We start from the raw sequence: 72,089 nt of genomic DNA, 5'->3' as shown, positions 1-72,089 counted from the left end.
GCACATGCGCTCGCTCAGGGATTTCAGCTTTAAGTTGCTGATTTTCAATTCGAAGAGCATTGAACTGAGCAAGGATGGTGGTGAGTTGTGGATTTTGGTCGGTTGTCTTGGGTACATTTCTTTTTTCGTTTAAAGGGGCTGCAAGTGGAGGAAAGTCTATTTCTTTGATGCCGTTCTTAACACGATATACCCACGAGATTCCTTGAGCTTCATCTTTGGAATGAGAGCTCTGGGTGGTTAGGGTTCTTCAATACCGCTGTAGCCACACCGCGTGTTACGCGTTTGAAGTGGTCCGAGGAGTGTGGCAGCTGTGTCTTCTGAGCGCGTATACCCAACACAAACACTCCTCGTTGATTCACAGCATCGGGTCGAGAAACATCAGCTGGTCAGCAAATGGCAGATCTCTGGTGAGGAAAATTCCTGAAGAAACAGGGGCGAAGGATCCGAACAGATTCTCTACTGCCATTACGCGCCGTCACTCGGGGCCCAGGGATCACGAAGAAGTCTTCCACGTACCGGAAGTTTCCACCATGTAGCTGTCCTTCAACCCTTCCTGCAGACGTCGGGTCATGCTGGGTAACCGTATAGATTGCTAACGACGATCGCAGTCGTATACCTTTGTCTTTGTTATACCACGCAGATGTATCATGGAGGCAGGATGCTGCGGCAGAGGCACCTACGCAGTCCACCGTCAGATTAGACTATTCTCGTAGTGCAGAGCCGTATTAGTAAAACAGCGGCAAAGAGCATGAGGTTTTCTGTTATGACAAGATACCCCGAGATATCTGCAACAGCATAAAGTGCAACTGACATCTACGTGTCGGGTTCACGCAAGCACATTGATAATACTATTGGCCTCATCTGCCTCTGCTGTGTCCTCTATCGCGGACAGTAGCTTAAGATGGAGTGAAATTTGGCAGTGTACGGGTTGAATTTGTAGCTCGTGAATTGATGTTTCTGTATTTCATATTATTTTTTTTCTGTACAGGGCCCTCCACTCCAAAAAAGGCAAAACATTTCCAGTAATTTGCGTACTTGACGGGACACTACGCTTGAAAGCATGTTGACCGTTATTGGTATAATAAACTGCCGTGAAAGCAAATACATCACTCGCAGCAACAGGAACGTCTTAGTAATGCATGAAATTCCAAAAGGGTGGATACAGGCATCGCCGCCCTTTACGCTTTCTTGCGCTTCGTTGTGTGATGTCAAAACCGATGAAGGTTGCAACTGGAGTGGTGGAGCTTGTATAAGCAGTTCTTTAAACAAGCATAAAACAGGTACAGCTGAACACATGTGTTTGGAAAAGGCACGAGCTTAGTTCCCAACTACTAACAGGGAGGTTCTTTTAGGGCTCCTGCTGGTAAGATATGCTTCAATTCGCGTTTCGGTCACACGTTTCACATAGTTGAAAGTGCCGTGACAATATGTATGCGAGCGAAAGCGAGAGCTATGCCCATTTTCACTGTTCATGCAGTTAGTATTGGAGAACAAGCCGCATAACATTGACATATCGGGAGAATCAGATCAACTACGTGCCAGGCCCCGAAGCGCCATGCAGGGAAATCCTCACAGTTGTTTTGTGATAGTTCTCCCAGGGTGCAGCAACCTCTTTTGCTGGAAATACTTGAATGATTCTGTGGGTGGCTCCCTTAAATATGTGTAACGGAATACCTTGCGTAAAATCTGAAGGAAAATTAGATCTATGACCACTTCAATTATACGCCTCGAAATACACGAAACTTGCATCGAACAGTGCGATCTTTCACTGAAAACAGTCATTTCATCTGTTGTGTCCTTTTAAATATCTACACGTACTCCATTAGGCTCAAGCTCGCACTCCCGCTGCTTGTAATTTGGCGGAACCGCACGAAGCGGGGTATCCTTTCTGCGCACAGCGATATCCATTACATTCCACGTTGAAGCTTGTCTTGCACAGTTTCACCACAGGTGTGTAGTGGCTTTCGCTTGGCTTAGCCGCCTGTATTTGGTAGTGGGGTAACAAGTTTATCTGACCACTCGCCGCTTGCACTGGTGCGCAAGGGGGCGGGGGCTGTAACTGAACATGTGCAGGAACACACGTATAACATAAGAGCCAGTTTATAACTCTGGCTAGCGAAGCAGGGTACGTCATGCATTGACACTAGTCTTCCGTCAATACTAGACGGCCAGGCGTTTCTAAGAAAGAAGCAAGTGCAAGCTGAAGAAACGTGCGAAACATACAAATATAGGCTGCTTCCGGGAACACATTATTCGCGTTGTCGGTGGTAACAGATGCAGGGCGTCTGGGAATCTAAAACGACAGTGGCATTGTAGCCAGTGTGGATACAGTGATTTGCCACGATTGTCTTCCTTTATGCTGCTTTTTTATTCCTACTAGAAGCGGGATGCCATTTGTGCTCCTCATAATCGACCGCCGCATTTATTTCTGCTATTACCAGAAGGAAGAAAGGTCATCTTGTCGAATCTTCGGCCCATGCGTGCTGCTCCTACTTGTTCTATTTCCTTCAACGTAATGAGGGATCGGGACATGCTCCTATATGGGGCAGTTAAATGCCATTCCGTTCTTTAAGTTGAATAGTCGAATGGCGAGCTTCCCCTGAGCAGGGGTTGGGGGACGAGGGTCGTCTGTTCACAGGTGTACTGGCAGGAGTTTTTTTTTGTTGGGTTTTTTCGCTGCTGTTCAAGCCCACCAGCCCACTAATTGTGCAATAGCACATTAGGTGAAGAATTTCTGCGTAAATATTTATTTAAAGCATCGTCTATTCGTGTCAATTTCGGCTTGGACGAGATCAACACCGAGACGGACGACTAGACAGGATGGCGCTGATGACGTCACTGTTCTCGTCGCACCACGGCTGGGCAGCATGACGACAGCCCCAAAGCTCTTACGTGATGCACAATGCGGGGCATCGCGCGCCAACAGCAGCCAGAGCGCCAACGTCACGGAAGCCCTGATGTCGGCAGTGTGGGGTGAGGTGCTGAACACGTCATGCTGATGCCGATGTCGAAAGGGTATCCCTTCTGAGGTTTCTCACGCGCAACGATTAAAATTGATTTAAATTATTTTATACTGAACGGTTAGGGTTGAAGCTCCCTGGAGGAAATTTTCATATACAAAAGAAGGTTTTCCCATATTTGTGTCAGCTTTGAAATTTGATGTGAGTGCTATTTCAACAATGCTGGCCGATGTGGCTGTTGCTTTTAACTTGCGCCTAAGTCGATGCAACAGTGTCTAATTATTCCGTAGGGCTCCAAAGATCACCAGTCCGTAGGAAAGAAGAGGTATCCCTTCTCTACAGCCTGTCTCCAAGGGAAGCTGTAGCTTCGATGCTTACACCTGAATTTTGACTTTGTACTGAAGGAAATGATCTTGTTCCCCACAGTCATCCTGAATGGGAGCTTAAGCGTCCCCATGGTTACACACGGGAACTTTAGAAATAAGTTTGAACTAACCCCACATTTCGAACAGTCTCTAATGTATTACCAGTTGTAAAGTTTTTATCCGATGTACACTTGCAATTTTGTGGCTGCTTAAGAGCGTTTAGTACACACTAAAAATTTTTACGCCCAAAAGGGTGCTTCAGCTTGTCGCCGCAGGAGCACCCTAAAAACTGAATATTTTACGCCCTTTAGGGTGCTTGGATTTTGTCGCCGCAGGAGCACCCTCTGTGAAGCACCCCAGAAGACAGGTGCCTTATAAACACCCTTTTCCGCCTAAAAGTATCCTAGGGTGCTACTTAGCACCCTAATCTGTAGGAGCATCTTCTGCAAAAGCACCCACCTAAAGGGGTACAAAACGGGTGCGTCATCCTCGGTTCACAGGTGCAGCAGGTGTGAGACCACATATTGCACAATATCACACACGATTATGGTATGAAACATTCGTGCTTTCCAAGCTCGGTTCTGTGAGACATTCCATTGAAGCTCAACATCAGCTGATAATTTCCTTGAACTTGTGTCACCGATTGTTAAAACATCAATTTAAAAAGTCAGGAGCCACATCTCAGTACAGTTATAACTTTCGAGCTAGTTGATTACCCAAAACTTCGTAAAAAACCAATTATATGTTCACTTTGCCGAACTGCAGTACACATCCTTCGAGATTCACTGCAGAGCCTAACCATGCTGTGCAGTGAAAGCAATTAGGTGTGCAACACTTCAACCACACAAAACTTCCTTGAACCTTAAAACCCTTGGCTTCTTAGTATTGCATCAAACTTCCAATCAAGGTAGCTACCTGCAATGTTTAGTGCCTTATTCTTGAGCTGAGCAGGAAGGTTCAATATCAAGGAAGACCAAATGCAAAATGTATAGTTTCCTCCGTAATGCGGCTCATAATATAGTTCCTTCCGTACTGCGGCTCATAATCTACTTATAAAAGTTGGGTACCCAAGCCATTTATTTTCGTTTGCATTATTCTTTTTGCTTTACGGAAAAATATTCATATGGTACAGCACTTGCAAGGTTTGGTGGTATTTGGAGTTTTATAAACATACCTTTAGACTAAATGACCCCACATAGCAATAACAAGAACTGCAAACATCACAGAACAATGCATACAAGTTCCCTGGTGAAGCCCATGGTTGAAATGTAATGCCATTGTTCAGAAAACATTTTATCATGAGGCTAGCTTGTACATGGTGCCTTGCACTATGTCCCTGCCGGTGGATGTGGGGTCATTTGTCACTGTTGCAAATGAAAAGCCAACAGCCAGGGCCCATTAGTTTTGGCTAGTATTACGAGGTGCCTCACGGTAAGCATTCTACGTCGATAGACTTTTTTAGAGTTGACTAGAACTGAAATCAGCAAAAGATTCTCTACAAAACATTCATTCTATCCGCAGCTTTAGGGTTTGCTAATTTCCATAGTTGGGTTTCTTCTGCCTTTCTTAACAACATTTTTCTTTTGATAAGAATGTGCACAACCAAAAGCAAAAAGCTTTTCTGTAAACCTTTGGTAGCTATATAATTGTTACAAAATATTTTACTCTAAATATGGCAGCTTAAACTGAGAATATTTGCATTTAAAAACATTAAAATAAGTTTAAATTGATCATAAATTTTTAGCTGTTTTTACGCAAAACTGTACATGGGATATGAAGTGCACGACAAGGAGGGCTTTGGATTAGCTTTAGCAAATTTGGGACATTTAAGGTGCACTGAAATCTCTACACATGCGCTTTTTCACTTTCTGTATCCACCAGGAAAATGGCTGCCAATTTAGACAGCGATTCTAAATAGTAGTTGACGTGCATTTTAAAATAATCACAAACATTATAGCCACAAAATTAATTTTTACAAGTTGTAGACATTGCCCGTTACACCAGACATTGGACTACACTGTCAAGAGCTTTGACATCTACAATGACGTCTACAAAGCAGGCTTATACTGGTAGAATGTTTCATACCGTAATTACTGTGTGTTCAGAGCTCACGTGTGAAGTATGGATACTGCTGCTTCAGCAAGAACCGAGGATGAGCACCCTTCCTGGTTCTGAAAAAAAATAACAGAGGAAATGCCTTAAGTAGGATTCTGAAACGGGGTTGAATGAAACAAGAATGAACAAGAAATTCTTTCAAAACATGTAAAGCAATGCAAACAAATATTTATTTCAACTTATTTCTACAAAAGACCACCTCATGAAGACTGGTGGTGGGGTATTGGCTCAAAAAAAAAAGCAGAGAGCACTTATACAAATGCTACAGGGAGCCTTCGCAGCCAACAATTGTTTGAACACACCTAAACTAATCACTGTTCAACAAACTCATAAAAAATGTTTGAATGCATAAAAAACCAGTGGTAAACACAGGAAACAGTTAAAACAGAATGACGGCACAAGTTTGTCCCGTCGTTCTCTTCTGTGTCCTGGGTTTTCCTATGGTTTTTCATCCATTCAAACATGTACCAGCTAGCTCAGTCCAACGCCTTGGTATCATAAAAATATGGATAGTCAATCCTTACACAAAGTTGAAAAAAAAAAAAGTATAAAGTAGGTGACAAAATTAAAACGACAGCAAATTGGTTGGCTTTTAATTTTAAATGATAATATAAAAAATAATGGCATGAATGAAAGTGAGCAGCACGCGAAGTACCTTGTTGCTAGCCCGACATTCCACTTTGAAGCAAAATGTCCGCTTTCAACACTACATAGGCTAAACATGCAATGAGGCATTCCTTTAGGCACACAAAATATACCATGATTGTTAAAAAAGCTACGAATTAGTTGAAAAAACCTGACCACGACAAATTGGAATTAGTGACTAGATACAGTTTCAGAAATACACAGCGACATCATATAAAAATATATGGTTCCCATACAAAGATTGATCATAACAAAAATTCAGGACATTTATCAGACTGGCATCAATGTGCAAAGCAGCTTAATGACGGAAGACGGTCTTCACTAAAAACATGTTAATATTGGGAGCTCATGTGCTTCCCTGCAAGTTGGGTGTGTAAACCCACTGACATCTTAACTAACCCGCCTGAATCATCACTTGATAGACATTGAGGAATTTTACAAATTGGTTTATTGTAGCCAGCTGTCTAGTTTATTTCCCTATTTTTCTTGGCATTTCGTGTCTAATTCTAAATTTGGTGACTAGATAGCTTTTACTATGGTCATGCACTGGTGACAACGAATATTTGATTTTACTTTAAAAAAATTTCAGTTTTGTTTTATTGCTCACCAGCCAATGATCTGAAATATCAGAGGCGCTTAAAACGTATGTTGGCATTTCTTTCCTGCAGTGTAGTACAACTAATCATGACTTTTACCATAATTTGTTCACAAATCGTAATATGTGGAAAGTATTCAGCTTTATGAAAATGTCATTTCAGAAGCATGCACAATCAACAAGGCCTCAATGACTCTCATGACGTGGTCCACTTGTTTCTGTCACAAATAACCTGAGTGCAGACACATTCCACCGAAGACGAAGGTAACATGCCCTCTTGGGTGATGAATAGTTAAAAAGCCTTACGAGTAAATTTGCTGCTGAGCACGTGAAATTGTGGCATTAAAACAAAAGATCCCTCTGCGGCATCTTTCACTTGGAGGAGCGCTTGACCACAAACTTTGAGAAGCTGGAAAATGCTCCATGAACCACTCCAGCCAGCAGAAACGATGCAGGACACAAGTTGGTAGGCGGACCGTTGGCATCCTGCGATTGTGAAGATATTTCTGTTTAGTAGATGCTCTTCTTTTTGTACCACTGTTTATTTCACCTTTAACAAGCAGCTGAACTCCTAAACGTTCGCATAATAAAATGCTGCAATGCGGAACAGTTAGCAGGGTTACCTCAATTTTGCTTTTCTACGAATTAACACAATGTAGGTAATCTGCACACAACTACAATCAAACTACAATTTTCACCTACTGCACTGCTAACATCAGCATTTGACTGCTCAAGCACAAATACAGGTTAGACATGTGAGCAATCTGCTAAACGTATCCCCACAAACTGAACAATCAGGCATCAGAAATCGGCAAGGAAGGAGGTGTCACGTTTAAATGGCACTTTTTTTGTTCAAAACATAAACACCACCTGTAAGCTTGAAGCGTGAGAGGGGGTCTTTCACGCTGACAATGTCAGAACATAGCTTGCTAGTGGGCACCTGCACGATGTGCACAATGTGTTTCTTGAAAATGCGTGCGAAAGTTTGATTGATGTGTAGGACGAGAATTGCAGCACGCTTTGACACAGGCCTTGTGGACGCTTCTGCCTGCTAATGTCAATGTGGATTCTTGCTAGTCGCCTTCTTCGCTTCTTTCTGAATATAATGCTTTAGGCATTATATTCAGGACAACGACTGCATCAAAACGTGCAGCAATTACCTACGTCCCACACATCGGTGAAACTCTCGCACACATTTTCAAGACACGCAGTGCATACATTGTGCATGTGCCCACTAGCAAGCTGCGTTCTGACATTGTCAGCGTGAGAGACCCCCTCTCACGCTCCAAGCTTCCGGGTATTGTTTATTAGATTCCATGCGCTGAATGCAAATCAGTGTACATTGGCGAAACGGGCAATCTGCACAGAAGATTAATGCAGCACTGGAACGAAGTGAACAAGGGCCATGCAAAAACAAGTCCACTGGCAGAGCACCGTGAGAGGACGGGACACGTGGTCAACTGGAACAAGACAAAATTACTGACAACTGAGTGCAATCTATCTTCTCGATTACTGCTCGAGTCCCTCATTGTTCAGACGACGCCCAACATTATCAACATAATGGATGGCAATCTGCACCATATCTATGCAAACTCATTGCGCCGCGTAATGCCCAATATATAGCTTCGTTTTCCACGACACATGCTCACCGTGAACAAGCAACAAACCGTTAAATGGCTTTCTTGACTTGGTCAGTGACCTACGTTTCATCACTGCAATAATGCTTTTACCTGCCTACACGGCATTCCATCAAACACTGGACTACACCACATGAGCCATTGGCGTTCTTAACCTGCACCAGAGTATATAACCTTTCACTACTGCTATGAGATAGACCCATAAACGCACTTCAATATGGCCTTTATATTTAGCTCTTGGAAACATTATGTATAATTTTACCTTTAAGTTGCACCTGCTACAGCAGCTGGTACTATACCAAAAACATGAAAAAAAAAAACGGTGGTTTAACACGCCAAAGCTACACTTGGGATATGGGGAGCACTGTAGGGGAAGGCTTCGCATTAATTTTGACCATCTGGGTATTTTTGTGCGCATCGAAATCTCCAAACACGGGCGTCTTTACGTGTTGCCTCCATCTGAAAAGCGGCTACACCAAGCGGTATCTAACCGACATTCGCCTCCACAGCACACCACCCTAGCCACGGCAGTGGGTTAAACATATGAAATAAAGCGAGTTTTGGAGTGCAAATGAAAATATTAATCACACGTCTTATTTTCCCAATCGATGTACCTTTTGAAATCCACCATGCAATCCCCCCTCCCCTACTGGCCTACCAAAACACCTTTGTCTCAAGAGGTAATCAGGCTGTTGTTAATGAAGTAAGTATTTACAATCCGAGACTTGCCACCGTTAAAGTCATGCACTTTGTTTTAGAGATAAGCGACATTAGCCATTTGCAGCACCAGGAGTTAATTGTGTTAAGATCAGATTGAAAGCATTGACGGTAGTAGTTGAAAGAAATTGTGTGATAAATTACAACATCATCTGCAAATAGACCTACATGGGAGGATATGCAACATGGAAGATAGACCAAGCAACCTGCCTGGGGGGACAACAAAGTGGCACGAGCAAAAGAAGTATATAGTTATTAGAAGTAAACTGCATTTGAGAAGAATGAAAATCTTTTGCTCAAGTGAGGACATTAGGGTGAAGTTTGAGAAGTAGTCTGTGGTGTGCAATGCGATTGAATGCTTTAGAAAAATCGAGAAAAACTACCGCAGTTTGTAAGCCTGTGTCAATGGATCAATGTAGATCGTGAACAAATCCTGAAAGTTGTGTTTCTCAAGTAACCCTTGTGAAAACCGTGGTGATACTCGAATGTGATATTGTGATTTTATAAATAATTAGCGACCTGAGAGTGGATGAAATGTTTCCTGACCTTGCATATGGTGCTTGTTAGGGAAATTTAATGGTGAAGTACCGTCTCCTGATTTAAAGACTGGTGCTACCTCGACTATCTTCCAACCATTGAGATTAGTGCCTGTCATGAGAGACTGCGAAAAAAGCGCTGTCAGAATTCTACAGACTGCGGGATGTACTTTTCGGTATAGTATGATTATTACCAGTATGATCTGAAGTAGACCAGTTTGTATTGCAAGTTTAAAACCATATCGAAAGATCCTAAATGTTTGCTTGGCTTGATTACATACGAATACTTGCTTCAAAGTCAGTTCAATTTCTCTTCTTGCCCTTTAGTCGTCAGCCCCAGATTCTCTTCAATATCTCTGCTAAGCAATGACACGCTCCATACGCACAGCACTGCTTCATGAAAATGTCTCAAATAATCAGAGGCCACAGCACTGCTAACAGGTATACATCATGGCAAGTTCCACAACATGCAATAACTAACCTGAAAATACATAATCGGTGGGTGCACCGATAAGGCAGCAGTGCCTGGACCGATGTGTCGAGCAAATGCGCTGACTTCTGAACGGGTGGTCCAAGCGGCCAGATGATGGATGAATGACCATTCCTGGCGGCAAAGCGTACGGAGCACCAACGAAAGGCCAGGCAGTACTTGGGTACAGCAGGTGCAGTGTCGGTTGGCCAAGGGAGGCCCTGGCAAAGCCTTTGAAACTGGACTGGAAGGCAGCTGACCCAGGACAGCTAGCAGCAGCACCTGCAGGTGCATAATCTGTGAGTGTGCTGACACTTGTTGAAATACAAGAAGAGCACACACAAAGCACGAATGCTTACATCAAGTAGATTTTTAATCATTTAAAGACAGTAACCTCCAAGGCACTAATAAGAACATTCCCGGAACACCCCGAGTGAAATTTAGGTCACAGTAAGAATGTATTTATTAGACCCGCAGGTACTGTGAGTGGGGTATGCATGATATATGCAAAGCTAGCTACTGAGCTAATTTGCATGGAACGCATGCTAGCAGCTCATCTGTATCCCTTGCTTTCAATCGGAACTGGTGTGTGATAGTTGAGGCTCCTCCATTTCAATGTCTGACTTGTATCTGCACGTTCAATTCTCCAATATAAATTGAGTTGAGTGAGTGCCTACAGCTTTCTTGTTAGTCTCTGTATGGCCTGCGGTTTTGCGAAAATGAGAACTTGCGAATTGGCTCAATTTTCTGCACTAATTTAAACAATACATATGCCTCTGATATCAAGCCCCAGACTTCCCGAGAGCTACTCTGACAGAATCGGCAGGCGCCTCGTAGGCGTTGTGAAATCTCCCCCACTACCCCGAGACTATGCTAACTCCCTGCGAGGCCACATGCGCGCATTTCACCTTCAATTTGCACGTATGTGAATTCTATACCTCTATGAACTCTCAGACGGGCGTCGTCATATTCGTGCCGGACTCGTGAAACTCGGCAACGTAAATTACCGCACTCGCTCGCTGGCGCGCGGCCCGAACTCTCTCACCGTTTCCGGTCCTTGCATACTATTTTCTCCACCTTGCACTTTGTAAATTCTCATGCTTAACTACACCTCGTGCGCCCTCATCTCTTGCCTGCTTTTCTTCCAGCACAACTCCGTCAGCACCCGGTCGACGCGTACGCTGTCGGGGCGCGTTGGCGAGCGAGTACGGCAATTTCGCTGTTGTCGAGCTTCACGAGAACAGCACACATATCGCGGCCCGAAGACCGCGAGGCGTACGGTCGCCGGTCTCGCGAGCGCAATAGCTGCGAAGCGCACTGCACGGAATTCGTGGGGGGGGGGGAGAGATTTCACAACACCTACGAGACGCCAGCCATGGAATCACGTGTACGCGTTTTCACATGCACTTCCAGGGAACCTCCTGTTCATGTTATTTCTTGGTATACCGCGGGTATTCACGAGGGAGGACTAATCACAGCGTTGTGCCACTCACGCGAAATTGCGACTGCGATCTGCAACCGCAAAGGCACTGTTTGAGAGACACATAAACAAACGCCCCGGTGTTAAAGAGCCTTGCGTGATGTGAAATTATTAGCAGCCGTGAACCATAGCGCGAGCATCGTAGCCAAGGTCTAGCTTCAGCGTAAATTGATGCTGACTTCTGCGGAAACGGTGGACTGGGCGCCAAACAAGTATACTAACTCACGTAGGCTCTCAGAGCAAACGAGATGGGGGTCTAGCGAATTACTGACCCATAAACACCAGAACTCATTCCAACCAAATACAGAATAATAAAAAATGCGCACTTACCCGAGCAAAAACGATGTTTCCAACGTAAAATTCTCCTTCACTGTCGTCTTCATCTCGCGGACACACGAACACGCTTTGTTCTGATGCAATGTCATCCACTTTTGACGCGCAGTATTTTATCCGGCGATGATCGTTCTTCCGGGGTCCCCATGTTCAACACACGCGTAGGTTAGAAGGGTAGACATCACCCATAAAGCTTCTATAACTATGATTTAAGCTTGAAATAGATAAAACAGATTAAATCACGCCACCAACCACTCGGCACAAAACGCCATGAAAAAACACACACAAAAGTGAGAGATAGTTGCCAGACTTCAAATGCAGCATTTCTAAGTTTGACGAAAATTGTGTTACTACTGTAATGTTGGTAATTATCTTTCTGCTTTCAAAGTCTGAAATGTGTTTATAACTTAAATTTAAGGTTTTTAAACACAAAAAGTGAAGACACATAAAGTAATTGACATATATACTGATATTGTAAAGAGGTTTGACGTTTGTTTTGGTTTTGTTTTCACGGCGGGCTTCTCAAGAGAGAACGTGCGAGAAAACGAGCTACTTTGGGTTTAGGAAGAGGGCGGTAAATGTCGGCGTGATAGAAAGCAAGGAACAGGTGCTTACCCTGGTCGTTAAAAAAGGAGCTAATGAAACCCTCACGTAAAAAAAAAAAAAAACACGTTTAACGAGGAATCGAACCATTGACCTACAAAACAGTAGACGGACGCGTTAACAAACAGCTATGTCGGCGGGCGGTGTTCGAGGCGCCTAAAACAACTCTATACTTACGTAAGTTGTCAACGAATATTGTTGCTTGTGTCTAGTCATCGCCTCCTTTAACGATGGTCTAGTTTATGCTGCATTTTTGAAATTCTGGCTGTCCTAACGCTTGTTTCTCACGCACCGGTCTTGCAGACGAGGCCGCATTGCTAGCGCTGCAAGCGATTGAGCCAAAGCTCCATTATTTGACTCAAGAAAAGCTATCGCAGTCAACCCGACCTTTTCTGCGCAAGCCACGGCAGCCACGAAATAAATGGAATGTGCCGTTAGAATTATGGCGTTGATAACGCTTGTTTGACCGGCACCGTCTTGCAGACAAGCAACGTCGCTCTAATACTACAAGCGATGTCACTCCTGGCATCTCAGGCGCATCAAACCCATCGTGTAAAACGACTGCTAACAGTGCGAAAACCTCGGAGTTTGTAACAAGTGGGGATTTGCGGTGGCGGCGACGTAATAGGTACAGCAAGCAGGTAGGCAGAACAGCAGCGTAGGGTTACAACCTTTCCCCGAAAAAAAAAACCGGCCTTCCGATGGGGGGGGGGGGATTGTGTTGAAAAAAGACGCCATGTTTTTTAACATGCAGTGCCATTTATTGTAGTGTTTTCTTAGAGAGAAATCAACATAACGTTTGTACTGAAAGTGATTGAGAGCTTGGTTAATCGCTCTGCATGTGCTTCACTGAAAAGTAACCGCAATTGCTGACCGCGGCGGTAGAATTTCGTTATTTTGTTCTTCCCTTAGGTCCCCCTCCATCTGAGGCAGCGCGCTCGCCCGCGTATTTTCTCTGCTCGCGTGTCTTTGCGCAGCGTGTCGACATAGGCGTGCGCAGAGTTCTCAATTTGGGGGGGCAAAGTCTTACCGCTGCGCCCCCCCCCCCCCCCGGAGCAACTCCCGACCTCTTCTCACTGAAGGCCTTGCGGTGCGAACGCAGTGCAAAGAGGGATGGTTATAAAATTTTTATTTCAATGTGATGGAATTGCAACACACACAAAATATTTCTGAGCAGAAATTTTACTTTCATGTGTTACATCGGCAAGGCATGGGGCAAATTTGGCGCCCCCTTCAGATGATTAGGGGGGGCGGCCGCCCCCCCTGCCCCCTCTGTGCGCACGCCTATGCTTGTCGACACGTATTTATCGTCTTAGTTGTTGAATTGACGCTTATAAAACGCCAAAACGGGCATAATCACGGCACAAAAGCCAAAAAACCGGCTGATGACGGCTGGTTTTAGATATGGACCGGCAACCGGCCCGCTGTTTAAAAAACCGGTCGGGCCGGTCCAAAACCAGGAAGGTGGCAACCCTACGGCAGCGACGAGCGAAAATGATTTTACACGACCGCCCCCGTCGGCCTGCGCAAAAAAGGAAGATAGAACCCCTGCATACACGCCCTCGAAGAAAGCTGTACAGCCGATTCAGTTTGTTGTGGTCGAAGAGCAACCGAGGCTGCAGCCACAAACGATTGCGCTTGCCGTGGTATGAGCCAAGGCATATCTTCACATAGTTATGTTATCGTCCGTCTGACTGTTACTTACTGAAGGGAAAATTCAGAACACAAACGTTGACGTCTAGCGTCTATGCCAGACATAGACGCTGCTGTTTAGGCCCTAAAAACCACCTTCAGGGCGTCTGTCGGTTCTGTCTGATGGCGCGCTCGCGCCGCTGATTACGAACGAGGCGTCTGTTGGCGTTGACTTATCGTGTTGGCGAGCCGGTAAACGCCATCACGGTTAAACTTCCTGTTGGAAGACTACGCTGTTGGGACGATAGAGTGCCGACAGAGCTTCTTATTGGCCCCACAAACGCCATCAAGGTTAAACTCCCTGTTGGACGACTAGGCTATTGGAACGATAGAGTGCCGACAGAACTTCGTATTGGCCCCACAGGCGTGCTGTGAGCCCAACAAGAAAGTCTTGTTGGAATTTTTGCCCGGGGCATAATAATACGGAAACAAATTCTTAGATAAATTCGATTTCGTTGAGGACACCGATGCCTCGCGTAAAAGTTTTATTTATAGGACTACAAGAGGCATTTTGTAGCCTTTCCTTCCCGTGCACCCAGACATCGAAACGAACCTTGTGATACACTCGAAGCAGTACACACTAAACTTTTTAACACCCTTAAAGGTGCTAAAAGGGTGCACTCAACATTTTGCACCCTTTTTGCACCTTTTAAGGACTAAAACATTGCTCCCGCACCCAATCATGAGGGTGCCACATATTAAGGGGTGTAAATCTTAACATTTCTACACCCTTTAAGGTGCAAGGAGGGTGTACTGAACATTTTGCACCCTTTTTGCACCTTTCAAGCACCCAAATATTGCTCGGGCACCCCACCTCGAGGGTGCCAAAATTCAGGGGTGTAATCAACAGTTTCATAGGGTGCTACGACCGTTAAAGGGGTGCTAAAAAGTATTTCTTCTCGATTGGGGTGTTACCACGGCACCTTATCGTTAGGGTGCCTAAAAGAACGGTGTGTGAATGCAAGCATGCAAAATTGCACAAAAACAGGCTGATTGTTTAAACCGCACATTGCACTATTTCACCGCCCGTTGAGAGAATAAATATGAACTCTCCACATAGACCAGGGGAAAGGCTCTAAAATTGCTGTTCGTAAATTGAACAAAACGTGCTGAATGTTTAAATTCCACTCTGCACTAATCTACTGCTTCGAGTGTATCACAAGGTTCGTTTCGATGTCTGGGTGCACGGGAAGGAAAGGCTACAAAATGCCTCTTGTAGTCCTATAAATAAAACTTTTACGCGAGGCATCGGTGTCCTCAACGAAATCGAATTTACCTAAGAATTTGTTCCCGTATTATTATGCCCCGGGCAAAAATTCCAACAAGACTTTCTTGTTGGGCTCACAGCACGCCTGTGGGGCCAATACGAAGTTCTGTTGGCACTCTATCGTTCCAATAGCCTAGTCTTCCAACAGGGAGTTTAACCTTGATGGCGTTTGTGGGGCCAATAAGAAGCTCTGTCGGCACTCTATCGTCCCAACAGCGTAGTCTTCCAACAGGGAGTTTAACCGGGATGGCGTTTACCGGCTCGCCAACACGATAAGTCAACGCCAACAGACGCCTCGTTCGTAATCAGCGGCGCGAGCGCGCCATCAGACAGAACCGACAGACGCCCTGAAGGTGGTTTTTAGGGCCTAAACATCAGCGTCTATGTCTGGCATAGACGCTAGACGTCAACGTTTGTGTTCTGAATTTTCCCTTCAGTAAGTAACAGTCAGACGGACGATAACATAACTATGTGAAGATATGCTTTGGCTCATACCACGGCAAGCGCAATCGTTTGTGGCTGCAGCCTCGGTTGCTCTTCGTCCACAACAAACTGAATCGGCTGTACAGCTTTCTTCGAGGGCGTGTATGCAGGGGTTCTATCTTCCTTTTTTGCGCAGGCCGACGGGGGCGGTCGTGTAAAATCATTTTCGCTCGTCGCTGCCGTAGGGTTGCCACCTTCCTGGTTTTGGACCGGCCCGACCGGTTTTTTAAACAGCGGGCCGGTTGCCGGTCCATATCTAAAACCAGCCGTCATCAGCCGATTTTTTGGCTTTTGTGCCGTGATTATGCCCGTTTTGGCGTTTTATAAGCGTCAATTCAACAACTAAGACGATAAATACGTGTCGACAAGCATAGGCGTGCGCACAGGGGGGGCAGGGGGGGGCGGCCGCCCCCCCTAATCATCTGAAGGGGGCGCCAAATTTGCCCCATGCCTTGCCGATGTAACACATGAAAGTAAAATTTCTGCTCAGAAATATTTTGTGTGTGTTGCAATTCCATCACATTGAAATAAAAATTTTATAACCATCCCTCTTTGCACTGCGTTCGCACCGCAAGGCCTTCAGTGAGAAGAGGTCGGGAGTTGCTCTGGGGGGGGGGGGGGGGCGCAGCGGTAAGACTGTGCCCCCCAAATTGAGAACTCTGCGCACGCCTATGTCGACAAGCTGCGCAAAGACACGCGAGCAGAGAAAATACGCGGGCGAGCGCGCTGCCTCAGATGGAGGGGGACCTAAGGGAAGAACAAAATAACGAAATTCTACCGCCGCGGTCAGCAATTGCGGTTACTTTTCAGTGAAGCACATGCAGAGCGATTAACCAAGCTCTCAATCACTTTCAGTACAAACGTTATGTTGATTTCTCTCTAAGAAAACACTACAATAAATGGCACTGCATGTTAAAAAACATGGCGTCTTTTTTCAACACAATCCCCCCTCCCCCCCGGAAGGCCCGTTTTTTTTTTTCGGGGAAAGGTTGTAACCCTACGCTGCTGTTCTGCCTACCTGCTTGCTGTACCTATTACGTCGCCGCCATCGCAAATCCCCACTTGTTACAAACTCAGAGGTTTTCGCACTGTTAGCAGTCGTTTTACACGATGGGTTTGATGCGCCTGACTGGCCAGGAGTGACATCGCTTGTAGTATTAGAGCGACGTTGCTTGTCTGCAAGACGGTGCCGGTCAAACAAGCGTTATCAACGCCATAATTCTAACGGCACATTCCACTTATTTCGTGGCTGCCGTGGCTTGCGCAGAAAAGGTCGGGTTGACTGCGATAGCTTTTCTTGAGTCAAATAATGGAGCTTTGGCTCAATCGCTTGCAGCGCTAGCAATGCGGCCTCGTCTGCAAGACCGGTGCGTGAGAAACAAGCGTTAGGACAGCCAGAATTTCAAAAATGCAGCATAAACTAGACCATCGTTAAAGGAGGCGATGACTAGACACAAGCGACAATATTCGTTGACAACTTACGTAAGTATAGAGTTGTTTTAGGCGCCTCGAACACCGCCCGCCGACATGGCTGTTTGTTAACGCGTCCGTTTACTGTTTTGTAGGTCAATGGTTCGATTCCTCGTCGAACGTGTTTTTTCTTTTCTTTTTTTTTTTTTTTTTTTACGTGAGGGTTTCATTAGCTCCTTTTTTAACGACCAGGGTAAGCACCTGTTCCTTGCTTTCTATCACGCCGACATTTACCACCCTCTTCCTAAACCCAAAGTAGCTCGTTTTCTCGCCCGCCGTGAAAACAAAACCAAAACAAACGTCAAACCTCTTTACAATATCAGTATATATGTCAATTACTTTATGTGTATTCACTTTTTGTGTTTAAAAACCTTAAATTTAAGTTATAAACACATTTAAGACTTTGAAAGCAGAAAGATAATTACCAACATTACAGTAGTAACACAATTTTCGTCAAACAAAGAGGTGCTGCATTTGAAGTCTGGCAACTATCTCTCACTTTTGTGTGTTTTTTTTTCATGGCGTTTTGTGCCGAGTGGTTGGCGGCGTGATTTAATCTGTTTTATCTATTTCAAGCTTAAATCATAGTTATAGAAGCTTTATGGGTGATGTCTACCCTTCCAACCTACGCGTGTGTTGAACATGGGGACCCCGGAAGAACGATCATCGCCGGATAAAATACTGCGCGTCAAAAGTGGATGACATTGCATCAGAACAAAGCGTGTTCGTGTGTCCGCGAGATGAAGACGACAGTGAAGGAGAATTGTACGTTGGAAACATCGTTTTTGCTCGGGTAAGTACGCATTTTTTATTATTCTGTATTTGGTTGGAACGAGTTCTGGTGTTTATGGGTCAGTAATTCGCTAGACCCCCATCTCGTTTGCTCTGAGAGCCTACGTGAGTTAGTATACTTGTTTGGCGCCCAGTCCACCGTTTCCGCAGAAGTCAGCATCAATTTACGCTGAAGCTAGACCTTGGCTACGATGCTCGCGCTATGGTACACGGCTGCTAATAATTTCACATCACGCAAGGCTATTTAACACCGGGGCGTTTGTTTATGTGTCTCTCAAACAGTGCCTTTGCGGTTGCAGATCGCAGTCGCAATTTCGCGTGAGTGGCACAACGCTGTGATTAGTCCTCCCTCGTGAATACCCGCGGTACACCAAGAAATAACATGAACAGGAGGTTCCCTGGAAGTGCATGTGAAAACGCGTACACGTGATTCCATGGCTGGCGTCCCCCCCCCCCTCCACGATTTCCGTGCAGTGCGCTTCGCAGCTATTGCGCTCGCGAGACCGGCGACCGTACGCCTCGCGGTCTTCGGGCCGCGATATGTGTGCTGTTCTCGTGAAGCTCGACAACAGCGAAATTGCCGTGCTCGCTCGCCAACGCGCCCCGACAGCGTACGCGTCGACCGGGTGCTGACGGAGTTGTGCTGGAAGAAAAGCAGGCAAGAGATGAGGGCGCACGAGGTGTAGTTAAACATGAGAATTTACAAAGTGCAAGGTGGAGAAAATAGTATGCAAGGGCCGGAAACGGTGAGAGAGTTCGGGCCGCGCGCCAGCGAGCGAGTGCGGTAATTTACGTTGCCGAGCTTCACGAGTCCGGCACGAATATGACGACGCCCGTCTGAGAGTTCATAGAGGTATAGAATTCACGTACGTGCAAATTGAAGGTGAAATGCGCGCATGTGGCCTCGCAGGGAGTTAGCATAGTCTCGGGGTAGTGGGGGAGATTTCACAACGCCTACGAGGCGCCTGCCGATTCTGTCAGAGTAGCTCTCGGGAAGTCTGGGGCTTGATATCAGAGGCATATGTATTCTTTAAATTAGTGCAGAAAATTGAGCCAATTCGCAAGTTCTCATTTTCGCAAAACCGCAGGCCATACAGAGACTAACAAGAAAGCTGTAGGCACTCACTCAACTCGATTTATATTGGAGAATTGAACGTGCAGATACAAGTCAGACATTGAAATGGAGGAGCCTCAACTATCACACACCAGTTCCGATTGAAAGCAAGGGATACAGATGAGCTGCTAGCATGCGTTCCATGCAAATTAGCTCAGTAGCTAGCTTTGCATATATCATGCATACCCCACTCACAGTACCTGCGGGTCTAATAAATACATTCTTACTGTGACCTAAATTTCACTTGGGGTGTTCCGGGAATGTTCTTATTAGTGCCTTGGAGGTTACTGTCTTTAAACGATTAAAAATCTACTTGATGTAAGCATTCGTGCTTTGTGTGTGCTCTTCTTGTATTTCAACAAGTGTCAGCACACTCACAGATTATGCACCTGCAGGTGCTGCTGCTGGCTGTCCTGGGTCAGCTGCCTTCCAGTCCAGTTTCAAAGGCTTTGCCAGGGCCTCCCTTGGCCAACCGACACTGCACCTGCTGTACCCAAGTACTGCCTGGCCTTTCGTTGGTGCTCCGTACGCTTTGCCGCCAGGAATGGTCATTCATCCATCATCCATCATCTGGCCGCTTGGACCACCCGTTCAGAAGTCAGCGCATTTGCTCGACACATCGGTCCAGGCACTGCTGCCATATCGGTGCACCCACCGATTATGTACTTTCAGGTTAGTTATTGCATGTTGTGGAACTTGCCATGATGTATACCTGTTAGCAGTGCTGTGGCCTCTGATTATTTGAAACATTTTCATGAAGCAGTGCTGTGCGTATGGAGCGTGTCATTGCTTAGCAGAGATATTGAAGAGAATCTGGGGCTGACGACTAAAGGGCAAGAAGAGAAATTGAACTGACTTTGAAGCAAGTATTCGTATGTAATCAAGCCAAGCAAACATTTAGGATCTTTCGATATGGTTTTAAACTTGCAATACAAACTGGTCTACTTCAGATCATACTGGTATACTATACCGAAAAGTACATCCCGCAGTCTGTAGAATTCTGACAGCGCTTTTTTCGCAATCTCTCATGACAGGCACTAATCTCAATGGTTGGAAGATAGTCGAGGTAGCACCAGTCTTTAAATGAGGAGACGGTACTTCACCATTAAATTTCCCTAACAAGCACCATATGCAAGGTCAGGCAACATTTCATCCACTCTCAGGTCGCTAATTATTTATAAAATCACAATATCACATTCGAGTATCACCACGGTTTTCACAAGGGTTACTTGAGAAACACAACTTTCAGGATTTGTTCACGATCTACATTGATCCATTGACACAGGCTTACAAACTGCGGTAGTTTTTCTCGATTTTTCTAAAGCATTCAATCGCATTGCACACCACAGACTACTTCTCAAAAACTCACCCTAATGTCCTCACTTGAGCAAAAGATTTTCATTCTTCTCAAATGCAGTTTACTTCTAATAACTATATACTTATTTTGCCCGTGCCACTTTGTTGTCCCCCCAGGCAGGTAGCTTGGTCTATCTTCCATGTTGCATATCCGCCCATGTAGGTCTATTTGCAGATGATGTTGTAATTTATCACACAATTTCTTTCAACTACTACCGTCAATGCTTTCAATCTGATCTTAACACAATTAACTCCTGGTGCTGCAAATGGCTAATGTCGCTTATCTCTAAAACAAAGTGCATGACTTTAACGGTGGCAAGTCTCGGATTGTAAATACTTACTTCATTAACAACAGCCTGATTACCTCTTGAGACAAAGGTGTTTTGGTAGGCCGGTAGGGGAGGGGGGATTGCATGGTGGATTTCAAAAGGTACATCGATTGGGAAAATAAGACGTGTGATTAATATTTTCATTTGCACTCCAAAACTCGCTTTATTTCATATGTTTAACCCACTGCCGTGGCTAGGGTGGTGTGCTGTGGAGGCGAATGTCGGTTAGATACCGCTTGGTGTAGCCGCTTTTCAGATGGAGGCAACACGTAAAGACGCCCGTGTTTGGAGATTTCGATGCGCACAAAAATACCCAGATGGTCAAAATTAATGCGAAGCCTTCCCCTACAGTGCTCCCCATATCCCAAGTGTAGCTTTGGCGTGTTAAACCACCGTTTTTTTTTATGTTTTTGGTATAGTACCAGCTGCTGTAGCAGGTGCAACTTAAAGGTAAAATTATACATAATGTTTCCAAGAGCTAAATATAAAGGCCATATTGAAGTGCGTTTATGGGTCTATCTCATAGCAGTAGTGAAAGGTTATATACTCTGGTGCAGGTTAAGAACGCCAATGGCTCATGTGGTGTAGTCCAGTGTTTGACGGAATGCCGTGTAGGCAGGTAAAAGCATTATTGCAGTGATGAAACGTAGGTCACTGACCAAGTCAAGAAAGCCATTTAACGGTTTGTTGCTTGTTCACGGTGAGCATGTGTCGTGGAAAACGAAGCTATATATTGGGCATTACGCGGCGCAATCAGTTTGCATAGATATGGTGCAGATTGCCATCCATTATGTTGATAATGTTGGGCGTCGTCTGAACAATGAGGGACTCGAGCAGTAATCGAGAAGATAGATTGCACTCAGTTCTCAGTAATTTTGTCTTGTTCCAGTCGACCACGTGTCCTGTCCTCTCATGGTGCTCTGCCAGTGGACTTGTTTTTGCATGGCCCTTGTTCACTTCGTTCCAGTGCTGCATTAATCTTCTGTGCAGATTGCCCGTTTCGCCAATGTACACTGATTTGCATTCAGCGCATGGAATCTAATAAACAATACCCGGAAGCTTGGAGCGTGAGAGGGGGTCTCTCACGCTGACAATGTCAGAATGCAGCTTGCTAGTGGGCACATGCACAATGTATGCACTGCGTGTCTTGAAAATGTGTGCGAGAGTTTCACCGATGTGTGGGACGTAGGTAATTGCTGCACGTTTTGATGCAGTCGTTGTCCTGAATATAATGCCTAAAGCATTATATTCAGAAAGAAGCGAAGAGGGCGACTAGCAAGAATCCACATTGACATTAGCAGGCAGAAGCGTCCACAAGGCCTGTGTCAAAACGTGCTGCAATTCTCGTCCTACACATCAATCAAACTTTCGCACGCATTTTCAAGAAACACATTGTGCACATCGTGCAGGTGCCCACTAACAAGCTATGTTCTGACATTGTCAGCGTGAAAGACCCCCTCTCACGCTTCAAGCTTCCAGGTGTTGTTTATATTTTGAACAAAAAAAGTGCCATTTAAACGTGACACCTCCTTCCTTGCCGATTTCTGATGCCTGATTGTTCAGTTTGTGGGGATACGTTTAGCAGATTGCTCACATGTCTAACCTGTATTTGTGCTTGAGCAGTCAAACGCTGATGTTAGCAGTGAAGTAGGTGAAAATTGTAGTTTGATTGTAGTTGTGTACAGATTACCTACATTGTGTTAATTCGTAGAAAAGCAAAACTGAGGTAACCCTGCTAACTGTTCCGCATTGCAGCATTTTATTATGCGAACGTTAAGGAGTTCAGCTGCTTGTTAAAGGTGAAATAAACAGTGGTACAAAAAGAAGAGCATCTACTAAACAGAAATATCTTCACAATCGCAGGATGCCAACGGTCCGCCTACCAACTTGTGTCCTGCATCGTTTCTGCTGGCTGGAGCGGTTCATGGAGCATTTTCCAGCTTCTCAAAGTTTGTGGTCAAGCGCTCCTCCAAGTGAAAGATGCCGCAGAGGGATCTTTTGTTTTAATGCCACAATTTCACGTGCTCTGCAGCAAATTTACTCGTAAGGCTTTTTAAATATTCATCACCCAAGAGGGCATGTTACCTTCGTCTTCGGTGGAATGTGTCTGCACTCAGGTTATTTGTGACAGAAACAAGTGGACCACGTCATGAGAGTCATTGAGGCCTTGTTGATTGTGCATGCTTCTGAAATGACATTTTCATTAAGCTGAATACTTTCCACATATTACGATTTGTGAACAAGTTATGGTAAAAGTCATGATTAGTTGTACTACACTGCAGGAAGGAAATGCCAACATACGTTTTAAGCGCCTCTGATATTTCAGATCGTTGGCTGGTGAGCAATAAAACAAAACTGAAATTTTTTTAAAGTAAAATCAAATATTCGTTGTCACCAGTGCATGACCATAGTAAAAGCTATCTAGTCACCAAATTTAGAATTAGACACGAAATGCCAAGAAAAATAGGGAAATAAACTAGACAGCTGGCTACAATAAACCAATTCGTAAAATTCCTCAATGTCTATCAAGTGATGATTCAGGCGGGTTAGTTAAGATGTCAGTGGGTTTACACACCCAACTTGCAGGGAAGCACATCAGCTCCCGATATTAACATGTTTTTAGTGAAGACCGTCTTCCTTCATTAAGCTGCTTTGCACATTGATGCCAGTCTGATAAATGTCCTGAATTTTTGTTATGATCAATCTTTGTATGGGAACCATATATTTTTATATGATGTCGCTGTGTATTTCTGAAACTGTATCTAGTCACTAATTCCAATTTGTCGTGGTCAGGTTTTTTCAACTAATTCGTAGCTTTTTTAACAATTATGGTATATTTTGTGTGCCTAAAGGAATGCCTCATTGCATGTTTAGCCTATGTAGTGTTGAAAGCGGACATTTTACTTCAAAGTGGAATGTCGGGCTAGCAACAAGGTACTTCGCGTGCTGCTCACTTTCATTCATGCCATTATTTTTTATATTATCATTTAAAATTAAAAGCCAACCAATTTGCTGTCGTTTTAATTTTGTCACCTACTTTATGCTTTCTTTTTTTTTCAACTTTGTGTAAGGATTGACTATCCATATTTTTATGATACCAAGGCGTTGGACTGGGCTAGCTGGTACATGTTTGAATGGATGAAAAACCATAGGAAAACCCAGGACACAGAAGAGAACGACGGGACAAACTTGTGCCGTCATTCTGTTTTAACTGTTTCCTGTGTTTACCACTGGTTTTTTATGCATTCAAACATTTTTTATGAGTTTGTTGAACAGTGATTAGTTTAGGTGTGTTCAAACAATTGTTGGCTGCGAAGGCTCCCTGTAGCATTTGTATAAGTGCTCTCTGCTTTTTTTTTTGAGCCAATACCCCACCACCGGTCTTCATGAGGTGGTCTTTTGTAGAAATAAGTTGAAATAAATATTTGTTTGCATTGCTTTACATGTTTTGAAAGAATTTCTTGTTCATTCTTGTTTCATTCAACCCCGTTTCAGAATCCTGCTTAAGGCATTTCCTCTGTTATTTTTTTTCAGAACCAGGAAGGGTGCTCATCCTCGGTTCTTGCTGAAGCAGCAGTATCCATACTTCACACGTGAGCTCTGAACACACAGTAATTATGGTATGAAACATTCTACCAGTATAAGCCTGCTTTGTAGACGTCATTGTAGATGTCAAAGCTCTTGACAGTGTAGTCCAATGTCTGGTGTAACTGGCAATGTCTACAACTTGTAAAAATTAATTTTGTGGCTATAATGTTTGTGATTATTTTAAAATGCACGTCAACTACTATTTAGAATCGCTGTCTAAATTGGCAGCCATTTTCCTGGTGGATACAGAAAGTGAAAAAGCGCATGTGTAGAGATTTCAGTGCACCTTAAATGTCCCAAATTTGCTAAAGCTAATCCAAAGCCCTCCTTGTGGTGCACTTCATATCCCATGTACAGTTTTGCGTAAAAACAGCTGAAAATTTATGATCAATTTAAACTTATTTTAATGTTTTTAAATGCAAATATTCTCAGTTTAAGCTGCCATATTTAGAGTAAAATATTTTGTAACAATTATATAGCTACCAAAGGTTTACAGAAAAGCTTTTTGCTTTTGGTTGTGCACCTTCTTATCAAAAGAAAAATGTTGTTAAGAAAGGCAGAAGAAACCCAACTATGGAAATTAGCAAACCCTAAAGCTGCGGATAGAATGAATGTTTTGTAGATAATCTTTTGCTGATTTCAGTTCTAGTCAACTCTAAAAAAGTCTATCGACGTAGAATGCTTACCGTGAGGCAGCTCGTAATACTAGCCAAAACTAATGGGCCCTGGCTGTTGGCTTTTCATTTGCAACAGTGACAAATGACCCCACATCCACCGGCAGGGACATAATGCAAGGCACCATGTACAAGCTAGCCTCATGATAAAATAATGTTTTCTGAACAATGGCATTACATTTCAACCATGGGCTTCACCAGGGAACTTGTATGCATTGTTCTGTGATGTTTGCAGTTCTTGTTATTGCTATGTGGGGTCATTTAGTCCAAAGGTATGTTTATAAGACTCCAAATACCACCAAACCTTGCAAGTGCTGTACCATATGAATATTTTTCCGTAAAGCAAAAAGAATAATGCAAACGAAAATAAATGGCTTGGGTACCCAACTTTTATAAGTAGATTATGAGCCGCAGTACGGAGGGAACTATATTATGAGCCGCATTACGGAGGAAACTATACATTTTGCATTTGGTCTTCCTTGATATTGAACCTTCCTGCTCAGCTCAAGAATAAGGCACTAAACATTGCAGGTAGCTACCTTGATTGGAAGTTTGATGCAATACTAAGAAGCCAAGGGTTTTAAGGTTCAAGGAAGTTTTGTGTGGTTGAAGTGTATCACACCTAATTACTTTCACTGCATAGCATGGTTATGCTCTGCAGTGAATCTCGAAGGATGTGTACTGCAGTTCGGCAAAGTGAACATATAATTGGTTTTTTACGAAGTTTTGGGTAATCAACTACCTCTAAAGTTATAACTGTACTGAGATGTGGCTCGTGACTTTTTAAATTGATGTTTTAACAATCGGTGACACAAGTTCAAGGAAATTATCAGCTGATGTTGAGCTTCAATGGAATGTCTCACAGAACCGAGCTTGGAAAGCACGAATGTTTCATACCATAATCGTGTGTGATATTGTGCAATATGTGGTCTCACACCTGCTGCACCTGTGAACCGAGGATGACGCACCCGTTTTGTACCCCTTTAGGTGGGTGCTTTTGCAGAAGATGCTCCTACAGATTGGGGTGCTAAGTAGCACCCTAGGATACTTTTAGGCGGAAAAGGGTGTTATAAGGCACCTGTCTTCTGGGGTGCTTCACACAGGGTGCTCCTGCGGCGACAAAATCCAAGCACCCTAAAGGGCGTAAAATATTCAGTTTTTAGGGTGCTCCTGCGGCGACAAGCTGAAGCACCCTTTTGGGCGTAAAAATGTTTAGTGTGTAGATTAGTGCAGAGTGGAATTTAAACATTCAGCACGTTTTGTTCAATTTACGAACAGCAATTTTAGAGCCTTTCCCCTGGTCTATGTGGAGAGTTCATATTTATTCTCTCAACGGGCGGTGAAATAGTGCAATGTGCGGTTTAAACATTCAGCCTGTTTTTGTGCAATTTTGCATGCTTGCATTCACACACCGTTCTTTTAGGCACCCTAACGATAAGGTGCCGTGGTAACACCCCAATCGAGAAGAAATACTTTTTAGCACCCCTTTAACGGTCGTAGCACCCTATGAAACTGTTGATTACACCCCTGAATTTTGGCACCCTCGAGGTGGGGTGCCCGAGCAATATTTGGGTGCTTGAAAGGTGCAAAAAGGGTGCAAAATGTTCAGTACACCCTCCTTGCACCTTAAAGGGTGTAAAAATGTTAAGATTTACACCCCTTAATATGTGGCACCCTCATGATAGGGTGCCGGAGCAATGTTTTAGTCCTTAAAAGGTGCAAAAAGGGTGCAAAATGTTTAGTGCACCCTTTTAGCACCTTTAAGGGTGTTAAAAAGTTTAGTGTGTATGTGGTGGTGCAATTCGAATGAAGTGAAAGAGTACACCGTAACGGAATTGTGCCGGAAGTTTATTTTGTCCGCACATGACTGTTCTTGCGATACTCAGTACTCGACCTCGTTCGTTGCGATGGCCCTGTCCTCCTGCTCGAACACCAACGGCATCTGCCAGTCCATCACCTCCAGAAGAAGCTCCCGCAGCTGCGTGAATTCAAGTTGAAATGTGAGCATTGCAAACAAAATTTGTGACACCGCGGTTTGAGCTCCACCTGGAGTGCCACCATGTTTGTAATAAACAAAATGAGTGAAAATTGTATGTACAGGTTCGTGCGGAACTGAATGGCTTGATGAGGAAGTATCTTCATGGTAATGTTATTCACACTTGGGTTCTATAACAACGTGTAAGTGTTAGAGCCACGTACAGTCGTAGACAAACGAAATGCGAACACGAAAATATGAACCGGAGCACAAATTACGCGATTTCTTTCCATGCAAGTCAATTTGTCGCGTGGGTTTATTACAGTAGCAATGTTTGGAATTGTGTGTTTTTAATAGACCATTAACGGGCCGTTATTTGATCACCACAATCCATATGCTTTGATTTTGCGTGTTCTAGTTCAGATATTCTGTTCGCATTTTATTTGTTCGGGACTGCACATTTGTTTGCGCTTGAAAATAGAGGAACGGCACAAAACTTTTTTCTTTGCATAAAAATACAAACACTCATTTCTAATAGGTGTTTCCATGAATGTGTTATCAAAATAGCTGATTAATAAGGAGCGATGATTCGAGCGAGTATAAACAAGGTGGTTCACGAACAAGTTTATTACGGGGACTTTAATATATATCTAAAAAATGCCATACCTGATCGACCGTAGGTTAGTTATCCCAAGTAAATAAAAATTAACAATGGGTCTCTTCGTTTTGTCGTTTTTGACGGCCGCGAAGTGCTCCATGACATATGCGGAGTTTTTGGGCTCTCACCTATGCCGGTACATTTTTAAATTAGACAGAAACTGCTCAAAACTGCGCAGGATGCTCAAATAAAAATTCAGATATTAATTAGGAATACACCCCTTATCCCCATCTTGCCTGTCCACGTACTTTTTTCTGCGCTGGAAATACAATCGTGGGACACATTTGCCCTGACACCCGCATATTTTAAACGTGTAAATCACATAACACGTACTGCTACCGTGTTTACCTCGTGGTTTACCATGACTATGGGGATCAATTGTGCATTCGGGAGCAGTTACTGAGGGCGAGAATTTAGCGGGACATTTTTTACCGTCGCTGCAGTGCAACCAGCTCTGACAAAGGGCACCTCGCGTCTTCATTAAAGGGAATGCACTGCTCGGGGCACCTATGGTATTTTGGTTATGAAAAAATACATGAGTAGATGATATCATAGTTGAAATAAAGAAATTTGAAATATGATATGATCCAGTCTATTTGTTCCTTGATGCATGAAGCTCGTTTCCGGCACTTAAGTTTCACTCCTACCATTATTCGTTCCATGGCTTGTTGAGCCGACCTAAGCTTGATTTCCAGTGGTTTAGTAAGCGCCAAGTTTCAGCTCCGTATGTCATCAGCGGCAGTATACACTGGTTACATATTTTTCTTTTGATTGACAGAGGCAGCTTACTTTTCATTATTTGGGAGTGCTTGCTGAGTACTCCCCTGCCCGCGCCTGTTCTGCACCGGATTTCTCCCTCGCGGTGGGGGCCAGTACTAACCGTCTGTCCGAGATAGATATATTCCTTTATTTCATCTAAAGCTTCGTTTCCTAAGTTGAAGAGAGCGCTTTCGGCATGCTTAGAAAACCAAACGAAAAAGGGCGCTTTGAACAGAGAAGAAGCTAAATGGACATCCGAACGAAGAAGTCAGACTAGCACAAAAATACAACCAAGTTTTTTAATGGCCGGATTGTACGGTGGCGTTACGACTAAGGTCGTTGTGCAGCGCCACGCCGTACCAAAGGGGAAGCCGCTAAGCATCATCTAAGCATCATCATCATAATCATCATCATCATCATCATCATCACCACCACCATTTCTCCTATCGCTGTTACAATGTACGTATATGCGCCGGCCTTCGCCAACCTGGGTCCCGATGAATAACCAAAAGTTTTCTTTCAAACATACGCTTCAAATTATGTCACTCAAAAACTCAATAGGAGCTGTAAAGTCTTGGGAGAAGGTCAACAACTGCAACGGTCAGAGGAGAGCGCTGCTTGTTTTAATTCTGACCGGCTTCGCTGGAACCGTCGGCTTCGGGAGTATTATTTGGTGCAGGTTTTCCGGGTAAAGAGAAGTAAAGTGAACTAGAACACAGAGTGGTTCAAACACCTATACTTTCAATACATCAAAAGTGAAGCAAAAAACGGGTAAAATTCGTTAGGGGCGCTGCGATCGCGACTTCGAAATGTGGCGCAGTGGTAGAATACTCGCTTCACACGCAAAAGGCCGGGATTCGATTCCCACCAGCACCACGGTGTTATACCCTTTCTTTTTCTAGTTTTTTTTCTTTTATTGTCGGCGAAACCTTGGGTAAATGCGCTTAAGGGTCACTATATAGGCCTTTAGTACTTACTTTCTGATCGGCACGACATGCAATAGTCGTGCTTTGACAGTGAAATAAATGTTCATGCTTCCTTGGAACAGACAATTACGGGCAAATTTGTAGTTTGCGATTGAAGAAAAGGCAGCACCGCAATTTTCTTCGCACCGAATACGTGATACACATATTTACGCCTACCTATACACATAGAGTTGCATACATATATTATTGTATGAAACTCTATGTACATGCTTTTGTTCTATGCAACGTCACATTTGCTTAATCTCCGCCTCATAAGTGCGTGTTCATGTAGCGAGTTGCTTGTCAGAGCCCGGCAGCGCTTTTCACCAAACGGTAAAAACCGAGGGTAGATTAGGCGAATAAACATATATTTCGCGAATTGATGCGCCACCGATTCATATTTTAAACGAGAGGACTACTCGCTTCACGCCGGTTTTTAACATGTATGCGCTGTCTTCAATCCACGGGGTGCAGTATCATCCATGCGATGGCTCCGCGACGCAGAAGTCCATGTAGCAGACGACGCGAGAGTTGTTTGTGGCCTCCGCATGACGCGCCGGCATCGCAAGAATACAGTAATTTTCTCTTCACTTTCGCAGTATTAATAATAAAGATTTATGTAAATAATTATTTTCCTACTTATATTTCTATATAATTTTATAAATATTGATTTGTTTGTTAGTTGGTTTTTGAATTATTCGCGCAGACGCTCAAGTTGCCCCTGACCACCGTGTGGCGGCGAGACGATCGCAAGGCTTCAGGGGACTCGCCTTCCAATGCCCTGTTTTTGCTTCATTTTTGGCAGCTCGTTTGAACCACCCTGTGTTCTAGTTCACTCTAACAGAAGGTATAGTTTGTAGGGATCGAATTTCGGCTGAAGTAACCAAGCTCTTGATCCGTAGATCATAGAAGCGCGCACTCTGCTTTCCAACAAGCACAACCACCTTGTTACTCATTCAACCAGGTATCAAAAATAGGTCCTGTAGACTAGTTGAAGGAGATCTCCTAAAAATACCATCGGCTGTCTCTCACCAAGGCTGGGTGCTGGGTCTTCTCATAATTTGGAATGAGTAGGCCGGCTACAATGGCCAACTTCTAGAGACCCTCCCCGGCCAACCCTTACAGCGTAACATTCACCCTGAACACCCAGTACATGGCGTAAGACTCGCGGGGAGGACATCTCGCGACAGTACACACATGATACTGGCGCGGTCTTCGCAGACGCAGCCCCATACCCCTTTTACTTAGCGTTCGCCTTGGCAGTAAGCATAACCCAAGGAGGACAGGCTATCACTGCCTCTATCAGAACACTGCCACCTGCTGAAGCTGAAGAGGCGGCAACGCCCTTGCCACCTCCGCTACCGAGGCTCCTACTTTAGTTGCTGATGGCCTACTAGCCGGCTGGCCCTTCTAGGCAGGAAAGGTACACACGGTGGCCGGTGCAATGCTACTCCGCCCCCCCCCACCCCACCCCGCAGCGACAAATCTATATAGTATGGATTCCAGCCCATATGGGACTGAGAGGGAACGAGACGGCGCATGACCTCGCGCCAGAAATGACACGTCGCACTAGGACTCAAGAAAACGCCGCCTCTGGCGGATTACTTACCCCCTGAAATACGCATAAATAAGACAACATCTTTGTCTGGCCCGACGGAGCCTTCCCCCACCCCACCGACCCCTATCTATCGAGCAGGCTCACCACTAACCACTTCGCCCAAAAGGGTGTGCTACTAATCCGCACAATTTACTTCCCCTAGATGCCCTTTCTCTGGAGCATACGGCACCGTTCCACATGGGTGGTGGATGCCCCTCCCACCCTGTCCCCAAAACAGATCTTTACAACTCTCCCGAGCTATGGAGGCGTGCCCTGTCCAGCCCATGCCTGTCTGACCAGCTTCGACTCGTGGAGCGGGCTATAGCGGCTGGGAAGGCACATTGGGTCCCGGACTCAGAACGCCACCTCCTACAGAATCAATTCAAATTTTGCGAACAACGAAAATGTTTACCCCTCTTACTCTTTGAACGACCGTTTGCAAAATGTCCACAAGGTTCGGAAGTTTAACGCAGGAAATTTGGTGAAGTTAAGTTGCTTAGCTTTACTTACATTATTCTTAGCGTTTTTGCACTTGAGCTCGCGCCACACTGTAATGCTCAATTAGAATTCTCCTAGGCTATGACATATTTTAAGGGCGTATTTTAATGTATAGTGTCCGTTGTGGAAGTTTTTAAATGCAGAGCATTTCAGTAACTCACGATGTCACCCACGTTGACGTCCGTAGTCGTAGTCCGCACCCTCCCCCTACACTATATAAAAAAATACTATCCGGCGCCTGGTTTCGATCCCTCGACCCTGCGGGCGGAACGCAATGTACATGGTGCTCTACCCACTGCGCCACAAAGCCGATACAGAATGGGAGGCTACGAACGCGCCTTATATCCTTGACTCATTCAAACTACGTCAAGAAGCTGCTGATGCAACGCATTCACTACCACCAACTCCCCAAACACTAAACGTTCACGCAATACACCCACCCCCTATGCGACGCATTTACTCGAGTTCCCCTCGCGGGGAGGTGCGCCCAATTTTAAAACACCAAACATTAACTATTTCGCCTCCTTATTCATAGAACATCAAAGTATAAAAAGTGCCTGCAAATGTAACCAATCATTTTTCAGGTCAAACTGCGAAAATACCTGCAAACGCTCAAGTCGTGCAATGGTTTCTTTTTTTTTAGGAAGGCGTGTCTTTTCTTGTTATAAAAATATTGTTGGGAATAGCTTGAGAGTACACTTCGCATAAAACAATGCGCTTGAAAACCAAATAAACAGGGATTTTCTTTCCAGGGACACGAAGGATCCAGAAAATTGAAGGCATACACAGCTTTGCTTTAAACGAAACAAATCGGGGGAAGGTGTTTATGGATAGGCAACCACGTCATTCTCATTGCTTAATTTGGGTTATGAGAAAGCCTCGAAGAATGTCACGGCTGCCTGTTGGCAGTATCGCTTCATTGTCGTACTGCATTATTAGTGAACTTATAAGGGTAGGTGTTCAGGTACCAGTTGGGGAGGGACGTAGGTGGAAAATCCTTAGATACTGTAAAAATGTTTTGCGTAAAAAAAGAACAATGCCCTAAAAATTTGCCACACTCTTCTAGAATTTTCTTTGGTTCTTGCACGGGCGGACGTGCTACAACGCACCAGGTGGGATCCAGTGTTGACAGTGAAAAGCAGCCATCGCGCATTTATGTGATTTCTAATTGGCTCGTCGTTTCCAGCGAAAATAGATGCCTACCTGGCTGTTGAACAATTTCCCGACGACGAAGCCGACATCTCTAACGGCGTGTCCGGCTCCAAGGATGATGAGGTCTACATCCTCCACCGCCACGGGTCTCATTCCGCCCACCGGGGTTAGCTTCAGTGCGTCACGGCGGTCAGGACGAGCTGGTTCCAAGCGGAACTGCAGGGTGAAGCGCGTAAGGCCCGCTTGCACGTTGATGATGCCGTTGCTGTCGGCGCAGGTCTTCCACGGCACGGACACTCCAAAGCCCCCAACTGTGATGAAGTCCATCTGTGCGATGCTGCGGTATGGGGAAACAAATCAGTAATTGGAATGCAAAAGAAATCTTTGTCATACCGAGGGTTAGTTTTATGTATGGTGGGCGGTTGCGCACTTTTATGTCCCTTGTGTTCTTAACTCTGTTCCCTCCGAACGGTTTTCGCTCAGCAGCCGGGCTGAAATTAGAGCCGCTGGTTTAAACAACCTGGTTGACGCGTATGCTTTAGAATATATTTTTGTTACTTTCTTTACTGCTCCTTTTTGTGTTCATTGTTTTTATTCGCTACATTTTTTCTTCTTCTTATTTTCGTTAATTACTGCCACTGACCAATATTTGTGTATTGCTACGTCCGGGATGTGTAGCTACCGGCCGGGCAAGGCCCCACGAACGTTTTTTTTTGCTTGGGGTGGCCCACACCTGTAAGCAGTTCCTTTGAGAAAATAGAGATTATTCTTGTATTACTGGTAACGTCGACAATCAACCAAACATATTAGGGATGCTTGCTGGGTCAGCTGGTTTATACTGAATATTAAAAAAATCCAGCCACAAGAAAGCGCAAGCGCGAAGTGGAAAAGAGACAAAGCAAAGGCTGGACTAGACACTATAAAACAGAAAAGAAAACAGCCTGTATGCTGCATCGTCTTCCCTTTGTGTTTGAGTCCATTTTCCTGCTGGATTTTTATGAATCACCAATGGTGCTCTTTATTTTTCAGCAATCCGTAACAAAAACAGAAAAACAGAGTTTCGGGCTATGTACTAATGTCTATACATGCATTTTTAGTAAGATAACAAATTGTATTAGAATAGCTTAAATTTAGAACAGTCGACGCTTGAGGCGATGGAAAATTCATGGCACCGCTGTGTTACCATAAAACCATGTCCTAAAAATAAATGGCTGAGATGGTGATGCTGTTTCCCGACTCTTTCGCGGCATGCGAGTATGTATCACTTCATTAAATTTTATGCAGTAAACATTGGACCTCTGGGTGGCATAGTAGCTGTCAGCCACAACAATGCAGCCGCTCATTTGTTTTCCGTCGTCGCCAACAAATGCGCTTGCGTAGGCAATCTTTGAGCAAGGTAAGCGCAGCATAAGGCACTTTCGTTAAATAATTGTGGCATTTGCACTCCCCATGGTACTCCTGTCTTCATTTTCCGCAAGCTCGCACCGAGTACGAGTACTCTGACCCGAGCTCTACCTTATGTTCACGCGAAAGCAGCCCTATTACCTCCAACGGCAGTGTCGATACAATCAACTCCGTACTGGCGCAGCTGCGGTCGTTCTGGATCATATATGGCTCCCATTACTTAAACATAACAATAAAGAGCGGTTTCCTAAAAGTCATTTACAGATAACCGAAATCGGACGAAGCACACAAATGGATTGCAGAAGCATTCATTGTGCAGCAGACGACAGGGGACGATTTGCCCAGAAGCATTGAAGGGTGCTCTCGAACACATGTTTGAGGAGCTTTTTTTCGAAATGAGTCAAATGGGCCGGAACACAATTCATAAACAGGTGAAAATTTGGTTAGTGGGTATAAAGGCCACGCTCTCAACGCTAAATTGCCCCAGCTGACAACTATAAGACATTACACAATAGCTTTGACAGCATTGCATTGAGGCCCGGTCACAAATTTTTGCTTGTTTTTGCAATTCTGTTCAGGTGGATTTGAGACCTTTCCAAAAAGAAAGCTCGTGTTTTATCTCGTTTGAGCTTTCCGTTCTTGCGTCCGTGTCTGCGCCACCAGTATCTGTCGTCTTCCGTTATTTTGTTTCAGCTTAGGGGGTTCATCATTGTACAGTGCGCAACACCCTTGTCTATAACATGAAGTTCAACTTCAACTAGTTACCTCTCAAAACTGCGGACTCAAACTTGTCACAAAAACGTTGAGGTCAAAATATATGCTTAAGACTTCAGAATGACACAATAGTTTTCTTCAAAGGCTTTTCGGCCGAGGCAACATAAGGCTATAAGTACTCAAACTGGGTTATAGACAAGTGTGTTGCCCTCTGTACATCAGTGCAATCATTGTTAACTTCATCCGTCGGTATTGTAATTGAGGTATTCAAACAAATAAAAAATATCCGTCAGTCGAGCTAGCTAGTGTACGATAAAGACGGAAAACGACACGGGCTCTAACTCGCAAATGAATTCTGTTGTAAGGGAACTGCAATTATGCATGTTTAAGGCGTCGCCTGCTTACGCAATGCTATAGCGAACATAAGTGAAGTTAAAAAGAAATGCACACATAAAAAATAATGCCTGCCAGGTACTTCGGTTCAAAAAAACATATTACCGTATGGGCGTGCGAAGGTTACTTTAAATTATTGATTATTAAAGAATCTTGACCAGTTGACGGTGTAGCTCATACAGCTACCCCAAATGCCTCTGTTCGACAGCGGGCTGACCACATTAAAGAGCAGTACTGCACAACAGAAAGTCTGATGTAAAATGGATAAACGAGATAGCTGGCGAACATTCACCAATGAAAACGAATTACGAAATGAAACACACAAAAGGGGGAAATGACAACAGCCCTTACTAGCATCTGAAAACTTCAATGGCTAAAAAAGCACCTGTACCCTGCCGCGTGTTTCTGAACGCTTCGCTTCCCGGCGCATTCAAGTGACCGCCCGTCGTTCGGCCTTTATGGCCTCAAAATAGATTTCTTGGCACTGGCGCTGACTGCCTCGGTTGGAACCGCAGCGGCTCTAACCCATTTAGTTGCCAGAATACGGCTGACCGTTATTATGCTCCTTAATGCGAAATTCGTGCGCACCGAGAACTACAGTCTTCTCGTTCACGGCGCATAGGTGCTGCTACTCAGGAAGTGATGGCGTGATCACGGAATTCACGGCGGCGCGCAATACTCTGCCATTACCTCTCAGCGTGTCGCCGCCGTCGAATATGTTGCTGTAAATTGTGTTTGAACAACCCGCGCAAATGTCACGTGGTTCGGCTGAGCCGCCCAGCGAGGAGGACAAGGAGCACATCCACCAGTTTCCTGCCTCCTTGTTCAGCGCTCACTCCTGAGTGCTGCTGCTGTGCGCTGAGGCAGCGTTCACTCGTGGGTTCTATCGACGGCAAAGCTGGTAAACATCTGCGCCGGTGTCGGGAACTGCGTCTCAGGAAGGGGCCGCGAACGGTCTCAAGAAGTGAACGTACTTACATCATCGTCGAGCACACGGCGGCATGCGCTGCTAAGGCCTCATCGTAGCGCATCGCCACCGCCCAGCACATCTTACTGCCTCCCCTCACACTTTGGGCATGTGTCGCCGCCGAGGAGCGTCTCATGCAGGCTCAGCATACCATCCTCCCCCTCACACTTTTGCCACTCTTTCCTTTGCCGTTTTATTTCTGTCTTGGTTCGTTCGGTTACGACGCCGATGTCAAACCACATTGGCGGTCGCCAAAGTGCGGCGCACTAAAACATTTTCGAAGATCAATTCTACGCCTGTTTTGCAGTAATGGCCATTCGGTAACATTTAGGTCAGGTTAGGTTCAGGGCGCAGCCGAGGACCACGTATGATTAACGTTATGCGCCGTCTCCAATTGACATAACACATGTGACGTAGGCGGTGTCGGGCAGCGAAGCGCTTAGAAATATGCCGGGAAGGGCCCAACTATCACGCAAGCGCGACCGCTGTACATGCGCGCAGGTGTAAGAGCACACATCCCCTCTGTACATGCGCGCAGATGTAAGAGCACACATTCCCTCTGTACATGCGCGCAGATGTAAGAGCACACATCCCCTCACCCAATTTCTGCCCAATTTCCTCCAAAAGTGACACTTCTGTGTCAGGAATGCCAAATAAAGAGTAGCACACAGTGCGAACCCCTTATCGGAATGTGGAACGTTTCGGGAAGCTCCTTTATTACATGATCGCGATATTTCATTCACTTTTGTACCAGAAAAGCGCCGCTCAGAACCACAGTCAGCACAGGGGAATGGACACTTAGTTTTTGTACAAGAAAATAAATTTGATCGCGCAACAAGAGAGCTTTCGTAATTGCTACAATGAGTACGCAGTGCTCAGGGCATGTCACTGAGATACCTTCATTAGTCAAAGCGACAACGCATTAGCTGGGTCCAGCTAAATCCAGCAATCGGTGATAGCGCTGCGCACGCGCTCTCCTAATCACCTTACGCAGGCCGTGGGCTCGATTTCCATCCAGGTCGAACTATGACAAGTTTCTCTTCCAAGCTAGCAACTTTACCTTCATTATATTTGCGAAGTCAGCCATTTTGTGTGCCGGTTCTTGCTTACAACGCAGCATATCGGATGTTCAACATTCTCAGTCCATCAATGCTTCCGTACTTAAAAGATTCTTTTCAGGCACTTACGTCTGGTTGTGTTGTTTCAAGGCAAATTCAGTTTAGCGATCATGAAAACTTCTTTACAGCGACATCGTAGTAGCGGCTCCTTGTTCTTCGTCTTTTGATGCCATTACTCTGAGAGGCAAACGGGGTGCACTTTACGCAACAGTTTCCCCATTGTCAGAGCTCTCCTCCACGTGCACCTGCCACGGCGTACGCATCACGCTAATCTTGTGCACTTCGGAAGCGTGCCCTTATACAATTCGGTTCTCGGCTATTCGAGATACCCGCCGCGATGGCTGAATGGCTAAGGTGTTGTGCTGCTAAGCACGAGGACGTGGTTTAGATTCCCGGATGCGGAGGCCGCTTTCCTGGTGGAGAAGGAGAGGAAAAACACCCGTGTGTACGTGATTTCGGCGCAGGGTAAAGATCCCCAGGTGGTCAAAATTAATCCGAAGCCCTCCACTACCGGGCGCCTCATCGCCTACGTTGCATCTGTTGGACGAATGTGTGTGCTTTTGGACGACAGCTAACTTTTTTAGTGTGTTAAAAGTGGAAATTTTGCATGCAGTAAAAGTAGTGTTGTGGTTAGAACGCTTGGCTGCTGCTTAAACGACTGGAGTTCAAATCTCACACGAGCCGAATTTGTTTTGTCCTTATAGAGGCACCCGTTTTGATACGATTCGTGGTGTTGTAGATGACGACTATCACTGACACTGTTTCCGTTCGATGCGACACAAATAGTTTTCCCATTAAAACCTGCGCACTTTTGTTGGCTTACACCATGTTCGACTGTTCTCTTGGTTTTGTTACCTGTGAGAGATGGTGTTACCGCTCTCGCTGACGGTGTTTTTGCAGAAGGTCTGAATTGGGCCGTAACGTTGCAGGTTGTCGAAGCCTACGACTTTCATCCCTTCGACGCTAAAACCAGGAAAGACATTGCCGGACATGAAAGGGTTTTCCCTTTCTTTCGGCATGGCGTCCAGCAGTTTCTTGATTTCTGCTTCCACGCTGGCATCGCTGGGCAGGTTGCACGATCCTGAACGGCGTCCATAAACAGAAATGCAAGGGGATAGAACAAGAGTCGTTAGTGCCACCAAAGCGCGAATTATTTTTAAGAAAGGACCATATATTCAGCCACAACATGTGCTACACTCATTCACAATGATTTTTAAGGGTTGCCTTGAGGCCATGTTTTTTATCATAACGCACCCTCTAAGTCCGACTGACAGCTTTTATTAAAAACATGTACCTAATTAGGTAGGCATGTACCATCCTTACGAGAAGCAATATAAGTGGGCGACTAGAACAATGTGGCGCAACAGGCGTCCCCTAAAGACGACAATGAAGCAATGGGTGGCACGCCGATATGGCTTGAGCTGTCATGGTCGACTTTGGAATGCATCGTTTGCACCTTGCAAGTTTCGTGTCCTGGGTCCTGCCGTAGCGTAAAGATATTACGAGTAATAATTGTGTCCATAGTTAAAAAAGGCATGTGAAGGGAGGCAACTTTTTCATCGATTGAAGTGACACTGCCACGAAGTCTTGCAGCCAAGATCAATTGAAATCGGCTTACTTTGCAGTGTGTTTTTTCGCCACTCAAGGGAACGGTTTGTTCGGAAAATATCAGTATTTTGACAGTCTATAGAAAATCCTGCTGGAAAGAGAATGTTTCATCTGGGTAGCGCGTTTTTTGTCTATATTCATGATTTGTAGACTGTATAGACCTACGCTTGATTTGTAGATAAGGATCGGTGCTGCATTTGTACAATTACAAGTGTTTGAAAATTAAAGTTCTACCGATAATGATGAACAATTTCAGAATTCTCTGACAAGGGATGGAATTCGGGTTTCATTCCTTGAACGCACTTATATTTGCTTTTAAACTTATTGAGTGGTATCCTGCGTGCGGTGATTGCGGGCAACGGCAGTGCGATTCAGTTTAAAAATGAAAGCTTCTGATTTGTTACATACACCCAGAAGAGGAGCTGTGAATAGCAAAACCTCCGAAAGTTGGATTCACGTGACCCGCCGCCGTAACCGTCCCAATTATGTAACGCGACTTCCCAATCTTGGGGGTGCACGGACGGTGTTCTGTAACTTTAACTGGTGCTGGACTGATTCTGGTGTTTGGACGTTTATAGAGGAGAAATCCCTTCTTAAAATTGAAAACAGCTTGCTATGGCGGTTGTAACGAGAGGTAACAGGCAATGATAACATCACGCTTGCGAAAAACATATCCTAATAAAACACTTAATGGAATTTTTTAGTACCAACATGCTAACGCCGCTGTATAAGCGGTTATTCAAGGAAGATTACGTTTCCTTATAATTTTGTCTATGACGTGCGTGCTCATCTAGAGGCCGCTAAACCGGAGCAACACGCTTTTCTCAAATCCGACTTGCCAAATCAAGTAGTAGTTCTCTATGACCGTAGGTTCTTGGTTGTTATTACTGCGTTAAAGAAACGTGTTGTTTTCTTAGGTCACATAACCGTATGCATGGCCAAGGTATTGTATTCTGGCAGAAGTGTTTAAGCATGGCTAAAACGTGTTTGTGAGCGTTGACTCAGTTGACGCCTCCCGGGTGTACTTGTAACTTTGCAGAGGAGATGGCACTGTAGTGAAGCGATCGAAGGTAGCAACTTAGTCCCCACTAGCACGGGGTCATAGATTAAAACTACTTTGTGCTACTCTAGGTATTTGTGCTGAAGGAGAACCGAAAACGCACTTTGTTAATGCAGGTTTCAACTATTTAGCGCATCAACAAAAAGTCAGGGACGATAAACCCCAATAGAGTCAACACACGAAACGTGAATATTCAATTGCAAACAACGCAATAAAGAATGGCATAAATCCTGCATGCAAGAATCTTTGCCTTCCCAAGAGCAAAAGAAAAATCAAAATAAGCTTTTTGAGCGCAATGTGATTTTCCAATGCCCAGTGTGGTTTCGAATTCCGGTATTGTTGGAAAACGTGAGACGATAATTGGCTGCACCGGAGGTTACAAGAAAAATAGGCAACCTTTTGTATACTTGTGATTGGCAATAGGAGGCTGTAGTAGAAGGTTTTTGTATAACTATACACAGAAGTGCAAACTCCCAGCCCGTATTGCCGAAGCCGTGGAGGCACATGCATTGATTCGGGGAAACTCTAAGCAATAAGACGTCGAGGAGGGAACAAGTTGAAAGGTAATTGCCGTTGGAGTGCCAGCAAGGGCAATGGTAATCTTGTTAAGAAATTGGAGTTTTCATAAAGGTAATGTTTTGTGACATTGAAAGCTATTGTTTTGCGATCGGCGTGTCATGGACATTGAAATTCCCGCCAGGTCTGGACGATTCAGCTTTCAATCGAAACAACTGCGTGTTGAAAACAACTCACTGGTGTCGGAATAAAAAAATATATTTTTTCCGCTGTATGGTTTATCTACTAAATACGTCGATTTTAGTCGCAGATACTTCGCATAGGTGCCGTTTGACGGAAGGTAACACGGAACCCTTGATACAAAACTCAGGTGACCGTGCTCGCGGTCGATAACAAGGTGTAATGGTAAGTTAGGCGAGACAGATCAGAAGCCTAAATAAAAACTACTTTGTAGGACTTTCAAATTGCTTGTTAAATCATGCTGCGTATGCCTTTTTCTCTTTTGTTTGTAAGAGAAATGCAGCTTCATCGCACGTAATTTAGACCCTCAAGGACCTTTTCAGGGGACCATCTACGTAGCGGTATTGTCGGGGCAGGGGTGGCGGGCTAGTAGAAATAGGACGAGTATTTCCACACAATTTCGATGCTAAATAATACATTGCCACAGTTCATCTCACCTGTCGTAAAAGGCAGCACCGCCGACAGTAGACCGAGGCACAGAACGGTGGAATACACTAGGGCCATCCTGATTCTGAAACATAAACGCATCAAAAGATCGCCAAGACGACATTTACAGCCATTAAATCGAGAACGTGTCTTATATGGTGTTATAACGTCATCCCCTTTGCGTACAAGAATTCCAATCAATTAGAAAAAGTTTACTGATATTATATGTGTAGCTTATATGGTGTGTTCTAATAAAGTTCTCAATAAAAAGCAATGCGATTCTTAAGTACTGGGATCGTTAAATCGTTTCTGGATTTTAATCACAATTTCTTCACAACCAGTCGGACTGCGTTCACCATGCATCTTCACCTAGATAACCATTCGTATCCACTAAACCTTATAAAATTTCATTCCCTATCCACTCAGTGCCACACCAAAATAGCAAAATGCAGTGAGTTGAGTGAAATGCAGATTAAAAAGGTTAGCACCCCATTAGGCGCAGATAACAGTACCTAACAACAGCGCAGCAAAAACGCCCTTCATCAAACGTCAAAATTGGGGATAAAGAGCATTAACGAACATATTCAGACTAGCGGTACAAATGTTTGGCTGGTGTCCAAAGAAAAAAAAAGCATGGGCTGTTGCACCTTCTGTATGTGTATGTCCAGCGCGCCTTTCTAGCGCCTCAGGAGCGCGTCAAGCCAGCTGAACGCCTTCAGGCTCCACATATGATGCTGAAGAGCACCGGACCGCCATCAAACAGTAGCGCAAAGACTTCCTGGGCTTCCCTCGTTAATTAGACACCCATTCTATTGTCCTGCTCTCGCTCCCAACAAGTTCTCCTCAGGCAGTTTACGGCCGCCACAAAAATGTTGGCTGGTATACAACAAAATATTTTTCTTTCTTTTTTTCCTAATTAAGGCATATGCATCACCTGTCAAATTCTGGACTGTACTGAACACATGTTTTGGTAATCGCCCTGATTGAAAGACGAAAAAAGGTTCTTGTACCCTTCCAGCTAACTAAGACCAAACCCTTTGAATAATCTCCTTCATCCACCCTACGCTCCCAAATTAGCAAAACCAGCCTGAGACCCCATACAGCAGTCTAAATCGCAACGAAATATTTCTCTTTTACTATTTTCCACACACACCCACCATGGCGCTGATGCATTAGGAAGAGACCCCAAGCTTTTTTTAAATAAACTTTAAAAAATGGCGGGAGACTTGTGGTGATCGAATGCTTGCAGCGCACGCACCAGGACATTCGTTTTCAGACGCCTCTTACTACAGAACACCCCGGCCTTCAAACGCCCTTGGAACCTCGGGAATTTTTATTCGCAGGGAAAAAGATATTATGTGGAACCCGAGCTATAAAAGTTCATCTTAATAGGTAGTACGTTCCTTGTGTGGTTTTTGGCAGAGTACAACAACCTTTTAATTGCCACTCCTAATTACAAGCGTTTATTATTTAGATAGCCGACAACGCAACTCAGTTTTTCAGGGAACAGCTGCGCCATCGGGCACCGGGCTTGCGTTGCGCTACAAAGGGCAGTATAGGATGCCACCAAGTGAAATCTACGACCTGCCCTGACAGGAATTTGCAAGCAAGAATTTGCAGATTGACAGAGTAAATCGCAAATCATCTGTCGTATTAGTCGGCACGATAATCGCTCGTTTTAGGTAAATTCACTGCAGTTGGGCAAATGCGAAATAAATTACTTGGCTTGCATTCAGCGTGAGTGAAGGATACGCTCTTTCCGAGGTAAAGAAATATTAATATACCCCTCCATCGATTATAGACAGGCTCTCTCCCCAGCGTCATGGTATCGTTGGCCACATCTAGCGCTGATGTATTAACGTTTTCGAATATCGACATAACCGCAATTCATTACCCATCATAATCATTTAAACGTAAACATAATTTTTCTCGACTTTCTATTTATTTGGGCAAACAAGCATGCTGCGGTTCTGCAATACCTCTCGCTTTGCTCATGCGCCTTTCAGTGGTATAGGCTCTAAGCCAGAAAATAGATTTGCGAAATATCTATAATTGCTAAGCTGAAAATAAGGCTTGGACAGAGCTAAATCTAAGTGCACGTTTTAACGCAATCGATGACAGGAGTACTCACCGCTTTATGCTTTATGGGAAGACTGCAGCTCGTGGCTATATAAAAACTATGGTTTGCAACTGGAGGACACAGTGCCTAGAAGGAGACTAAGAAACAAGTGGCAATGTTGGAACGAAATTGACCCTTTTTATCTTACGCCGTGCAGACACGAACTTATGCCCTTTAGCATTTGCGACCCAACGGGCAGCAATTATTAGCGAAGAATTCATGGCTGGAACGCCCTCTCCGTAATCTGCGATATCGAGCGGAAACAGGGCGCCTGTTGCTTTCGAAGGATGTGGTGTGGTATCTCGACACCACGTGTAGTCAGCCATCGGGTAATGAGCCCTTTCTTAGTCGCACGCGTAATCAGGATGTCGAGGAACCAAGGTTGCTTGCGTCCTGTATGTTCAGAGTTAATTAGGCAGTCCTTAATTTTGTTACTTTATTTGCGTTAGCGAACAGGACGCTGACACACCCTCCTCTTGGACGTGCTTCCGGAGAGCAACGAAAACAATAAGCTGCACATTGTTATGCGAAATCCAAGCAGCGCAGTCAAGGTTGGTGTTATGAGCTGCAAGTGAGGAAATTTGAAGTGTGCTTTAAAAATACCTTTACTAGCGTGGCCCTCGGATAGTGTTTCGATGCCTAACAGTGTTTTTGTCAATAACTAGCACAATCGTTAACAGCACTCAGGAGTAGGGCAGCCACAAGAAAGCACCAGCTACTTTAAAGAGGCAGGCTCGGGAAGTGGAAAACCTTAGAAGTGCGTCATTGTAATTAGATACATGTTGCAGAAAACTTAAGAAAAATATGCAAACACAAGGAAAAGAAACCTGCTGCTCTATTTTCAGCAAAGCAAGGGCATAAACCGCGCCTAACGAAGGGGATTTGGTGATCAAAGCATAGCGTTAAGCCCACGTTCAGACTGGCACATACGCAACTTCGGCTCACTATTCACCATTTGTTGGGGCGGCACCGTACAATCAGAAGTTTCAGTGGACACCGCATGCTGGCGTTACTGCTAAACGCCAAGAAAGAAGACGTTAACAGAAAACGTAGCTTGACACTCATCAAACTAATACTTGTGTAGATCACCGTATTATCATTATCTTTATTATCGTGTACAATGCAGGTCGAAGGTCTTTCCGAAAGATTACGCACATTTTTGCACTTACATAATGAAATGACTTATTTTCAGACACTTTTCGCAGCACAAGGCCAGAAAACATTCCCCAGGTCTACCTTCATTCAGCCAGAGTGAACGTGGCGTTTGGAACGCACGCTCATGTAGCGTTATGGCGGCCTTGTTTTGAACCCTATGCAACGAAATTTAAACCCGTTTTGAACTTTCCAATTCCAGAATTTACTAATTGTAACCTATTGTTATTGTTCGTGCACCGTCGTCCATTTGTTGTGCGATCTCTTGGTCGGGACAACAGATTTTAAACTCACATAATCTACTAATGCGCTCTCATGTTAGAAGAGCGACGTGTAAAAAGCTAAAATATGCATGATACTGAGACCTGCATCCAGCGCAACTGGTGGTTTTGGGTCTCCACCGCGGGAACTCGCTCCGCCTTCCTTTCTTCCTAAAAGTACCACTCTAGGAAAAGTGTTCTGGTACAGAACGCTGAGTTTCTTGTAAAAAAGTACGTTAATCATCGGCTTTGCATCACGCTGCGCATTGGTAGGATGGCCCCAGCAGCTCCGTTCGGTCTGGGTCCTTCAAGAGCGCCGCAGCATAACAGGGATGCATTTGATTTTATGTGGTACTCCGTGGCTTAAGTCTCGTAATGCGAGTAAGAATTGTTGCTCAGTACCCATTACTGAATTCTCAAGCGAATGGAGCACAGTAGGACTTAGATCTGTTTTTTAGTCAGTAGTGACTGTTGACCAGGGGAAGGAATGAGATTTACTAGTATTACTAGCACCTCTCAAGAATACAGCACGTGTCAACTTCCACACCAGGACCGGGCCCCTTAATCCTTACCACACACTATCACTCCCATGTTCCCGTGTATGAGACATGCATCTGTATCCTAGTTTTATAATTTGTACCAAAGCGTAAGTGGGGCGGGTAACACAGGTTTGACAAATATTTGGTGATTTAGCTTCCGCACTGGAAATTTTGCGTCCCAAAGGCCGAACAGCTAGATTACCGCTGGTCCCCGTCTTGGTGCACTGTAGTACATGAACAGCATATGAAATAGGCGCTAATGTTTAGTATATAGGCGTACGCTCACCTACTTCTCACCACGTTCACTTTGTGATTTTTAAGTGCGAATGCACTTCTTAAGCGAGCCTGAAGCGTCCGCCGCCGTCCGCATAGCAACAGCTGCGGGTGCGCGCGCTCCTCGTCTTCCTTGGCAACGGGGGGAGATGGGCGCGCGCTGCCTGGCCGCTGACATGGCACATACCCACGTGGGGGATTGGCCAGGAATCTCCTCGTCTTCCTTGGCAACGGGGGGAGATGGGCGCGCGCTGCCTGGCCGCTGACATGGCACATACCCACGTGGGGGATTGGCCAAGAATCGGGCGTGAGAAGGGCTAATGCACCCGCTTAAAAGAGTACTGACACGAAATTTCAAAGCTTAGATCCGCTCTAGCAATCAAGTACAACGACAACACAAATAGGTGTCTGTGAATAAATGCATCTTTTTTTCTTTGTAGTTGTGTGTGTGTGCGTGACCTCTCTTTCGCGAACATTACCGAACCGCGCAAATTCAACTCGTGCATTCGCACTTTCACATTCTTCCCCTCGGGGAAATGCGGGGAATTTTTTTGTCTATGCCCTTTCAATGCCTGTGCTCCGCTGTCGCTCCCGAGTGGCCGGGATATCATCTAGCCAACTTTCTATATGCGAGTGGGCCTACACATCGCGCACACAACATTCACCGGCGCATGACGAGCATCCAGTAGATCGAGTGCGCTTGGTTGAACGATCCACTTGGGGATCTTTTCTAAGACTTGGTAAAATTCCGTCTACTTTATTCACGCTTAGTTTCAGCAAGTCATGCTCACCTCCGTGTTTATTTAGTGATTTTTTTCTTTTAACGGCCATTCCACACGCTACATTGTGGTTATAAGCTTCTTGCAAATCACTTGGGTATGCCACTGCATTACTGTTGAGAAGGCCATATTTGGCGCTTTCTGGCTGCAAAACAACAAAAAAGTGCAATATGTTTTTTTATGTAGGTGATAGATTGCAACCTTGGCTTCAATTTGTGAAAGTTTGAAAAATGTCGAAGATGGCCTTTTTTTAATTGACTCTCAAAATATCCCGAAGTGCGTTACCTTGGTACAGGGCTTTTTTAACAATGACGGGCCTTGATCCAATAAACTAAAATTGGCACGAAGATTGAACAAGTATAGAAGAATTACACCGAGAAATTGCAAATACCTAGCTTGTTTACATTCCAGGAAAAAAGCTCCACATCTGGGCAATTCTGAAAATATTTCCCAATTCGGTAATTTTTATTAAAAGGAATTCGCTCTACAAGCCCAAGACAAATGCGTTAAATCCTTTGAGAGTATTCAAAGTGTTTACGTAAAAAGAACTAGTGTGATAGCTGCAGTAGCTTTTGTTTTACAGCGGTAAAAGTGTCCGATTTTCCGCGAGCCGCTAAAAGAGTAGTGACACGAAATTTCAAAGCTGCGTTCAATCTGTAAAATGCTTCCTTTTTGGCCGGAGATATCTCCCAGCAAGGTTCAACAGTAACTATGCATTATAACAAATTTAAAATTCATTTTATCTTTGCCCGCTCGATAAAGCCCAGAGCGACTAGCATGAAATCGTCTGCTCCTTGCCCAAACCTTTCAACGCACCGCTCTTTGTTGTGCAGGTTGGTACCACCCCATCCATCCACTGTAAGCGCTCTAATAACGCCTTTTTTGCGGCTGCTCCCGTGCCCAAGTGTTCTTCAAGAAATTTTGCGTGACTGTATTTTTGTTTGTAAGTTGCTCTTTCTCTGTGGAGACGTCGAGCTAAACCCAGGGCTCCCTCGTGTTGATCCTAACGCCCAGCACAATGAATTGCCTGCCGCTATTGCCGCCCTCTTTCCAAACACGACCACCGTCATGAGGAGGTGATGGAAGCATTTGCCGATCAGAAGAAAACTCAAGCAGCACTCGCGTCAAAGGTTTCGGACCTTGCGGTCAGACTAGAAACCGTTGAATCTATAGTTGAAAACCTAGATGGATTACCAGCTGCAACCGAAATCCAACAGACTGTTTCAGAGGCAGTTAATGCGCAGAGCGCCGAATTTAGCTCTCGCTTGAATGAACTTGAACAGCGGAGGGATAACCTCAATTTTTATGGAATCCCTGACAATTCATCTGAGACCTGGGCGGAATCTGAGGGTCACATCCGGTGCGTTTGCTTGCGTTTCCTTGAATTTGAGCTACCCGAAGGAGCGATTTCCAGAGCACATAGGCTAGGCTCTTTTGCGGTGAGTAAGACTCACCCAATGATAACCAATTCTGGTCGTTTAAAACTAACGAGCGCGTTCTATCACTAAAAAGCAAGCTTAAATATACAGATATATCTTTGAGTGAGAACTTCTGCCCAGCTACTCGGCATTGTAGGAAAAGCTTATTAAATTCGGTAAAGCAAGCGGGGAATCTTTTTCACTGCGCTACAACAAACTTGTGATGAATAAGAAGCACTATGGATAGTGCACAATAATCGACAGTGTTCACGCGCTTGAGAACTCCCGTCAGACACGCGTTTGTCGTGGTGCACAGGCTCCTTGATAGTGATGGCGCTTCCGCGAGCAGTCCCTCTCCAGAATCATCCTAGCAATCCCTTTCGAAATCCAATATAAGCAATGTATTGTTTGTTTTTACCATCATTCGAAGAGTCATGAATAAGCGTGCCACCCTCTCTTCAGCCATCGATTCTTTCTCAGCCGATATCATCGTATTAACAGAAACGGGGCTCTCGGCAAAAATAAAAAAAATTACACCACCTTCCCGTAGGGGAACCCTGAGTAGTATGCAAAGCAAGCATGGGGTCGATTCAAGTGCCCATTAGTTTTCAGTTCGTCGTTTCCGTTAGGTTGAGGTACGTAGCTACCGTTATATTTACAGTTTGGTTTCCATGGTAACTACCACACTTTTCGCTTACCGGAACTACGAAATGGGAAATTGCTTTGAGCCCATAGCTGTTTCGCACACTACTCAGTGTTCCCCTAAGGGAAGATGGTGTAAATATATTAGATGCGACGGGGCTATGTCCCTCCCTTGTCGTTGTTGTGCCGTCCACACCCCCACTGTGCATGCTCGGCTTGCTGAACGCCCGGTGGTGTCTTACCCTTTAATGGCTCCTGAAGCGACAGTGTTACCGGTGTCTTCCTGGGCCGGACCGAGATGAGCCGAGCATGCGCAGTGGAGGTGTGGACGGCGCCACAACAAGGAAGGGACATAGCCCCTGCCATGAGATGCTGGAGCGACAGTGTTGCCGGTGTCTTCCTGGGCCGGTACGAGACGAGCACGCTTCCCCTTAAAGAGCTCCTGGAGCGGCATTGTTGCCGGTGTCTTCCTGGGCCGGTGGATGGACGGACGATGGGTGACGGACGACGGAACCGAGAGCAAGAGATGCTTTGCATCTAAAAGTAGTGAAATATTTGACTGCGATAAGGCGTACACAACATATCGTTATGACCGTGACGTCCGTGCCGGCGGGGGCGTGCTCGTTGCTGTCAATGAAGCGTTTAATTCGTCTGCCGTGCCGATCAGATAATTCCTGGAAATTGTTTGTGTACGAATATTTTTTTACCAATCGTGACTATATTTTGTGTGTATGTTATCGATGCCCAGCTCCTACAACCTCGATTTGTTCTGAGCTCCATGATGTTCTGAATCTGCTGATTGTACGCTATCCCAATTCCCCCTTGATCCTTCTGGGTGATTTCAATTATCCAGGTATTGTGTGGCATGTAGACTCTGTTAGCCTAAAACAAAACTCACGAAAGAATATAAAATTTTTGAATTTGTGTAACGACTTTAACCTACCTCAGCTTGTTTTTGAGCCTATGCGGTCAACATCAACCTGTTCTAACACTCTAGATCTTGTACTTACCGCATCACCTGATCTCGTTTCTTCGATAGCATATCTTGATAGACTAAGTGATCGCATGTTGCTACATTTCACCGCGCAAGCTCGCTGCCCCTCGAGATCTAAGGCTTTCAAAAATTTTCGGGATTATTGGCGTGTCAACACGACACTAATTACAGCAGAAATGGAGCGTTTTACGGAGGAATTCATAACTAACTATGAAGAGCGATCTGTCAATGATAACTGGTTGCTTTAAAAAAATTATCTTTGCTCAACGAATATGTACACACCAGAAGAATTTGCTCTGAACCTTGCTCTCCCTGGTTTAGTTCCACTTTACGCCGACTCCGCAACAAAAAGAATCGTCTGTCCTGAAGCGGAAAACGTTCTAACATCCCCAGCCGTTGGTATGAATACTGTAGTGTAAACAAGGAATATAACGACGCTGTTAGCAACAAAAAAACAACATTTTAATTACACACTGCCTGCGCTTCTTTAGACTAATCGCCGCAAATTTTAGAGCATAATGAACGGCGAATCTCGTTCGATTATTCAATTAACGAGTTCGGACCTGCTTGTGCCACCTGATCGATGGTGCCCGGTTCTAAATAATGCTTATTCTTCAGTATTTCAAAAAACAGCCCCTTCATTATATCCTCATGTGCCCAATGCCGGTTTTCCGCCAATGGAACCAATTTTTGTTGACGGGGTGGGCTTAACCAAGCTAATTCAGGGTTTAAAAATCTGGTCTTCCGCAGGCCCCGAAAAAATTTGCTCTAAGATGTTGAAATTAACAGAATTGTATTCATTCATTGTCCTTGCTAAACTTTTTCATCACTCATTAGAGTGTTCATCACTACCCGCTGATTGGAATTCTGGAAAGGTGGTTCCCGTTTATAAGTCAGGTAACCCGCATCTTCCTGAAAATTATAGACCCATATCTCTCACGACCATTTCCAGTAAGCTACTTGAACACATTGTTTTCTCTCATCTGATGGACTTCCTTGAAACAAATTCATGTTATCATCCTTCCCAACACGGCTTCAGGAGAACATTTTTATGCGAAACCCAAATAGTATCCTTCACTAACGATCTGTTCGTCAATTCTGAAGGAGGTTACGACACTGAATGCATTTTCTTGACTTTAATACGACGTTCGATACCGTTTCTCATGAACATCTCCTCTTTAAAATAAATCAATTGAACATTCACCCGAATTTGCTTGGTTGGATCAAATCTTTTCTTTGTAACAGGTCCCAATATGTCACTACTAACAACTGTTCTTCCGATACCTCTGCCGTAACATCAGGTGTGCCGCAGGGCTCAGTGTTAGGTGCATTGTTATTGAGTTATATAAACGACCTTCCTAACTGTGTTAAGTTTTTAACCATGAAATTATTTGCTGATAATTGTGTTCTGTATTTTAAAATCATAACTCAACTGATTCAATCAGATTTCACGATGACCTAGATAACGTGTCTCTTTGGTGTCGTGACTGGCGAATGAAACTTAACAAAATGTAAAAGCATGCGTGTATCTAGAAAAACTTCAGCTTCTAACACTTGCATGTATCCTCTTAATGATACCCCTTTATCGTCAGTGCACTCTTATAAATATCTTGGGCTTAACGTTACTAACAATGTAGCCGGGCAGAACACGTCGAATACGTTACTAATAATGCTAACCGCATGCTTGGCTATTTTATTCGCGACAAACTTTTCTTCCGTACCCATGTCAGTGAAACAAAACCTTTACAAAACGTTAGTACGCTCTAAACTGGAATACGCATGCGCTATCTGGGACCCCCGTCAAGTAACCCTGACTCTCACTCTTGAAGTCGTTCAAAATCGCGCAGCCCATTTCATTTGTGTAATTATTCGAGTCATGCCAGCGTCACAGCCATGAAAAGAACTCTGAACCTAACCGACTTATCGTTCCGTCGAAAAAAAATGCTCTCGCCTTTCTCTTTTTCATAAAATTTATCATTAAAATCCATCCTAATAGAAGCAGCTTCTCTCTTCCCCCTCCAACATTTCACCTAGTTTCGGTCATCGTTTTAAAGTAGGTGTGCCATTTTGCCGAACAAACCTCTACAGTCATCCCCTCATTCCCAGAACAAGCAAAGACTGGAACTGCCTTTCCGCTGCCACCGCATCCCTCACCGACCCTGAAAAATTCAAACTCTCGATTTTGCAACAATTGTAACATTTCGCCTACCTTTTTGGTTGTATAACCCCCACTCCTCCCTGTAAAGCCTTCGGGCATGGAAAGTATTCAAATAAATAAATAAATAGATAAATAAATAAATAAACTGTCGACGTCCGGGCTCCCGGGACGTAGCCGACGCACTGGCTGCGGTTGGCGCGCGCTGGTACGCCGTATGCATCACGTCATGGTTTTGGGACTGACGTCATGCTGCCCGGGCACGTTGGGAGGTGAAGACCACGGCCGGTCTCGGCGTGCGCGCGTCCAGACCGGCAGTGGTGCGACAAGAAGGGTTACGTCACGGCAGCCCTCCTGTGATAGCAGCCTCTCGGCGTTAGTTTTGTCGAAACGAAACTGACGCGAATAAGCGACGCCGTAAATGATTGTATACGCTGCGATCTGCTGTCTAATGTGCCTTACTATGATTAGTAGACTGGTAGGCACCCATAGCAGCGAAAAAAAAAACGTAACACGGAAATGTCGTGTCAGTACTCTAACCCGCCAGTGACCCACCCATTTTACGATTTTATTCAGAAATGCATTAGAGCCGGGGGTTGTCTTGCGTACGTTGGCCGGCGTCCGCAGCGCGTCTGATGATGATTGTGGCATGATGCCCCTAGGAATTGGCCAACCAAACAATCCATCACGAGATAGCTTCGCGTTCAACCACCATCGTCATCTTCCCGTAGGGGAACCGCTGAAGAAGAAGAAGGAGAAGAAGACGCATCTTCCCGATCTGAACCCGGTCCAAGACCAAGACGGTGACCAAGAGTGCGTGCAGGACTTGCTGCAGTGTTCAACCTTTGCCTCTTTCCCGGTGAGCCCATTTGTGCCTGCCCATCTTGCATGTTCGAAGGGCATCATTCGCGGAGTTGACCCAGAAATGTCAGTGTCAGATATGCTGGAGGAATTCGCTTCGGCTGGTGTCATTGCTGTGCATCGCTGTAGCCGAGTAGAGAACGATGTCCGCTATCCGACCGAGTCAGTCATCGCCACCTTCGCTGGTGTGTCTGTCCCTGGGGAGTTAAAAGCGTGGCCCGTAATCTTCAAGGTTGAGCCGCTTTCCCCTCGTCCACTACAGTGCCGAAAGTGTTGGCGATTCGGCCACAGTGTCGGGGGTTGTAAGTCGTCTGCTCGTTGTTGCACTTGTGGAGGCGATCACCCTCCTGCTCCATGCCAGACAGATGAAGAAACTTGCTGCCTATGCGGAAACTCACACCGTGCGGACTACTCCAACTGTCCAGTTCGAGCACAAGAGGTGAAGATCCTTGAGGTCATTGAAAAGCGCCGGTGCTCGCGGAGTGAGGCGATGGCTGTAGTCAAAGATAGATCGTCAGGCTATGCCTCAGTTGTGGCACGTGGCTCCGCTACTGTGGACGCATCTCTTGTTGATGTGATCGCGTCAGCAATCGAAAAAAGTCAGTCAAAGATGATGGATCGCTACCTGCATGCTATGGCAGAACTCCTAACAGCTCACACGGCACACATCACAGAGTCTGTGTCCGCGTTGTGTGGGGTAGCTGTGCAAACAGATTCCGCTTGTGGTTTTAATACTAAGGCTGTTGGGTCACTCAATCAACTACCTTTGGATGAGACTGACCCCGCTCACTCTTCAAGCCGTTTCAGCCAACCGTCACCATCCACTTCTGCTTCTTCCAACCCTTCGTCTCAGTCCCAATGCGAAGGTACTTCTCTTCCCTCCAAAATGGTAGCTGGCCTGCCCCCCGGTCGTTCGGCCTCGATGGTTCGTCATGCATCCAAAGCCGCAACTAGCCCGCCTGTTTCTCGCATGGCATCGAACATTCGTCCTACTAACGAGAATAACGTCGAGTCTGAGAACCACCCAGAAGACATGGAGTATCAATCAATTGTGTATAAAAGAACAGGATCGCCGATTTTGGGTTCACCTGAATCGTGCCCGAAACAAAAGTCTAAGAAAGGTCAAGCGAGTCAAAAAACAGGTGATATTTTGGAGGCGGCTGTGGCGGCCATCACTTCCCCATAATGTCTCTACGGATACTTCAATGGAATTGTCGTTCAGTCTTTTCAGCGCTAACAGACCTTCACAATATTGTTTCTAAAACCCGACCAGATGTTATTGTACTGGAGGAAACTTGGCTGGCTCCTGGTCGGCCATTTAGATTCCACAACTACCGAACGTTCCGTTTAGACCGTCCAACTAAAGGAGGAGGATTGCTAACTTTAGTATCCCCTCGATTTTGCCATAAAGCCCATCTCTCATTTCAATTTATGTCTGTGGAATCGGAAATTCTGGCAGTGACATTCAATCTTCCAGGTTGCGTTGCATTTTCTATAGTGAATGCGTACTTTCCGAGTGGAGTAACTTCCACCTCTTCACTCGATGCTGCCGTGTCGGCGTGTGAAAAACGAGTTGTTCTTTGTGGGGATTTCAATTCGCACCACGTATCGTGGGGTTTCCGCACAGATTCCTGTGGCAGGCGTCTTTGCGACTGGATGCGGGACAACAATTTGTATTGTTTTAACTCTGGAACTGCGACATTTTTTCGATGGCAGACCAGTTCTGTTCTTGATTTGACATTCTCCACCCCGGGAAATATATCTTCATGGTCTACTTGGGACCAGGCTACAAGTAGTGACCACATCCCAATTGTATATGAGTTTTTATGCCTTCCTACGTCACCGCGAGCACATATAGTTCGGCATATAAATTTTCATCGCGTTCAAAAAGAACTAAAGACAGCACTTAGCTCTATTCCATCGAGAGACGAGGAACTCCGGGCAGCTCAAGTGTTATCAATCCTTTCTGAATCTGTTAAAAAATCCCGCTTTATTATTTGTTCTCTAAAAGATGGCGGCTCCAGTCCATGGTGGAATGAGGAATGTGCTCGTGCGTATAGTCAGAGAGAAGCGGCTTGGAAGAACGTTCTTAAAAACCAATGCCCATCCAATTGGACCAGTTACAAGTTTGCAGCTGCAATATTCAAGCGGGTTGTTTCTAAAGCAAAAGAAAATTATAACACCCAAAAGTTCGCCTCTCTATCAAAGTCCAAAAATAGACGCATGTTGCATAGATTCCTCCGTTCAAGAAAGGTTGTACAAGATCAGGATAACGGCAAGTCAATTGTTCAGTCGACGAGTGAGTCTATGGAAACTTTGGAACGTATTGCGCAGGAACTGGAATCTCGTTTTTCTTCTGGGTTGGCCTCTCCTTTTGTGTGCCAGGTTTCGAATGAGGGTTTCACTCCAGTGACAAGGGCGGAATTAGCTGATATTGTTTTGCAGCTGTCTGAGTGTGCTCCAGGATCAGACGGCATTACGGTGGCAATGTTAAAATTTCTGCTTGAGGTGTCTCCTGATGATTTACTAAACATTGTCAACATGTCGTTAAAAAACAGCTGGATACCGTCTGAATGGAAAATCGCTAGGGTAGCACCATTGTTGAAAAACGAAAGTTTGGGTTTCGTCAAAGACAATATTAGGCCGATATCGTTGACTAGCAACGTGGTAAAGTTGGTTGAAAGGGTATTACATGGCCGGTTTATGCGGTTTCTGAACAGTAATCGTATTCTAAGCCCCGCCCAGATTGGCTTCAGACCTGGAAATTCTATTTGGAAGGCCCACGTCGACATCGAGAGCCGCATTAAATTAGCTCGCCGACTAAAACATGTAAGTGCGCTGGTAACCCTAGATATAGCAAAGGCTTACGATAGCGTAGAGTACAGCACGTTGATGTCACGTCTTGCATCTAGCGAGATTCCAGGGTACATCCGCTCCTGGATTGGTGAGTTTTTAAAGGGAAGGAAATTCTTTTGTTCCAAGGGCGGCTTATCGACATCCCAGTATCACCAATTTCGTGGAGTTCCTCAGGGATCAGTTCTTTCTCCAGTTATTTTTAACTTACTCCTTAGTTCTATCCCAATACAGAACGGCATATCTACCTATGTGTATGCCGATGATATTGCTTTTTTCTCGGCTGATAGGGACATCCAAGCGTTATATCAGCGACTGCAGGACTATGTGGTTGTCCTGGATAATTGGCTTAGCACGTTACACCTCTCGCTAAATGTCAGTAAATGTGCCGTTATTGTATTTCCCAGCAATAACCCTATATCATTACGTCTAACATACCGGTTGCAATCCATCCCTCAGGTCACGGAAATTAAATATTTGGGTATAATTTATGACGACCACCTCACATGGCGTCCTCATATTTCGCACATTGCTGCCAAAGGTGAAAAAGCTGCGGGAGTGCTGCGTAGGCTATGCAATCATAAATTCGGTATGCGTAGAGACGCCCTGCTAATGATTTATTGTTGCTATGTCCGCCCAGTATTGGAATTTGGTTGCGTGTTATTTTCTGGCTGCGCGACGTACAAACTCCATCCCCTATTTCTTATTGAGAGATTGGCGTTGCGTTTATGTTTAGGGTTGCCAAAGTATGTAGCTAACTCTGTATTGTACCTTGAGGCACGGTTGCCTTCACTTCTGGATCGATTTAAATTGTTAACTGTTGTAACATTTCTAAAACTGTTTGAATCTCCATTATACGAAGCTCAACCCATCTTCCTCTTGAGGCCTGACCTTTTTCGAGGATTTACGTGGCCCCGATTTCAGCGTCCTCAATTGGATTGCGTTCAGGCATGGCTGCAGCCTCTTCGTGCAGATCTTTTTCTACTCCAGCCCTATTCTGATAATTTGTCGCCTGTCGACATAAGCTTGGACAACATTTTTCCTTCGCATGCGAAATTATTGCCGGCCCGATTACTCAATCATTTACTTGAAGATCACTTGGCCACTCTTCATACTGATGTCGTCATTGCCACAGATGCCTCGCAAAGTGATGAGAAGGCTGGGGTAGGGATATATTCTCAGTCTCTAGATTGGTCCTTCTCAATCAGGCTGCCAGACTATACCCCGATCTTTCAGGCAGAATTATTGGCGATAATCTTAGCCCTTAATAAACTACAGCACAGATTTGCGGGGGTGGTTATCCTTTCGGATTCTCTCTCCGTGTGCACTGCTCTAACAAATGATAAAGATTCTTCTATTCTCAGGTCATTCCGTTCATTCATTCCTTACCAGCTTCGCGAGATCCGGTTAGTGTGGGTCCCTGGTCACGCAGGGATAATCTTCAATGAAATGGCAGACCAATTAGCCAATTTGGCTCTTGGGGGTCCTGCCGTCGTGAATTGCCCAATTGACAGTTTTCTTTTGGGGGCGAGGTTCAGGCGCCTTCAAGTTTTACAAAGTAATCGGCAAGATGCCCTTCGTTCATGCTCTGACTATATTCACCTCTCTCACTTATGGAAGCCTAAATTCTGCGAATCTCGTAAATGTGAGGTCGCAATCACAAAATTTCGTTGCAGAATCCCCCCTTTAAATTTTTATCTATACAAAGCTGGTCAGGCGTTATCTCCTCAATGCCCTTTCTGCAATGCCCCTGAAACAATAGAACACTTTCTTTTAAATTGCCGCAGCTTTTCCTCGATGCGACGCACGCACCTTGAATACACGTTTAATCGGCTGAATCTCCCTTTATCTTTAACCGTTATTCTTTCCCTGGGTGCTTCCGTCGTAGGATATTGCCACAGAGATGTCGTGATCGCCTTTCATTCCTTTGTTGCGGCGACAGGCCGGATGCCCTGCTAGATAGCTATGCCTTCATTCGCAAGATTTTTTTTTTCCTGACAATCCTGTTCAATCCAAAGATTTTTTTTTTTCTACTCTCAATGTTTTTTTCTCGTACTCCTTTTTTTTTTCTCTAAAATAAACCGGGTCACAGCCTAATTATTACTGGCAGCTTCTTGGCCAATCCCCCGCGTGGGTACGCGCCATATCATAAGGAACCAACCAACCAACCAACCAACCGGTCGAAGAGCGGCTCATCGCGCCTCGACTCCCCTTTATGAGCATCAGGCGGCTGACTCGAGGCAACGGGCAGTTTGGAATCAAGGGACAGGCGGTGAACGTGCCCATCGACGTATCGAAGGTTGTGCGGTGCCTTCCTCGCATGGTACCCGAGGACGTTGCGTTCGACGTTCACATCAAGCGGAGGCCGATGAGTCCGGCAACGTACAAGCGCGGGTTGGTGAAGCGCGGCAACATCCTGGCTTGGCTCAAGCACCTGGAACACACCCCGCTGTATCGCGCCATCAACGTTCGGGTGGATTGGAGTCGGCTCGATCACTTCGATGACGGCGGCGAACGAGAGGAACCGCTGGAAGACGACGTCGATGATGCTGACGGTGAGTTCGAAACGATTCCCGACGACTTTGACGTGAACGATCCTCTGCAGTTGGCGGTTGCGCTCAACGCGGTCTCGAAGACGCTTCTCTATAACGAAGCGGAAATGACGGGTGTGGGAAAAGAAAAAAAATAAATGATTACGCTCACACTCTCGCCTCTCTCTTCGCCATTAATCGCATCACACTCATCGGTGCACCCAATGCATTTCTGCATCCTCACAATCCCCCTCGGGGAGGTGCGGGGGAATTTTTTAAAAAAAAAAGGGGAATTTTTTTCTAAAAATAAACTTCTCATGTTTTCCCTTTAGCACAACGAGCTGTATATAAAATTTTCGTGAAAATGTAAAGATGTCGACCCGACACGCCTGTCCAATCACTTGTGAAAACACCCAGCAGCGTACTCTGTTCGCAATGAAAAAGAACCAGCTGGAAATATTCACGTGTTTGCTGCAGCATTCGTCGGGGCAGCAGCTGGCCATGCAGTACTCCAAATCTCGAGAGCTTGCATGCACCGCCGTTGCAAGCACAATGACTGTAAGCTGCTAAAGAACAATCTTCTGAGATAAGTCAGCACAGCTGAAAATAAATTTTTTTCTATCATGCAAGACTCAGCTTTAAAGTTCGCTACTGACTCCCGTATTCAGAAAGCATAGTTAACTTACGCCATAAGGAAGCCTTTCGTAAGTGTCCGAAAGGACCAGAATGAGAAAAGCCTGCTTTGCGTTTCACAAACCTTCCTTAAGGCGCACTTTTCTAAGGCGCCCTTTTCGAGGCACGCTAGCTCCTGCGAACGAGGCTAGCGCGCGATGCGCCAATCCCTACAAGGCGTGTGGGCGGGACTTGACATGTGCGCCAATAGAGGAGAACGCTTCCGTGGCGCCAGCTTCGAAGCGCTCGGACCAGCCAGCTCCGTCCGCAGCCGGTAGCCGCAGAGAACTTTAGGCTTAGCAACACGGCAAAATACTGATCGCCGCTAGCGCTACTACCGCGCATGATTATATATTGCGTGGATTTTCACCACAGCATCATCCCCGTTCTCGCATGCGTAACTTGGTTTGCGCGATTAGTTCCATTCGGGCAAGCGGCAGCAAACTGTAGCTGCACCTGCCGGCGTCGTTCTACGAGCGGAGGCAGCGCCATGCTGCCGGCGCTGGCCGCATCGTGCGCCGGCCGGGCCGGTGTGAGGTGCGCGGTGTACGCACGGCCGCGTCAGGGCGGCAGGCGTGTGCGCGGATCATTGTTGCTCGCGGAAAGCGCTTCATTGTTTACAGCATTGTCAATTTCTCGCGTACGGCGCGCGAAATCGAATACCTCAGCCAAGCCATCGTAGTAGTCTGCAATGTTGGCCGGGAAAAGGCTCACTTAAGTTAGGTCGGGAGCTAACTTAAGTAGCGCTTACTTTCTGCCCGATAAGTTCGCGAAAAGGTGCCCTTTGGGCATAAGTTTGGTTCTTGAAACGCGTTGAGGCGCCGAAAAGTGCCCAAAGGGAAACGTTCTACTGAAGTTAGGTTTGTGAATACGGGGGTGACCCCCGTATTCAGAAAGCATACTTAACTTATGCCATAAGGAAGCCTTTCGTAGGTGTCGGAAAGGGACCAGAATGAGAAAAGGCCGCTTTAGACTTCCCAAACCTTCCTTAAGGCGCACTTATCAAAGGCGCCCTTTTTGAGGCACGCTAGGCTCCTGCGAACGAGGCTAGCGCGCGATGCGCCAATCTGCACACGGCGTGTGGGCGGGACTTGACCATCGCGCCAATAGGGAAGAACGCTTCCGTGGCGCCAGCTTCGAAGCGTTTGGATCAGCCAGCTCCGACCTCAGCCGCTACTCGCAGTGGACTTTAAGCTTAACAACTCGGCAGAATACTGATCGCCGCTTGCGCTACTACCGCGCATGATTATATATTCCGGGAATTTTCACCACATAATCATCCCCTTTCTCGCGTGCGTAACTTGGTTTGCGCGATTAGTTCCATTCGGGCAAGCGGCAGCAAACTGTAGCTGCACCTGCCGGCGCCGATCTACGAGCGGAGGCAGCGCCATGGTGCCGGTGCTGGCTACATCGTGCGCCGACCGGGTCGGCGGGCCGGTGTGTTTGCGCGGTGTGCGCACGGCCGTATCAGGGCGGCAAGCGTGTGCACGGATCGTTGTTGCTCGCTGAAAGCGCTTTAGAGTTTACAGCTTTATCAATTTCTTGTGTACGACGCGTGAAATCGAACACCTCAGCCTAGCTATCGTAGTATCTGCAATGTTGGTCGGGAAAAGGCGCACTTAAGGTATGTCGGGAGCTGCCTTAATTGGACACTGAAGTGAATTTGTCCAGCTGACGTTTTTGCTTGCACTGCGTAGACTGGCTCAAATTACCACAGTTTCCATAGTTTATCCGGTTGATAAGTCGTTAATTATTTTATAAAGCGGGAAAGAAGAAAAACTACCATGCGTGGTCTGTGGCGGCCGCACCAACTTGCAAAACGATAACCTAGCGCCTTAGACCACTCGGCCTCAGGCCAACTCTGCCGAAGGTAGATGGTATATAATGTATAACCAGTTTACACTTTATTTAGTCTTATCAGTTGAAGTACTTTAGGTGACTATTTGTCGTGTAGCGCCCGTGCAGTAAGCGTCCCCCAAACTTCCAGAATATCTCACGTCTAGCAATTGCATTTCTTGGACGGAAAAGCGTTCCCAGACGTGCGGTCGTGCTGCTGACCGCTGTGCTTGTTCACCCAGCGCGAAAAAGTGCTTGCTGCTCCCTTGTTTTGCGCTGTACAGTAAAAGTTTCAGGTGATTTTATTTTCTTAGTACCAATATTGATTTCTTTGACTCTTCTTCCGCCTTCAAGTGGCCTTAGATTTTCCTACTAGCGTAAAGTCAGTGAAGCGTCGCATGTGCCCTTGTGCAGCGCTTATGTGAGGCGACCTTGACTCGACTTGGAGCTAGATACAGTGTACAAACTAACAAAGTGAAGAAAGGCACATTCTTTCATTCACAAACGTGTGGTCGCTTAGTTTCAATTGAGCGAGCCAATTGCGACGACCCGTCGGCGGCTGGCGGTCTAAACGCTGTGCCGACTGACTTGATCGGAAGATCGGCGAGCCGTGCAGTAGCGCAGCCAATTGCCAGCTCGTCTCCTCATGACGTCACACGAAAACGCCACAAAAAATGGGCGATGGTGCAGAGAGGAGGACAACATTTTCGAATTGCTTTTTCAACTAAATAAATTCGCGTAAACACGCTCAGAATGGTCGAAACATGGCCTATGGACTCCGGACTACAATTTGCGCTAGTAATCCCGCAATGTTTACAAATCGCTTCAGTGTCCCTTTAAGTAGCGCTTACTTTTCGGTTCGATAAGTTCGCGAAAAGGCGCTCTTTGAGCAAAAATTTGGTTCTTGAAACGCGTTAAGGAGCCAAAAAGTGCCCGAAGGGAAAAGTTCTACTTAAGTTAGGTTTGCGAATACGGGGGTGAGTGTCTTAAGTGAACCTTGTCAAGCTGATATCTGCCTTGACCTGTTATTGGATTTTGGTTAAGTTCCTTATTGTATATTTTCTACGTCAGCACTGAGTCATTACTGCAGGCCAAATCAAGGCACCTGCCAGGCAAACAGCACCCAACGCGACTTCTTTTACGTTGGCGTTGTGAATGGAGGAAATGTCACTGCTTCTCCAGGTAGTTTCGCAGCACTGACAGGGACATTGTCAGCTTGTTCGATCCCATGATTATTAAAACAGTAAGAGTTAAGCTTCAGATGTAGGATCGGTCGGCCGATCGTCGATGATCGAAGTGATGACCCGATCAGCTGATCACTGAAACGATGACTCGCTGGCTCGTTGGCCGACGGCACATAGCCGACAACGGTCTACTGGAAGTAAACGCAAAATGTACAATAAGTACAATTTATTTACACTGCGTATTTACAACTCTCAAAGCTCATTGATCGTATACAAGAAGTCGGGCAAGGCCCGTGTCGAGGGGGCTCGCCGCTTGCTCCTCTCCACTGTCCATTCCTCACCTGTCTCGCACTTCTCAACAACCTCAAACACCCCGGGTTTACCATCAAAACCCCGCCCACAAAAAGGACGTCACAACTTGAGAGTGAGGATGGCTCATTGATTAGCCCACACTAGGCCACTGATTGGCAGTCGTGACAAGCAAAGCTAGGTGGGTTCAAAATATTCACGTGACCCACCTTTCTCACTCTCACACAAAAACCCAAAGATATTCGGCAAAACACCAAATAACAAAAATGAAAACCAATAAACTAAAATCAGACCTAACGACGGGAATCGGCTCTCGAGCGGCACGTCTTAAAGTATTGTTCATACCGTGCAGGCCTATGTTTGTGCACCACGCCGCCCAAATTGCTTTTCTTTGTAGGTTCACGCGTGTGACGAACTGATACTTCGCCCAGAAACTGAGCAGTGCAACTGTTACAGACAGAACGTCTGATGATATCTTCATATTTTTTACCTAAGGTTTGACCCCTTGACCGACGTTCAGCTCGCGTTCGCTTCGGCGACTCTCGCGGCGGTAATCGCGGTCGTTAAAATGTCAACGGTCCCCCTCCGCCGGCTTCTCAAACGAACGCAAGGAAATCCTCTTCAAAAGCTTACATCGCTTTCAGCTATTATGGGGTCACCGACGCGTTTGTATGCGTCGCCTCCGGGCCCAGTCATCGGGTGGGCACAAAAGCGCGGCGAATAACAAGGAAGCCTTCGCGGTTTCTCCTTACGCTCATCGAGCCCAAGTCAGCTCGGCTGGCGTGAAAACAAACACCATACAGGTAAACAAGCTAACCCCAGCGAAAGACATCTAGTTGCCGGGAGGTTTTATTATAAGTGAGGGGCCCGAACTTAACAGTAAGCTTCTAGCCATCAACAAGAGTTGGATGCCTGTAAAGGTAAGGATACTGAAAAATTACACCATCTTCCCGTGGGGAACTATGAGGAGGATGAGGAAGCATCATAGGGGTTCCGTGTAGGTTCCATCGTGTTGCCGTTATGTTGTTCTATTTTTCGGAGCACGAATGGGAACGTAGTGTGAACCCGCACGTAGAGACAGAGAAATGTAGAGAAACGTAGAGACAGCGAAGGGACCGACACCGGCGTTACCTGATCGAACACCTCCTGGTTCTCGTGTTTCTTTATTGCGTGCTCACGCTCCTACCCCGCTGCCCGCCATCTTCGTCCTCTTCTCTGGTTGAGCTGCAAGGCGCGTGGCACTTCCCGCCACAGCTTTCCCACGGGAAATTCAACATCCTCCTCTAAAGTTTTCAGTTTCTAGTTTCCGTTGACGTTCAGCTTCGCGTGCCTTCGTTGTATCAGTAGCTTCTTGACGTAGTTTGAATGAGTCAAAGACATAAGGCGCGTTCGTAGCACATGCTCCTGTCTCAGTTTAGTAGCGCAGTGGGAAGAGAGCCACGTACTTCCCGTTGAGGCCAGAGAGTCGTGGGATCGAAACCAGGCGCCGCTAACTATGTATTTTTTATAGTGTATGGGGAGAGGCGCAGACTCCGGACGACGGAGGGTCGACTAAGATATGCTTTGCATCTAAAAAAGCCGAGCAAGCCCTGTGTACGCAGTACACAAGGCTTGTCTACACAAGATGTGTCTGGTTGCTGCAATGAAGTTCTGAGGAAGCATGAATAAATGCTGCATCAAAGACACTAAAGGTGAATATTTGTTGAATTTAGATTGCCAATATTTTGTTCTTTGTATGATTCCATTTGTGCAATGTTGCAATGTTGCATGTCCGGGGTTGATGGCCGCCGTCAGGCAGAGTTAATCTGCGTTTTGCCTCTCCTCCCGAGACATGGTTTGTTTAAATAAATGAAAATGAAAAAAATAAAATAAATGTCTCATTCAGCTGCCCTCAGGCAGGATTTGATTGCACGCGTCATGAGAAGCTGCGCCTCTCACGGCTTTGTACGATGCCATGGACTCACTAAATATACAGACCTACTGAGGTTAGATAGTGCCGTATTCATCAAACAGTGGGCACTCAATTGCATTCTAGATGGATTTTCTCAGCACCAAGGTTTTGACACGTACAATTTTATTCTACGTGTCAGCTAACCACACCTTACAGTGCACTAGAAAGCGCGTTCATGGTGAGCGACGACTATTTGCAGGACGGGTTTGCCCATGCTGTGCACAAGCCGCGAGTCCACTGTGCCGGGCGTTGCTTTTGCCGGATTCCCCGGCTCTGGGGCTATATTTTTTTTAAGCGAGGCCTTTTGGGGTTGACAGCTTCACAGGGCATTTTTCAGACATTCGCGTTTTTACTCTCCAGCATGCAGGGCGGCGTGCCCTACGGGAAATTATGAATGTGCGCAGGCAAACTGCACAATTGTTGGGTACACAAAGAACCAACGTAATCACAAGATCGTCGTGCAAGAAACGCCATAACGAAACGTTTTCGGGGGACCCTGAGTGCTGCCGTTATTAGGTCATATGGTCAATCTGGAGATACTTTGAATATCGCAGCTTTTCAGAATAAGTGCGGTAACGCGCTGTTTTTTAGGACCAACAATAGATCCGTATGCCATCATCTATCACAAACTTCGGTTTGCTTAAAGTGAGCTCTGTTCATTGTATCGATGAAAAACCAACGAATATCAACCCTTCGTTTGTGCTGCTGCTCAACTTTGTGGGGCGCACATCTAATTCGTTGGGTATAAAGTCAAGTGCAGTAATCGACTGCAAAAAGTCTGGCACAGCAAAGAATAGCCCCACGAACCATGATTTCGGTGAGAACAATGAACAGCAGGGTCCATTCATTACCTCTGTACAGCATGAACGAACCTGGCATGCAATTAGTTTTGAGTCGCATTCACCCACTCTCTGCTGCCCTGCTAAACCATGGGTTGCTAACATGTCGAGTAACAACGAAGTTAGCCATTTTAAAATGAGGTGAGGTGTCTGATAAGCCACACGAAATGCAGTCCAATGCGGCTGTGGCTGGGGCCGTGGCTGCTCCCGCTGTACCCAAGGAAACGCCAGCCTGGCAGCAGACCGACCCGAGGGAGAGGTTTGGAAAATTGTGGTGAAAATTTTTCTAGTTTAAAATTTCGCTCAGTGCGTTAGCAAACTTCCATGAGCGACATAAGTAAATTCACCTCTGGGCAATGTGAAAATTCCACCTGATGCTGCCATGCGCCAGTATGCAAAAAATCAAAACAATAGTAAGAGGTGAACAAATATCCTCCATTTATCAATTTTAAGTCGGTAAATACAAATATGGAAGTTACTGTATTTACTCGATGATAACACGTTTTTTGTGCAACCTGAAGTTATCCCTCGCGTTAGAATGGAATAGTGAAATTCAAGTTGCCTAAAAGGTGCGATAATGCAGCCATTTGTCATCAACGGCTACAGTTTTGACCGTTTCGCGATCTATTTCGGAGAGATGTGCCAGAGCCGCCCGGATCCACTACAAGCGAAGACCCGCTTTTTTCGTTTCTCTGCTTTTTAGGGGCGAAGCTCCTTAGGGCGTGGGTCTGTCCATCCTCGACGTATGTATGTAGCCACCTCTAGTTTAGTTCTTGGATTGTTTACTAGATGGCGTGGCTACCTCTAGTTTAGTTCTTGGATTGTTTACTAGATGGCGGTACTTGTATATGATGAAAAGATGCGCTTGGATTGTTTACTAGATGGCGTGGCTACCTCTAGTTTAGTTCTTGGATTGTTTACTAGATGGCGGGGAGCGTTGTAATAAAATCCGTTCGCTGTTGGCGCGGCGTGTTTCCGTCTCCAAAACGCCGCAACGCCAAAACTTCTGGTGACGTCACACAAAAATAAAAAACAAAAAACAAATACGCAGAAGCCGTCTATGCATTAAGTAGTAACAAGGATAATCATAAAAAGTAAAAATATTGCTGCACGTGTAAGCATTTGCATCGAAACGTTTCACGCATTAACGAAAGTGGGGCGGATGCGCCACGAGCGCCTACTAGTGGTAGAAAGCACCCGTAAAAAAAAAAGAAACAATGGCGTTTTCTGATGTGTGCGATTTGTCCACGAAGTTTGTGTAGGAACTGTTACGAATGTAGTGCATCATAAGGCTCTAAAGTCGTCTGCGCCGTGTGTGTCTTGCCAAGTCGTCATTTGTACGTGAGGAAGTCGTGGTGGGCTGTTTTTACTCGGAGCGTCGTCACCTATCTCCTGCCGAGAACGTCCTGGCTTCATTTGTTGCTGGTGTGTTGTGTGTCTGTGTAAAATCTCCCTGATGGAATTTGAGTGGCTCTGTTCTACGACAGCAGTGGTGACAAGCTACAAGGGTTCTTTTTCTGGCTGTGAACATGGGCTCACCCGACGTTAAACGTGAGGCCTACGTAGCTGGTGTTACAACTCACATTCTAGTTCACTCTACTGACAACGGAAGGTATCCTTTACGGAGTGGTTTCGCAGGTTGCTCTGGGTGGTAGTACAATCGGAGCAACGATGCGTTTTTATCCTGTACACAGTCGTCTGAGACTGCGTATCTTACAAACAAAGCAGTATGAATGAGCGCGAATATTGTTCAGGTAATCAAATGCGCTGGCGTTATATAGAGTGTTTCATGACTGCTATGAACTATGGTTGTTCGTAAGCATAAGTAGTTATGTCGGCTGTACAGATACACTACACTGCACATCGTGTGTGTGTGTGTGTGTGTGTGTGTGTGTGTGTGTGTGTGTGTGCGTGCGTGCGTGCGCGCGCGCGTACGCATATTACAGAGGTGGTACCACATGTTGGCATCGACGGATAATATGACGGCACCTGGTGCTTCTGCGGGCCACTACATCTTTCCCTCCCGGGGAACAAACAATCATTAGACTAGACAGTCCTGTCTGAACAAATCACCAATACGGTCACCGTTTGTGTGCAGAAATCACCAATACAGTAACTGTATGAGCCCTGACAGCTGTCGAATCACTGCATGTAATCTTGGAAGTGCACTGGAGGTCTGCGATTTCTCCTGGGCCGGTCAGGTGGTGGCCCTGGCATTGAGTCCGTTTCCCTCTGCCGGTACACTGCACTCCTCAATGCCAGAGCCTGGAGCCAGACTTTGTGGCTGCGAACCTTGCGGCTGTGGTGGGCTTGGTGGAACATGTGGTGGTACAGCGCGTGAAGACTCAAGTTGATCTGCGGATGAACTCACAGATTGTGTTTGTGGCGGACCCCCAGGTGCAGTGATCCAAGTCTTCAATGGTGTAGCTCTACTTTGGTAGTCCGTCAACGGGGGCATGTTGTACGTGCAAGAGTGGTCCTTAGTTTCTTGCCCTGGTGATGCCTCTTTTGGTACCGCTGATAGCTGTGAAGCGTTCCAAGTTCTACCGTCTTCCAGATAGAAGGACCAGCGGCCAATTTTTTTGAGGATCTTTAATAGTGGTCCATAACTTGGAGCCAGGAACTGGTCCAGGAACTGGTTTCTTCACTCGTATGTAGGTGCCACCTTGGAACTTGGGGACTCTTGCAGCTCGCTGTTGTTCAGCGTATGCCTTACTTTTTCGTTCACACTCTGCGACTCTTTTTCCGAGCGGACTCGTCTCCCGTGAAGGATTTGTGCTGAAGTTAGCTGTTAGCTGACCAATGACGTCCAAAGAAGTTCTCATGTGTCGGCCATGTAGAAGAACGGCCGGTGAGAGACCGGTGGTGCTGCGAGGGGTGGCTCTGTATGCTCCCAAGTACTCAGTCACAGTTTCCTTCACTGGACGCTGCTCCAGCAGAGCCAGTTGAATGTATGACTTCAGTACACGATCAAATCTCAACGAGATCACTTGCCTGTGGGTTGTACACGGCAGAAAAGATGTGGTTGATTCCACGGTCTTCAAGGAAGGACTCAAATTCCCTTGATGTGAAGTCGACCGTGATCAGACGCTATTTCAGTAGGGTAACCCTCACGTACGAAGAGTGCTAGAAGCAACTTCGTCACCGTGTGAGTGGTAACGTCAGTGCAAAAAGCCACTTCTGGCCATTTTGAAAAATAATCAACTACTGAAATGGCAAATCGGTAGTCTCCAGGTGCACGCTGAAAAGGAGCAACAACGTCAATAGCTATCTTGTCTCAAGGTTTGTCAGGAAGAGGAATTGGCTGAAGTGGTGTGGGTGAGATCTTGCAACTTTTTTCCGCGTGCTGACAAATGGAACTGCGGATAGCTGTTTCATCATGTTTGCCTAACCCTGGCCATCATACTTCTCTCATAGGCATTGTTTGGTTTTCACGATACGAGGGTGGGATTTGTGAACCAGCTGGACAAAAGTCGCTGTGAGTTTGACAGGAACTACGATGCGCTTAGTACGGAAGAGCATGCCATCAACTGCTGTCAACTCCTTTTGGACTTCATAGTGTCACGAAGACAAGGACGATGCAGTGGTGTTGAATGAGAAACACGTTTATTGGAGCGAACTTGTGCTCCCCTAACAACTCAAAAGAATACAGAGGCGGCGAAGCAGCGGTCAACAAAGTGACTTGCACAGGCGAGTGTCGTCGAATCGAATGCCCCGGCGTCCGCACTGCAGGCTTTTTATCTTTCGGTGCGCGTGGTTCTCGAAACGTCGATTCACATTGAGAACATAGTAGATCCAAGAAGATTATTCTGGGCTGTTCACGTTAGATCGGAATGCTCTCCCTATGACGACAGATAACAGATGCGGCACAGAAAGAAAGAATGGAACACGCGCTTCCCTTGGCGCAGAGATAACACAGACCGGCGCAGCCGGGCGGTAAAAGCAAAACACAAATAAACAAACCCAATGTATGGTTCGCGGCATTACCCCCCCTCTAAGAGTGCATCGACCCGATGCTAACATAAGCGACAGTCCGAAAATAAAAATAAAATTCGTTATCGTCCGTAGAAAGGTTTTAAGCGAACCACGTGGACGACTTCGGGCCGCGTGCGTCGTCGTGATGTTCCGGAATCACCATCGGGGATCACCTCGTAGGTAAGTTGGCCGACACGTCGTAGAATCTGGTAGGGTCCGAAATACCGTCGCAGGAGCTTCTCACTGAGTCCGCGTCGTCGGATGGGAGTCCAAACCCACACACGATCCCCTGGTTGGTACTCGGCGTCTCGGCGTCGGAGATTGTAGCGGCCCGCATCCACCAGCTGCTGGTCCGTTATACGAACTCGAGCGAGCTGGCGGGCCTCCTCCGCACGTTGAAGATATCCGTGGACGTCGGCGTTGAGGTCGTCGTCTTCTACGTGCGGAAGCATGGCGTCGAGCATCGTAGTCGGCCTTCTACCGTAGACAAGCTCGAACGGCGTCAGCTGCGTCGTCTCCTGGATAGCCGTGTTGTACGCAAACGTGACATACGGGAGCACTTCGTCCCAAGTCTTATGTTCAACGTCAACGTACATTGACAGCATATCTGCGATTGTCTTGTTCAGACGTTCTGTTAGTCCGTTCGTTTGGGGGTGGTACGCCGTCGTTCTTCGGTGATCCGTGTTGCTGTAGCGTAATACTCCTTGCATCAGCTCCGCAGTAAATGCCGTTCCGCGGTCTGTGATTAGGACTTCCGGGGCTCCATGTCGCAGCACAACTTGGCTTATAAAGAACTTTGCCACTTCTTGTGCAGTCCCTCTCGGAAGAGCGGCGGTCTCTGCGTAGCGCGTCATGTAGTCTGTCGCTACGACAATCCACTTGTTCTGTGATCGTGACGTAGGGAACGGGCCTAAAAGGTCCATTCCAATCTGTTGAAATGGTCTCGATGGGACGGCGATCGGTTGTAGAAGTCCGGCGGGTCTTGACGGCGGCGTTTTTCGTCGCTGGCAGTCACGGCAGCTCCGGACGTAGTGGGTGACGTCAGCGGTAAGGCCGGGCCAGTAGTACCTCGCCTTGATTTTTCCAATAGTGCGGGCTGTACCGAGATGTCCGGAAGACGGGTCGTCGTGGCACGCTTCCAAAATTTCGTCACGAAGGTCCGCGGGGATGACGAGAAGGTAATTCGCTCTTGTTCCGGGGCTGAAATTCTTCTTCACGAGGACGGAGTTTCTCAGGCTGAATGCTGGTAAGGTGCGTTTGAAGGTCCTAGGAACGGCAACGTTGCATCCCTCGAGGTACTCGATTATGGCGCGTAAGTCGGGGTCGGCACGCTGCTGGGCGGCTAGGTCGCTCTCCGTCACGATCCCGAAGAACGCGCTGTCTTCATCAGAGTCTTGTGGTGGTGGGTCGACGGGGGCGCGGGACAGGCAGTCGGCGTCGGAGTGTTTCCTGCCGGATTTATAAACGACTGTAACGTCGAACTCCTGCAGGCGCAAGCTCCACCGCCCAAGACGGCCAGAGGGGTCCTTCAAATTGGCGAGCCAACACAGCGCATGGTGGTCTGTTACAACCTTGAATGGCCTTCCATACACGTATGGGCGAAATTTTGAAATCGCCCATATAATAGCCAGGCACTCTTTCTCAGAGGCAGAATAGTTTTTCTCCTCCTTCGACAGACCACGGCTGGCATAGGTGATTACCCTTTCGCAGCCGCTTTGCTTTTGGACAAGGACGGCACCCAAGCCTATATCACTGGCGTCCGTGTGCATTTCCGTTTCGGCATTTTCGTCGAAATGAGCGAGCACGGGCGGGCTTTGCAGGCGTTTTTGCAGCTCGCAGAATGCTTTTTCTTGGTCGTTTTCCCAGCTGAAATGGGTGCTGTCTTTTGTCAAGCGCGTGAGTGGCTCTGCAATGCGTGCGAAGTTTGCGACGAAGCGCCGGTAGTATGCGCACAGCCCGAGAAATCTTCGCACGCCCTTCTTGTCTTTCGGCCTAGGGAAGTTCGCGATAGCTGAAGTTTTTGCCGGGTCAGGTAGGACTCCCGCGGCGTTGACGACGTGGCCCAAGAACTTGAGTTCCTCGTATGCGAAACGGCACTTTTCAGGCTTCAGCGTCAACCCCGACGTACGAATGGCCTCGAGTACAGACTCCAACCTTGCATGGTGTTCGTCGAAAGTCCGGGCGAATACCACTACGTCGTCGAGGTATACGAGGCAGGTGTGCCACTTAAGGCCAGCTAGCACAGTGTCCATGACTCTTTGAAACGTCGCTGGTGCTGTGCACAGCCCAAACGGCATCACCTTGAACTCGTATAGGCCGTCTGGGGTTATAAATGCAGTCTTCTCTCGGTCTCTCTCGTCCACTTCAATTTGCCAGTAGCCGGTCTTCAGGTCCATCGATGAGAAGTACTTCGCGTGGCAGAGGTGGTCGAGGGCGTCGTCGATTCGGGGGAGGGGGTACACGTCCTTTTTCGTGATTTTGTTCAGTCGCCGGTAGTCAACACAAAACCTTAATGTGCCGTCTTTTTTCTTTACGAGTACGACGGGCGCAGCCCAGGGGCTTTTCGATGGCTGTATAATGTCGTCGCTGAGCATGTCGTCGACTTGAGTCCGGATGGCTTCCCGTTCGTGTGAAGAGACGCGGTACGGTGACTGTCGGGTAGGTCGGGCTCCATCTTCGGTTATTATTCGGTGCTTCGCTAGAGGGGTCTGACGTAGTTTTGCGCTCGACGAAAAACATTCGCTATAGCGACGCAGCAAAGCCAATAATTTGTTCCGTTGTTCTTGCGGTAGCGCCGGATTCACGTCGAAGGGCTGCGGGAGCTTGAAGGTTTCTACGGGGGTACGTTCAAAGTCGGCGACCGCGATCACGTCACTTGCTTCTTGCGTTTCTTCGAGGAATGCAATTGCCGCGCCCTTGTTTAAATGCTGGTACTCCTCGGTGAAATTAGTAACCAAAATGTGGGATTGGTGTTCCTTGAAGCGCGCAATGCCTCTTGCGACAGACACACCGCGGTCAAGAAGCAACCTTTGGTCACTCTCAACGATAGCGTCAACGTCAGGAGCAGCACCTTCACAGTAGACGGTGATCATCAAACTTGCGCGGGGTGGCAGGGTGACATGATCATCGGCTATCCTTACAGCTGCACGGATTTCGGGGTTCGATTCCGGCGTCATGGAGTGGTCGGAGGAAAACGTTATCGACTTCGTCTGCAGATCGATTATTGCGCCGTTGTCCGTCAAAAAGTCCATTCCGAGAATTACGTCGCGGGAGCAGTTGGGCAAAACGACGAACACCGCAGGGTACGTCGTGCCGTCTATGGTGACGCGCGATGTGCACGTTCCACTTGGCGTCACGAGGTGGCCTCCTGCTGTGCGTATGTGCGGACCGTCCCATCTGGTCATAACCTTCTTCAGTTTAGACGCAAATGGTCCGCTCAACACGGAGTAGTCGGCTCCCGTGTCTACGAGGGCGACT

General features: G+C 46.0%; 1 protein-coding gene and 2 long non-coding RNA genes across 3 annotated transcripts; 1 reads left to right on the top strand and 2 right to left on the bottom strand.

Moving 5' to 3' along the window:
* Positions 1–5,588: 5,588 nt before the first annotated feature.
* Positions 5,589–12,154, bottom strand: LOC144148789 (uncharacterized). The gene is made up of 3 exons (XR_013318061.1): positions 11,850–12,154; positions 10,052–10,321; positions 5,589–7,166 (listed from the first exon to the last, which is right to left on the bottom strand). It is a non-coding gene; the product is annotated as an uncharacterized LOC144148789 (long non-coding RNA).
* A 5,756-nt stretch (positions 12,155–17,910) lies between these two features.
* LOC144149036 (uncharacterized) lies at positions 17,911–24,415 on the top strand. The gene is made up of 3 exons (XR_013318143.1): positions 17,911–18,160; positions 19,669–19,945; positions 22,822–24,415. It is a non-coding gene; the product is annotated as an uncharacterized LOC144149036 (long non-coding RNA).
* A 2,636-nt stretch (positions 24,416–27,051) lies between these two features.
* Positions 27,052–43,593, bottom strand: LOC144150276 (uncharacterized). Its single transcript, XM_077682139.1, has 5 exons — positions 43,402–43,593; positions 41,282–41,355; positions 38,276–38,501; positions 32,876–33,161; positions 27,052–27,198 (listed from the first exon to the last, which is right to left on the bottom strand). The coding sequence occupies exons 2-5, from the start codon at positions 41,346–41,348 to the stop codon at positions 27,103–27,105; spliced, it is 675 nt and encodes a 224-aa protein (XP_077538265.1). The 5' UTR covers positions 41,349–41,355; positions 43,402–43,593; the 3' UTR covers positions 27,052–27,102.
* Between the last annotated feature and the right edge of the window lie 28,496 nt (positions 43,594–72,089).

This window comes from Haemaphysalis longicornis, unplaced genomic scaffold (assembly GCF_048455015.1).
Source record: "Haemaphysalis longicornis isolate Haplotype H1 unplaced genomic scaffold, Haemaphysalis longicornis Haplotype H1 scaffold_8, whole genome shotgun sequence".
NCBI lineage: Eukaryota > Metazoa > Arthropoda > Arachnida > Ixodida > Ixodidae > Haemaphysalis > Haemaphysalis longicornis.
Note: the sequence above shows the minus strand (reverse complement) of the source record. Positions and strands in the feature narration are given on the sequence as shown.

Bases quoted from the DNA above. Each gene is read 5' to 3' on its own strand.
- LOC144150276 (XM_077682139.1), bottom strand. From the start codon at position 41,348: ATGGCCCTAGTGTATTCCACCGTTCTGTGCCTCGGTCTACTGTCGGCG. The intron at 38,502-41,281 runs GTGAGATGAACT...GACGCCGTTCAG, and splicing joins GGTGCTGCCTTTTACGACAG to GATCGTGCAACCTGCCCAGC. The intron at 27,199-32,875 runs GTAGGCATCTAT...GAATTCACGCAG, and splicing joins GGAAATTGTTCAACAGCCAG to CTGCGGGAGCTTCTTCTGGA.